This window comes from Salvelinus namaycush, chromosome 16, assembly GCF_016432855.1.
Source record: "Salvelinus namaycush isolate Seneca chromosome 16, SaNama_1.0, whole genome shotgun sequence".
In the NCBI taxonomy this organism is placed as follows: domain Eukaryota; kingdom Metazoa; phylum Chordata; class Actinopteri; order Salmoniformes; family Salmonidae; genus Salvelinus; species Salvelinus namaycush.
The window spans coordinates 21314555-21386643 of record NC_052322.1 but is presented as its reverse complement, the minus strand read 5'-3'; the positions used below and the strand labels follow the sequence as shown (position 1 = coordinate 21386643).

At 41.2% G+C, this 72089-nt stretch overlaps 2 protein-coding genes across 2 annotated transcripts; one reads left to right on the top strand and one right to left on the bottom strand.

The window, feature by feature from the left end:
* The first annotated feature begins 11860 nt into the window (after positions 1–11860).
* Positions 11861–20679, top strand: LOC120061563 (chemokine-like protein TAFA-4). The gene is made up of 4 exons (XM_039011473.1): positions 11861–11960; positions 15061–15216; positions 15394–15518; positions 20347–20679. The coding sequence occupies exons 1-4, from the start codon at positions 11861–11863 to the stop codon at positions 20356–20358; spliced, it is 393 nt and encodes a 130-aa protein (XP_038867401.1). The 3' UTR covers positions 20359–20679.
* A 13604-nt stretch (positions 20680–34283) lies between these two features.
* On the bottom strand, positions 34284–61379 carry LOC120061562 (chemokine-like protein TAFA-1). The gene is made up of 4 exons (XM_039011472.1): positions 61244–61379; positions 37642–37782; positions 34890–35014; positions 34284–34415 (listed from the first exon to the last, which is right to left on the bottom strand). Exons 1-4 carry the CDS (start codon positions 61377–61379, stop codon positions 34284–34286), a joined length of 534 nt encoding a protein of 177 aa, XP_038867400.1.
* Positions 61380–72089: the final 10710 nt, after the last annotated feature.

Below are 72089 nucleotides of genomic sequence, written 5' to 3'. Positions count from 1 at the left end.
GGCTCTGTACTCCAGCACTTTGGATTTGCAATGATACAAAGTGCAGACTGTCAGCTTTAATTTGAGGGTATTTTCATCCATATTATAGCACTTTTTATTACAGTACTTTTTGTACATAGTCCCCACATTTAAGTGGAACCAAAAGTATTGGGATAAATTAACTTATGTGTATTAAGGTAGTAAAAAGTTTAGCATTTGGTCCCATATTCCTAGCACGCAATGATTACATCAAGCTTGTGACTCAACAAACAGTAACTCTTTGTTTTGGTTGTGTTTCAGATTATTTTGTGCCCAATAGAAATGACTGGTAAATAATGTATTGTGTCATTTAGGAGTCAATTATTGTAAATAAGAATAGAATATGTTTCTAAACACTTCTACATTAATGTGGATGCTACCAGGACTACGGATAGTCCTGATGAATTGTGATGAATGAGAAAGTTAGACGCACAAATATCATTCCCCCAAGACATGCTGTATGACAAGGGCTATGTTGAGAGGTAGCTTGCAAATAAGCATTTCATTGCACTGTTTACACTGCGCTGTATTCTGTATATATGATTCATAAAATTGGATTTTATTTTATTTTTGACAGTAAGGATGCTTTCCATTTCAACAGACATAGTTCTAAAAGAGAGTACACCAGGGCTATATCTCTGACAAATTTGTCCAGGAGGGCTGTACTGCTCAGAGATGGCAACCCAGCAACAAGGCACACTTGTTGGGTTAACATGAGATGCAGTTCAGCCTTTAGAAGAAGCAGACCTTCAAGTAGGTTGTTGAAAATGCTCTGTAGTATGCTGGGTATTTGGTGGCATTGATGAATATTGATGCAAAAAAACATGCTGCCAATCAGATGACTTTGTAGGAGTCCCACCATCCAGCATCCATTCCACACCTCTAACCGCATCAGTCCTCTGCTCCTGTATGGACTACTCCACCACCAGCTGGTTCTCTGTCTGTGGCCTTGACACCTGTGCCCTGCTGGGCCTCTGTTTATGATTTCCACACCTATGCTCGGCTGGACCTCTGTTCATGATCTCCACACCTATGCTCGGCTGGACCTCTGTTCATGATCTCCACACCTGTGTCCGGCTGGGCCTCTGTCCGTGCCCTCGACACCTATGCTCGGCTGGGCCTCTGTTCATGACCTCCACACCTGGGCCCGGCTGGGCCTCTGTCTGTGCCCTCGACATCCGTGCCCGACACCTGTGCCCGGCTGGGCCTCTGTTCATGACCTCCACACCTGTGCCCGGCTGGGCCTCTGTCCGCGCCCGACACCTATGCTCGGCTGACACCCAGTCAGCCCTGTCCTCTGCTCCTTACGGGCTAGGCATTCTGATGGAGCCAGCGATCATTTTCATTTTCAGTTAATTATATATAATTGTAATTATTTCTGTTCAATTGTTTGTCCCTCTGGTGTCAAAAGTATCCTCCCCTTAAATCACCAAGGGCACAAAAGCCCTTAGCTGAATTCTCTAATTACATTTTGATCAATTGATGTCAGTCTTTGAATGCTCCATTGTATAAACTATTTAATTTTCCTGCTTGTGTGCCTTGTGCACTGATTTAAAACAATTAGGGTATATTTGTCATTCTCACGTCTTCCTCCAATTCTGTCTTCAATTACTTTCTTGATTTACAATCAAAACAATTTCGTCAACATTACGTTTTCGACGTGAACTTGATATTACATTTATAATATAAATATTTAAAAAATCCCCTTATTTGAGATAAACAAGATTTAACTCCTGTGGTGTTTAGGCTTAACACATTTAGGCTACCCTTCTATAAATTGGAATCCTGAAGAGGGTGAGCGGTTTGACAAAGAGACAGGTTTTCATAATAAAAAGTTATGGATGATGATGATGACAGATGTACAGGCTGAGAGGAACGAGGATTGTCGGAAGAAGCCCGATATTTTTCTACTCTCAGATTGTCACGGTAAGGAAAAGAAAGCATTAAAAACGATTCAAGGCTAAATACAGTAGCCGTGTTGGGATTCGATACGGGTTCGGCATTGGCGAGTATGTTCATTCTTGGTAGAAAATGCCCACCGAATTCGCTACACTCTTCAATTCTTGGTGTCGCAACCTCGACTGATGAGCAACCGAGGTAAAAACAGTTTCAGGTTGGATATTCGATGGATATTCGCCTGTAGTTTTCCTGACCTCCACCAACAGCAGTTAGAGACTGTCAACATAGTGATAAATCACATGTTTCAAATTTCAATAGCTATTTAACCATTACTCCTAAAACTTTCAAAACTGGTTCTAGCTAACCGGATGGCATAGACACACATTGAACACATTTTCTTTTGTCGATTTACATCTCCCACTATTTTAAATTATTTATTTACATTTTTTAATTTCAATAGCTCATTGGTCATATGACCTACTGGACTCACACAAGGTTCAGAATATCCACTGACTACCCTTCTATATTGCACACCCTTTAGTTTGTCCATTTTCATCTCACACGTTTTTACATGAATTTTTCTACATTTAAAATTTCAATAGCTCCTTGGTCATGTGATCTAGTGACTTCAAACAAGGTTCAGAATTTCCCCTCAGTGGGCCTACACACTGCACACCCTTTAGTGTGTCCATTTTCATCTCACATGATTTTACATGAATTTTTTTAAATTTACAATTTCAATAGCTCCTTGGTCATGTGACTTCAATCAAGGTTCAGAATGTCCACTCAGTGGGCCTACACATTGCACACCCTTTAGTTTGTCAATTTTCATCTCACAAGATTTTACATTAATTTTTCAAAATGTAAAATGTCAATAGCTCCTTGGTTTTGTGACCTAGTGACTCCCAACAAGGTTCAGTATGTCCACTGACATAATGAAATTCTGATTAGTTAAAGGCAAATGAATACACAGGCCAAATTTGTATGCTATTTTCCTTATCACTATAATCTAGTAGTAATTTAGTAGTAGAGGTTATTTCCTTTATGCTCCATTCTACACACAGCATAAATTATAGGCACTGAACCATTTACAGGACAATAATAAAAGTAGCATATAGGATCCAACCCTATCACAGAGTGAATACATGTAGAGCGTTTGTAGACTTTAAGAAAAAAATATTAAGTGACAGTTTCATCAGTACGGGCTTAAAGAAAGTCATATCACAAAGATCACAGATGACAGTGCCCACCAAATCTATGACAATAGAGAATGAATTATAAGCATCAAAGTGTGTTTGTCAAAATAATATCTGAAAATGTCAGTTGTTGAACATAATACTTCTATTTGCAATAGCAATTTATGATATATGCAGTTGAGGAATATTCCATGTACCAACACTACACGGAGGACAGACATAAGACATTCCCACATACAGTATTCTTTTTTAAATGTATTTTTTATTTCACCTTTATTTAACCAGGTAAGCCAGTTGAGAACAAGTTCTCATTTAGAACTGCGACCTGGCCAAGATAAAGCAAAGCAGTGTGACACAAAAAAACAACACAGAGTTACACATGGAATAAACAAACGTACAGTCAATAACACAACAGAAAAGTCTATATACAGTGTGTGCAAATGAAGTAAGATTAGGGAGGTAAGGCAATAAATAGGCCGTAGTGGTGAAATAATTACAATTTTGCAAATAAACACTGGAGTGACAGATGTGCAGAAGATTAATGTGCAAGTAGAGATACTGGGGTGCAAAGGAGAAAAAATAAATATATAAATAAAATAAATAACAATATGGGGATGAGGTAGTTAGATGGGCTATTTACAGATGGGCTATGTACAGGTGCAATGATCTGTAAGCTGCTCTGATAGCTGATGCTTAAAGATAATGAGGGAGATATGAGTCTTCAGCTTCAGTGATTTTTGCAATTCGTTCCAGTCATTGGCAGCAGAGAACTGGAAGGAAAGTCGGCCAAAGGAGGAATTGGCTTTGGGGATGACCAGTGAAATATACCTGCTGGAGCACGTACTACGGGTGGGTGTTGCTATGGTGACCAGTGAGCTGAGATAAGGCGGGGCTTTACCTAGCAAGGACTTATAGATGACCTGGAAGCAGTGGGTTTGGCGAGGAATATGAAGCAAGGGCCAGCCAACGAGAGCATACAGGTCGCAATGGTGGGTAGTATATGGGGCTTTGGTGACGAAACGGATGGCACTGTGATAGACAGCATCCAATTTGCTGAGTAGAGTGTTGGAGGCTATTTTGTAAATTACATCGCCGAAGTCAAGGATCGGTAGGATAGTCAGTTTTACGAGGGTATGTTTGGCAGCATTAGTGAAGGATGCTTTGTTGCAAAATAGGAAGCTGATTCTAGATTACATTTTGGATTGGAGATGCTTAATATGAGTCTGGAAGGAGAGTTTACAGTCTAACCAGACACCTAGGTATTTCTATTTGTCCACATATTCTAATTCAGAACCGTCCAGAGTAGTGATGCTAGGCGGGCGGGCAGGTGCGAGCAGCGATCGGTTGAAGAGCATGCATTTAGTTTTACTTGCATTTAAGAGCAGTTGGAGGCCACGGAAGGAGAGTTGTATGGCATTGAAGTTAACACAGTGTCCAAAGAAGGTCCAGAAGTATACAGAATGGTGTTGTCTGCGTAGAGGTGGATCAGAGAATCACCAGCAGCAAGAGCGACATCATTGATGTATACAGAGAAAAGAGTCAGCCCGAGAATTGAACCCTGTGGCACCCCCATAGAGACTGCTGTAACAAGCGGCAACAGTGAGAGACTTATTTCTGGAAAGGTGGATTTTTAAAAGTAGAAGCTCGAACTGTTTGGGCACAGACCTGGATAGCATGACAGAACTCTGCAGGCTGTCTCTGCAGTAGATTGAAACTCCACCCCCTTTGGCAGTTCTGTGTTGGCGGAAAATGTATACACATACATAGAGGCATTTTTCAGCTATGATTTTCCCACTCAGAATCCAGAATGGATATGACAATGGGGCCAGCACAGGACGTAATACACCCTTACAACAATCTACTTTTTGATCATCTTGACTTCTTATCTAGGAAACTGCTACTGTGTGTCAAGAAAAGAGCCCCATTCAGGGATTAGTGTACTCCAGTAAAAAAGGGCATGTTTAGTTTAAATACTATTGCCCTGTGTCCCCGTTCATAGGGGCATGAGAGACTAGTCAGTGGTAGAATGGAGTTGGCACTTTATTGGCCCAAACACCCACAGACCCACAAGGTTGAGGTTACTCATGGACAGTAATTAGTAATTATATATTTTTTTGCATTGATCTTCTAACAGTCTTCTAACAGTCCAAGAATAGGATCCAAAGTGTTAGGAAATATTTGTTCCCATAAATACAAAGGAGGATGTCTCTCCTCATACCTCTGGCACTTTAGTCAGACTGCCAGACTTTGCACTACAGAGCCAATCAGGAGAGAATACATACAGGTCAAAGGTGCCAATTGAATGTCAAGGGGTGTGTCTGTGCCTTTTGGATTACTCTCTCTTTACAGAGAACCCCTGTGGTTCGAGTCAAGAGCTACCCTTCCCCTTTCAGTCTGCTCTGTGCATGTCTGAAAGTGACAGAGCCAGCAGCCAAGATAGTTTTTCATAGTATGTCATAAAAAATGATTACACTTATGAATGTATGTAAAATGCTAATATGTATTAGATCCAGTACAATGGAATAACTAAGACCTGAATTTGAATGCAGCGTGTTCCGATTCCTCCTCCTCTTTCTGTCCAGCAGGGTCAACCAAAAACACTTGGCCTGATGGTTCATGCAGATACTGGGGAAGCAATATAGAAATGTATTGATCCCTTAAATGATTTTACTATTAAATGACCCATATCACAACCCTCATACCTCTTCACAAAAATGTATCTAAATCAATTTTGGAAAAAGGATTTTACTCACAAAAGGCGCAGGAATTTATTTTCCCAGTTAGAAATAGTAGGCTATGCATCAAATAACTATATTCATCAGAAAAACGAACCCTCAAATGCACTATTGCATTTTGTAAGTTGTCTGCAGGTGGCTTGTGAATGCACTCAAATATCAAGTCATTATCAAGTTCTGTAAACTGCGTTCTAATACTCAACGTAGAAGGATTTGTCTTAATGTACAGTATATGAAAGTGATGCTATGAAAAGGATTCTTTCACGTTATCAAGCTCACTCTGACTGACAAATCACTGCCTATTACTGTGATTAAAAAGAGCATATGAAACATTGTTTTCATGAGGCCTACCTGTGCCTTCGTTAAGCACCTCTGTTTGAACACCTCTCCTGTCCTTGGTCCATACCACATACAGCCATTTGCGGATCTTTTCAGTGTCCATGGGAAAGATAGTTATTTAAGGGATCAATACATTTCTCTATTGCTTCCCCAGTATCTGCATGAACCATCAGGCCAAGTGTTTTTGGTTGACCCTGCTGGACAGAAAGAGAAATCGGAATCGGAACACGCTGCATTCAAATTCAACACGCTGCATTCAAATTCAGGTCTTAGTTATTCTGAATCTTGTTTGAAGTCACTAGGTCACATGACCAATGAGCTATTGAAATTTAACATTTAGAAAAATTCATGTAAAATCTTGTGAGATGAAAATGGACAAACTAAAGGTTGTGCAATATAGAAAGGTAGTCAGTGGACATTCTGAACCTTGATTGAAGTCGCTAGGTCACATGACCAAGGAGCTATTGAAATTTTACATTTTGAAAAATTAATGTAAAATCATGTGAGGAAAATGGACAAACTAAAGGGTGTGCAATGTGTAGGCCCACTGAGTGGACATTCTGAACCTTGATTGAAGTCACTAGGTCACATGACCAATGAGCTATTGACATTTTACATTTTGAAAAATTCATGTAAAATCTTGTGAGATGAAAATGGACAAACTAAAGAGTGTGCAATATAGAAGGGTAGTCAGTGGACATTCTGAACCTTGATTGAAGTCACTAGGTCACATGACCAATGAGCTATTGACATTTTTAATTTTGAAAAATGTATGTAAAATCTTGTGAGATGAAAATGGACAAACTAACGGGTGTGCAATATAAAAGGGTAGTCAGTGGACATTCTGAACCTTGTTTGAGTCAAGTAGGTCACATGACCAAGGAGCTATTGAAATTCGAATGTACATTTTTTTTGTACTTTGTTTACGCTCCCTAACTAATTCAACTAGGAATACAAAATGCAATCACATTTCCACATGTTTATTAGCTTTTGAAAGCGAATTAATGTCCAAATCGTGAAAATAAGACCTGTGCAATGGTGTGCGCAATTTCTCCAACATCATGACACTTATTTGGAGTCTGTGGATCAAGTGGTTTGAAAGCTATTGAGGTTTGAAAGCGCGAATATCCGTCGAATATCCAATTTGAAACTGTCTTTACCTCGGTTGATGACCAATATCCTTGTCGCAGGAGGATGCAGAAGTAACTCCCCACTATTCCTCGTTATTGGGTTCCACCCATGGTGCGGATCTTATTGCGCGTAATACAATGGGGACCAACTCCTTACTTTTCCACTACAATAAACCACATTACAGTTCACACTTTCTTTCGCAAGATGGGGTTTAAATTGGAACACCCCCGGATATTTTGTCATTCAAACCCCGCAGTGAGTGAGCTGGTGAATAAAATGTAACCACACACGCTACCACTGTGTTCAATCAGCATAAGCTCCTAAAGCCTTCCTTACGCATCATAATGAATGAGGTTTGGTGTGGTCTGGGAACAGATGGATTCTTGATTAAGTTTTTTAATGATGAGAAAGCCCCCTGGCGTGCTAAGCAGTCAGTAGGCCTATCATGTGAAAACTGGTCTCTTGTGCCCTCAGTTGTGGTGTAATTTAGCTCTCGGGAAGGACATACCAATCACACATTTTGCCCACTGGCGACTGCATGCAGATATGATACCTAACCTGAATGTTTAGTCTATTAGTCTATCAATGATAAGAGGACATCTCTGAAGCCTGGGATGGAATACATTTCAACAGCAGTGAAAGTTCTCTTTCTTTTCTCTTTCCACCTCGGACTGTATCTTGTTCAAAGCAAAAGTCTGGAGTGGAGCAACGTGTCACGCGGTTTTTCGTCTCAGTTTTTACACCAAACGAGAGGCGGACTACGGAAGAGAAACAAACTAAACGGAAACCAATAATTATCTAGGAGGGGACTGTTTTTCAACCGTTATTCCACGCCTATTGCGCATCGATGTGGATAATACTTTCTCTACACTACAGACGTCTCACTAGGAACCATAGTTGTTAGGGGTTAGTACGAAACTAGCTATATAAAAGCAAAGAAAGATAGGAACAGATAGATCAAAGTGTAATTTATCATGCATATGAGAATTACTTATGAACTGTCAGGTGGATGGACCGCAACTTCATATCAGGAAAGTAGCCACTTTCGCATCACAAATATATATGGCTATAATTTGTAAGACTAAGACAAAGGTAAGTGAGTGATGACTATATCTTAATTCGATCCATTATTTCATGAATGTGATAAAATTAACTAGGTCTCAGTAAATGACAGACTGCTTTATCTGCAAACAATTGTCGGTCCAATGATGTGGCAGCTGCAGCATTGTGGATTAAATTCCAAATAACATGGAAATGTTGGTTTTCTAAGTTTATTGATTTTGCTTCTATTTAGATTAGAAACTGTGATTACCAGGCTAAATGTAGGGAAATGGGTGTAATAAATTCAACATCACCACAACCACCACACAAACATACACATACTACTACTTGCCCTTTAGATAGATACTGCTGTGGACATAATGAATCACTGTACAGCCCAACTCGTGTATTGTGTCACATTTTGTAATGCCAGGCTATTTTAGTTCACAAGGAATTATCTATGTGTCTAGTGATAATTGTCTGGGATTAAATTATCTCATAAATGTTGTTTTCTTTATTGTCTCTTAAAAATGATTTTGATCTCACAATAAAAGCAATAACCTCCTTGCCAGCAGTGGTAAATAGCTATATTCCCCCCAGGGGTTGATCAACACAGTCTTTGAGATACTGTAGGCCTAATATCAATGCATATTTTCTTTTTAATATTGCGTTTGACAGGTGACTGGCTGAGGGACCTCACCTTGCTGCTGATTTTTTTAAATCACAATGAAAGCAGATACAATATGGATTATTTGATTTGTTTGAATTGAAGTGGGTGTATGACAAAAGTATTGTTGTCTATTTAGTGCTAGTCTTGTTCATCTGGTCACCGAGAGGTAATGTGATAACCTGCCTGCTCACTGTGGTGTTTGATATGTGATTACCTTGGTGAGCTACATCACACTGTGGTAGGCTACCTACTGCAGACAGACAGACAGACAGACAGACAGACAGACAGACAGACAGACAGACAGACAGACAGACAGACAGACAGACAGACAGACAGACAGACAGTAACAGGTTTAAGACCTTGTTGAAGAACAGATGGTAGTTAAAAATACCTCAGTCAATTCTCCTGATATGCTTCTTCCTTTGTGCATTATTCATCACTGTAATTAAATGTAAAAGAAGAAACCCTTGTCCTAGTTTTTCTGGGACTACTTTGGTTTGGAACAGTTGCTGTTATATTTGGGGGAGGGGGTTTGTGGGATAGAAGTGCTCAGCTCAGAGAGAGGGTTGTTAAAGGGTGATATGGCCCAGGTTATTGAGTCAAAAACAATAGAAGGGAATTATTGTATATACAGTATACTCTTTTCTACATTGCAGAATAATAGTGAAGACATCAAAACTATGAAATAACACATACGGAATCATGTAGCAACCAAAAAGTGTTAAACAAATCAAAATATATTTTATATTTGAGATTCTTCAGAGTAGCCACACTTTGCCTTGATGAAAGCTTTGCACACTCTTGGCATTCTCTCAACCAGCTTCATGAAGTAGTCACCTGGAATGCTTTTCCAACAGTCTTGAAAGAGTTCCCACATAATCTGAGCACTTGTTGGCTGCTTTTCCTTCACTCTGCGGTCCAACTCATCCCAAACCATCTCAATTGGGTTGAGGTTGGGTGATTGTGATGGCCAGGTCATCTGATGCAGCACTCCATCACTCTATTTCTTGGTCAAAAAGCCCTTACTCATTGTCCTGTTGAAAAACAAATGATAGTCCCACTAAGCGCAAACCAGATGGGATGGCGTATCGCTGCAGAATGCTGTGGTAGCCATGCTGGGTAAGTGTGCCTTGAATTGTAAAATAAATCACAGACAGTGTCACCAGCAAAGCACCCCCACACCATCACACCTCCTCCTCCATGTGTCACGGTGGGAACCACACATGTGGAGTTCATCCATTCACCTACTCTGCATCTCTCAAAGACACAGCGGTTGGAACCAAAAATCTCATATTTGGACTCATCAGACCAAAGGACAGATTTCCACCGGTCTAATGTCCATTGCTCGTGTTTCTTGGCCCAAGCAAGTCTCTTTTTATTATTGGTGTCCTTTAGTAGTGGTTTCTTTGCAGCAATTCGACCATGAAGGCCTGATTCATGCAGTCTCCTCTGAACAGTTAATGTTGAGATGTGTCTGTTACTTGAACTAATTTATTTGGGCTGCAGTCTGAGGTGCAGTTAATTACCAATTTCTGAGGCTGGTAACTCTAATGAACTCATCCTCTGCAGCAGAGGTAACTCTGGGTCTTCCTTTCCTGTGGCGGTCCTCATGAGAGCCAGTTCCATCATAGCAGCTTGGTGTTTTTTGTGGCTGCACTTGAAGAAACTTTCAAAGTTCTTGAAATGTTCTGCATTGACTGACCTTCATGTCGTAAAGTAATGATGGACTGTCTTTTCTCTTTGCTTATTTGAGCTGTTCTTGCCATAATATGGACAGGGTCTTTTACCAAATAGGGATATCTTCTGTGTGCCAACCCTACCCTGTCACAACACAACTGATTGGGTCAAACGCATTAGGAAGGAAAGAAATTCCACAAATGAACTTTTAACAAGGCACACCTGCTAATTGAAATGCATTCCAGGTGACTACCTCATGAAGCTGGTTGAGAGAATGCCAAGAGTGTGCAAAGCTGTCATCAAGGCAAAGGGTGGCTACTTTGAAGAATCTCAAATATAAAATATATTTTGATTTGTTTAACACTTTTTTGGTTGCTACATGATTCCATATGTGTTATTTCATAGTTTTGATGTCTTCACTATTATTCTAAATAGTAAAAATAAAGAAAAACCCTGGAATGAGTAGGTGTGTTCAAACTTTTGACTGGTACTGTATATATATACTGTATATATATAAACATACTTATTGAGGTTGAAAACTCATGAGCAGATTCAATGTTGAATCACTTCAAATAAAATCACAGAGAAAAAAGAATTGTCTTCAGAGCAGGTTATTAGGTGTCATAAGAACAAAAACCTGCAGCGCTGAAAGCCTGCCTATACTATGGCAATGTACTGTAAGAATTGCTGGTCTCAACAATCTGGGTCTAATACTTCTCATGGGTAAATACACAGTGGCAGTATTGTGGATGACATTTCTAATAGAGGGTATTAGATGTTCTGTTTTTAACTTTGACTGTTGAATTTGGCTGGCTGCAACGCAAATTGGAGTTTGGGCTGTGAATTCACATTGTTGGTACATGTCCCTGATGAGCTGTACTCCTCATAACCTTTTGTCCCAAGAACTTGATGATTTATAACCACTAGGTGACAGTCATTGGTTGCCTATTGTATGTCTTTTATCAAGCTTTCATCCAACTTTTTGATGAAATGTTGACAAACACAGTTTGTGTTTTGATCTCATACTGAATGTTCTAACCTCAAACAGAGTTTTCAGACCCCATTACTGTGCGATAGCTGTGTCATATCTTCTCACTAACAACATATGTCTCTGTGGTTGCTTGGCTGACCGGATGAAGGTTATTAGCTGTGAGATGGCGTGGTCAGTACACTGGGGCCTCCTCCTGCTCTGCATAGTGATTCTCTACTGCCAACCAGTGTCCACCGGCAACCACAGCTCCAGGGGACAGTCAGGTAAGTCCCAGAACCATTCATACCAGTGAACACTGGTCCCCACTGGACTCATTATGGCCCCTGGTCACCAGAACTCCCAGCTCCTCTGGGAATTAAGCACGGCCAACACTAATGAGGTGAAAATAGGTGTTTGTGGTCTGCATGGTAGAAAGTAAACACAAGTGCTGATGCTACAATTACTGTATCTGTCTTGCCAGACTCGTGGTGTTTCTACAGCTACTGTGGGAGGGGACTACATAATACTATAATATTTAAGTATACATTCATAAATAAGAAACGGGTCATTTACAGAAATGTATGAACAAATCTTGTGTTAAAATAAGGTTATTGCAGTAATTGAAACTCAAGTGGCAACTAATATTGATGCATTATGCAGTGTTCCCTCTGAATGTGGCATAAATAAATAACGTAACATGTATAAATAACTTAACATGTCAAAAGGTCACAATCCTCAACGTCAAAATCTCTTATTACATTCATACAGATTCTGAAAAAATGATTGAATACCTACATTTTATTGTATATTTTCTAATTTGAAATTAGAGAACTTTGCAATGACTGAAAGGGAGTTCTGTGAATGCTGCTTTTCCCCTTTGGTCGTAGTCTCGTTCACTTTCTCCTTTACTTCCTCCATTTTGACTGTGTTCCCTGTGATGTTTCTTATATCCACATGGGGGCTCTGTTGCTCCAGAATCTAAATGGATGTGAACACTGATACTGTGTAAATGTTAAGGGTGTGGTGTTTAAATGTTTGAACGAATTTGGGATCGTTAACGTTAAGAAAACATACATACATACACAAAACTACCACTAACAGGTCCCAATCATCATCATCATAAAGGCAAACATTATTTAAGTGATAATGCCCGAGAAGCTGGTGTTTATAGAATATATTGGCATGGGTGTTTAGGCCCGAGACTAAGTCGATGGCCGGCAAACCGTGCCAATGTATCCTCCAGACACCGGCTTCAAGGGCATTATCACTTTTATACAACAGGTTACCAACATATTCAAATAATAATTGACATATTTTCATTAAAAACATTATTTTGATGAATTTATTCATACTATTTCATCCTTCCACAAGATATAGGCCCGACACAAATCTAGGGTTCTACCCAAGCCGGCTGGTCGTTCGTTCTATCGGATCGGTTGCTAGAGACGCGACCCAGTCATTCAGTCTTTTTGTACTGTATCTGTATTCTGTATTCGTTCTAAATGTTCCATTGCCATACTGGCTGGCAACGTTCTTATCCCTTGCTTGCTAGCTAGCCAACAACGGCTAATTTACAGTCAAGTCAAAAGTGCAGCCAGAATAACAGCAAAGTAGCTTCATTTGGATTCATTTAAGCTGTTTTCCAGTGACATTTTTTTGGATACATCCATAACAATGAGCTAATGAGGCGCGATTTCGCCTGGCATAGAAAATGTGCTCACTCGTCAGGACACTGTTATTCAGAGGAGCTAGCAAACAACACAGCTAACACAATCACTTCAAACTGAAGATGGAAAGATTTCAAACTAGCTGCACTTCGTTTCTTTTGACCTTTTTTCAATTGACATTTCTTTGTATATATCCATAAAAAGTATGCCAGCTGATTCACAATTTCGACTGGCTGAGAAACGCTGAGAAACGACGTCTCAACCCGACTCCCGACTCCCGACACATTCATTACTATGGGACAGCTGGAGATCAAATTTCAATATTGAAACAATTGAAATATTGTTACAAATGTCGGAGAAACAGACAGCAAGGTTTATTCAAATCTTTGCTGTTGAAAACTGTTAGTCTAGAAGAAATAGGAGATAATGTCTTAATGCTTTTCACATTGTAGATCAAGTATATAAATTGCCTGGCTGAGCTGATGAGACAGTGAATTGCGCAATCAGATGGAACAGACTAAATAGGCATTTCAACGTCATAGATTTAGCGGGTGATAGGCTGTAATGCAGTTTTAACCAATCAGCATTCAGGATAGACCCACCCGTTGTATAAAATTAAACAAATACCTAACGCAACAATGCTGTAAATAGGTGGAGATATGCATCTTTAAAATTATTTGCACACCAATATAAAGTGGTCCACACCTCATTGTCGTTAACAGTTGGTAGGATGGCAGAGAGACAGGGAAGCGGCCTCAGCGAAGTCCTATATGGCAATACTTTGAGAAGTTAAAGGGACGGAGTGAGAAAATCACAGCGCTGATTACAGAAATGATTGTAGTTGATATCCAGCCATTGTGAATGGTAGAGGATGTCGGCTTCAATACCCTAATGGCATATCTAGAACCAGACTACAAGATGCCATGTTTAAAAACCGTATCGGCCCTGATGGTGAAATTGTACAATGATTGCTCTCCAAGTACAAAGTGCGAGCTCTCAAACACCATACGTGGCGTTAACAACAGATTGCTGGATGTACTATGAACATGCTGTTATACATCATTGCAACAAGCCATCACATTGATGAGAAGTGGTACATGAAGTTCCATGTATTGAAAACAGAGAACCTAAAACGACCTTAATACCATCTTTGCTGAGTGGTTGGGGACAGCAGTAAGGTGAGCGTTGTCTGTTAGGTAGACTGGACAGCGGTAGATTGAACTGCATTGCCCCCTAGCGGTTATACGCAGGACCATATGTGAATTGTGAATTCGCGTAATTTTATGATAATTTAAAAAAATGTAACTATTAAAGAAATGGCAGTTCAAACGTGAAGAATTGTAAATTTAACATTTGTCACATACCTTTTAGATCTATTCAAGCTTCAGCTTCATTTAATCAACTGCAGAAGAATCTTAAGACCTCATACTTACATGCATGCTTGGTGCATACCGATGTGAATTATGTAATTATGTAGTGTTGAAATCTCTTATGTTGGCTTGTATGTATGGTTAGATTTTTCTTCTCACACTCAAGCAGTATGTGAAAGGCAGGCAAGTTCAGTATGTCATATCTTGCAAAGTGCACTAAAATGATAGCACAGACAGCTTCACATCATTTTGACTAATTTTAAGGAGCTGTTTAATTGTTTTCATCCCTCTCTATGCATGCTGCTACTGCTAGTTAGTAACTACCTTTCCTAATCCCTCTGTCTCAGGTTCGTCACAGGTAAAGACAGGTACCTGTGAAGTAGTGGCTGCCCATCGCTGCTGCAATAAGAACAAGATTGAGGAGCGCTCTCAAACAGTCAAGTGTTCCTGCTTCCCTGGTCAGGTCGCCGGGACAACAAGGGCAATGCCCTCTTGTGTTGAAGGTAGGATGCTTCATATAAGATGGTAGCGTTTCAGTACTTCAACGGGTTTGTATTGCACCAACATATTCTCAATGTTACAGTTGTTATCTCGCCCATCTATTGAAGTGCTCTCCAGACCACACGTTGCATCTCATCTCATTTCAAGTGACTGACTGCCCACTGTGCTGTTTTCCTCAGCATCCATCGTGCGTCAGAAGTGGTGGTGTCAGATGCAGCCCTGTCTGGAGGGAGAGGAGTGTAAAGTACTGCCTGATCTCACTGGCTGGTCCTGCAGCTCTGGAAACAAAGTCAAGACCACCAAGGTGAGTATATGTGAAGGGACAGCAAAGGAAATCAAATTCATATGACTTCATGCATTATTACAGTTGGAAGGTAATGAAACCAGCCTATTAGAAAATGTATCTTAAAAAATATATATTTATTATATTATTATTTAAGCAGGGAGTCACCATTGAGACCAGGGTCTCTTTCACAGAGGAGCTCTGCATATACAGTTTCATAAGACAAATCAAAAATCAAATACAATATAAAAAAAGTAAAACACAGCACAACGCATATATTAAAGAAAAGCGATTACATTCCTCAGTAAGATGGTCCCCATTCAATATTTTAAATTGCCTGAGCAGCACCAGAACATTGTAATGTATTTTGTAGTTGGTTCCAGCAATGAGGTGCTTTAAAGCTGTGCAATCTGGTAAATGATGTCACCATAGTCAAGAACTGGCAGAAAGCTGACTGTACAATCTGCTTCTGCTATTTAGGGAGAGGCAAGATCTATTTCTAAAAAAAGAAGCCCACTTTAAATCTTACATTTTTAACTTGCTCATCCGTAGGTTTTTTAAACATGAAATCTTTGTCAATCCAAATGCCCAGATATTTGTAGGCGTGAAGCCGATTGATGGGAGACCTATCTAATGAATAAATATGTAGTCAACCTACATAAAGCAAACATTTGAAACCAACAAGGGCTTTCTGTAAGACAACAAGGTTGCAGCTCTGACTTAGCCTGGTCAACAGTTGGGGCAATGGCATACATAACTGTGTCGTCTGCATACAGATCAATATTACAAGTTTTAACGCATAGACCAATATTATTTTTATACATTTTGAAGAGAACAGGTCCCAATACCGACACCTGAGGCACAGCTTTCGTAATATCCAGGAAACTAGACTTGACACCATCAGAAATCAAGCATTATGTCCTATCAGACAGATCATTCTCAAACCACTTGCGAATTATTTCAGTCAGCCTTTGAATGAGAATGTAATGGTCAACACTTTCAAAGGCCTTTGAAAGGTCTATAAGTTAGGCAGCACAATGGTTTTTATGATTTAAGCAATTTAATACATCAAAGAACAAGAGTAGCATTTGCAACTGTGCTATGTCCAGGTTTTAAAACCAGGCTGTTGCACATTTAGAGTAGAATGAGAAGTTTAAAAAGTTCTTAGCTGAGGGTTGACTAGGAAACAATTGTCATGTAAAAAGTCAAAGTTAATTATTCTGCATCATTCTCTACAGCAGTGGTCACCAACTGGTCGATCGCGATCTCCAAGGCATTGCTAGTCGATCACCAAACATTTCTGTAAAAAACCCAATGATAAAGCCTTGTGTTCCTATTGTTTTTATTCATTTCATGCTGTTGGCGGTAGGTGCACTTCATTCAGCAGCCCTAGCGCCGGGAAGGAAAATTATTTCCATTTTGAATCATTTCATGTGTCTGAAGGTAGAACACCTATAGGTCTACCACTGGCCAATCAGATAGCTCAGATCACGTTTCTGCACAGTTCCCTTAAGCCATAGACTGTAAAAAGAAAACCTTGAACGTACAGCAAAGTTGATACTGTGAGATTTCAAAACTTGTAAAACCATGACTAGAGAGATACTCAATGAATACAGCTCAGAGCTGCTGTTTTTATGAGTAAGTCCAAGTTTTTATTCAGCCCTATCAACACTTTGTTCAACACTTTTATAAGCCATAAAATGCTACAACCAGCACTGCAGCTGAAAGGATTGAGTATAGCATAGTGTTCCAATAAGCTTGCGTTGTTATTATTATTGCCTTGTTACTTTTTTAATACCGAGGAATATTTCACTTTCTCTGGTCATAAGACTAACAACATGAATTGGTGCATGAAGCAGAAATAATGCAGTGCCTCTTAAGTTTTGCCATCAGCTGGAAGACTGTGTTCCCTTTTCTCAGCGGAGGGAGGGAGAGAGGAGGGATGGTGAGTTGGGTGAAGATCAGCCTCACTGCTGCCCCCCCCCCCCCCAGACTGACCATCAGATGCAGGCCATCAGTCCAGTAAAATAAATAAATATTATGCTCACTTACAGTAGCTGAGCATCACAAGTAATACAACAAATGATCTATTACCAGTGTGATCATATACCAACATTTAAAAATATAATTTCTAAATGGTCTGAGAACAACAGCATTGGCAGGACAATTCAAGCATAGCCAATATGCAGTGATAATGTATTGGGCCTATAGCCTACTGCATAATCCTCCTTGCTACAGAACTGTTTTTAATAGGTTAATGTTGCATAGGCTTACGTTTTTTAAGTCATGTTCTCAAAACATCTGAGCGTTAGATCTTGGCTTGCATTTTGACTCAGAAAGTGATCTATATCCTACCACTTGTTTAGTGCATGTGCAATGTTAAACTCAGCATTCTAGCTCCTCTTCTTTTCGGATGTCAGCCGTCTCATTTTAAGAACTGAGGTAGCTCCCAAAACAAATCGATAAAAGTGGATAAGTCGATAAAATCCAATGCTTTTTCGGGGCAGAGTTTCGACAGCAGATTTACCTCCAGAACCGTCTGTTGGGATAGGGCCAGAAAGGTCAATCCTCTTGCCAGTATCCATTAGACTGTCCATAAGGTGTCTCGTCTCAACTCCCCCGATTGCCGCAGCTTGATGTCATTAGTATCGGCATGCACGATCACCGTTTGAAGCTCAGGGTTTCGGTCTAGAATGACCTTAAGCTCCCGAGTAATATCACGCACCCTAGCACCAGTAAAGCAGAATGTACTTGCTCCGGCAACCACCACATCCGTACTATAGAACTCCCTACAATGGCCACACTAGGAAAGGGGGATACCTAGTCAGTTTTTCAACTGAATGCATTCAACTAAAATGAGTCTTCCACATTTAACCCAACCCCTCTGAATCAGAGAGATGCGGAGGGCTGCCCTTGACATACACATCTACGGCACCCAGGGAATGGTGGGTTAACTGCCTTGCTCAGGGGCAGAACGACAGATTTTTATCTTGTCAGCTTGGGGATTTGATCTAGCAACCTTTTGGTTACTGGCCCAACTCTCCTACCCGCCAGGCTACCCTCAGCCCCAGAGGCAGGTTGTGGATTCCCAGGCTGCACGGAGGCAGTGGCTTGGCTTTCGCTGGGTACTGCGGTGGAGTGGTCGGGGAGCGGTGGAGGGCCTTGTAGGAGGGCCGGGGTCAGGGCCGCGAAACAGTTTGAGAGCTGCAGGTCTTGGCGAGAGGGCAGACGGAGGATACGTTGGAATATTCCTTCTTTCCTTCTTCTAACTCGATTCCACTTTGCCCCCGAAGGTGTAGAGCAAGACACAGTAGTCCTCCCGTTCTTGTCGGTGGGATGTGTTAATACGGAAAATGGTCCAAGGTGATATCCTCAGTAGCTACTCCAGAGTAGCCCAATCTCATAGACCACCCTCGATTATCCTCTCGGTAATTTAGAAGTGTTGCATCAAAACAGCAAGACTCTGTTCTCCTCTAGTAGTTCAGTCATCCAGTCTTTTGAGGCAACGAGTTGCTTACACTTTTCACAAATGTATAAATCAGTAAATTCTTCCTTTTCACGACAGTAAACATATCACAGGTCTAACATTTTATGACTTTACTGTCCATCTCTGAATCCGACTCCAAAACAGAGTCTAACATGCTTATACTCAGGTTAGAAACAGCGGTCCCGACGTGAGACAAGCTTTGCCAGTGACAGCCAGGTAATCTAGCTAGCCGGAGCTAGCCGAGGCTAGCCTGCTAATGTTAGCTCCAGGAGACAGTAAAATCCAGCTGAACACAGTGTGTTAAGAACAGCACTAACACCATGGTCCCAAAATAAAACACATAAAACAAAGGTTTTAAAGGTATAAAATCTATAAGTGTCTTAGAAATATAAAATATAATGACAAGCAAACTACATCTGTTTTAACAACGAACACATCAGGGAAATGACACCAATGATGCATACTTGTTGTAAAGTGGTCCCTGTGTAAAGATTACAATAAATAGCCTAAAGGCAATGTAATGATTGATGGTTTTGATAAAAGTAAGAAGAAATATAAGCACTTGCAGTCACACTTTTGCTTTCTCTCTCCTGTTTTCTCTCCCCTGTTCTCTCTCTCCTGTTCTCTCTCTATCCCCCCATGTTTGCACATCTAGTTAATGCAAAAATTGAATGACCGTGTTTATGCGGAATCATCACATGCGATTACAGTACTTGCAATAAGCCTTGCTTTGATGATAAAATATCCCACAATCAGTCACAATTACTGCTCCCATAGGCAGAATCAACACTGCTGCTCCCAATCAGCCACAGAGGGCTAAGCAAGCCTCATTTGGTAATCCTGTGGAAGATGGGACCAAAAGAAAAACATGAAATGAGACTGTTTTATACATGTAAACCATCTGATACAGATATCTTAATGGGATGTAATTCAATCTGACAGCCTTAAATGCCTGTGGACAAACTACAGACTTGAGGAATGTGCAAATCTGTGATATGTCTTGGCTTTTATCAGCTTCAAATTGATATGCAGTAGGGAAATATCTAATGAGAGTCAACTCAAAGAGAATAGAAAATCAGCTGAACATGTGCTGCATACATTCATTGATTAATAAAAACTGACAACAAACAATCCAACATGAAGCTTTCTGGACAGGTATATTATACCCATCTAACATCTCCTGAGGAATAAACTATTTGCTTCCATTTTCATGTCAACTACATAAAATATGTCTGAGATGTGGATTAGGCTAGCTGCAGCAGAAATAATGATGCCCAGGAAAGAAGACTTGGCTCAGGGTGACCCAGCATTTAATGGACCTTTTGGAAGTTCCTGTATTTCTTCTTCTTTTTCCTTTTTCAGGTGGCGCGGTAGCAAAAAAAAACATCTCAGCCAATCGACTGAGACCCTGAACGTGCCACGGCCTGGCCAGTTGTCAATCACACACATTTTTTGCTTTGAAAAAAGTGAAGATCTGCTTCAGTCCCCAGAAAATAATGAGGAATACAATAGCAAATGAGCAGCCCTATCAAATGAGTAGAGTGACTGATGTGAACTCAAGAGACACTCAAGGAGCCTTTGTCATACAGTACTCATCCTTACTTCCCTGACTGTGTCCTCTGAGAGACAGAGATGGGTTTAGCCATGGCAGCCAGCTCCTACCTGAGACTAACCGGCAGATAAAAAATATAGTTTGGCAAGTCTTTCAATGGAATTCCATATTGTGTTCTGTCAGCGGGACATTGTCTTTCTGTGACAGATAAATGCTGAGCTGGGGATTGCTGTATGCATTCAGGCTTTGGATGAGCCACACACAGAGACACAACTGGACAATGTTTCAATAAATAGACTGTGAACTTGGACCAATGGCTTTATGGAGAGAGACTCTTGTCTTGACTGTCTCATTAACCAATGTGCGCTGCTAGTGACAAGTGGAAGCGCCTTCGATTTGGGAATTCTTATTGATACCATATGTGTAGAGATTCAGCCACACACACACACACACACACACACACACACACACACACACACACACACACACACACACACACACACACACACACACACACACACACACACACACACACACACACACACCCACACACACACACACACACACACACACACACACACACACACACACACACACACACACACACACACACACACACACACACGTGCACAGAGAGCTTTTCATCTCACCCAGTTAGACAAGCCACCACCTGCAAGGATGCGATGGCATGCAAATAGACAGATGCAAAACAACGGCTGTTTGAAATGCAAATCACGAGGAGAGGAGGAGGGAGGAAAGAAGCTTCTTCACTGCCGAGAGTATTTACATCACGCTTTAGTTTGTCTTTCCAACTCCCGTCTCCCATGGAGAGGACCTCTGTAATAGCAATGATGTGAAATGGTGCAGAATCGTCTGTGCCTTCAAGCAAATTGTGTCTACAAGCAAAATAGAACATTCATTCTAATGTCGTTTACCATTCTTACTTTCTGTCCGCTCAACACTTTTGTACATCTGCGTATACTCATAATAATTGTCATTCTTTTGTTCATTCTTAAAGTAATTTGAGAATTCAGGAGCGAAGTTTTGACATTTTACCACTACGTTGTTGAGTTGTTTTGATAATACAGCGCTTCAATGATACAGGAAACCGGTTTCTTCCTAAAGCAACATCACATCATGACAACCCATCAGAACATGACAGACAGCCATTTATGAGTAAAACTCAACACAAAGAGTTGTTTGTTCGCAGGTTGGCATTTATTGTAAGGAATGTTGCCCTGGAGGTAGCTCTGCAAAGTGGTCACTAGCTGACACAGCGACAAAGTCAGAAAATCTGTTTTTAAACATAACCTTAGCCCTAACCTTAACCACACTGCTAACTGTAATGCCTAACCCTAACCTTATATTAAGATAAAAAAGCATATTTTTGTTTTTATGAATTCTTACGATATCGACAATTTGATTTTGCAGCCGGCCCATCTAGTGGAAATCGCTCAGTTCTGCCTCCAGGGCAAGATTCATGACAATAAACGTCAACCTGCTTGTTTGCTCACCACTGCCCAAATCATTACCTTGTAAAATGATTTGGCATTTACATCTTCTGAACTGTCACAAATGGTCATATGTGATGTCATGTTTGTGACAGAATCATTAATGCTACTGTATATGATGTCTAACCTACAGAGATTTAGGGGAGAGGGGTAAGTTGAGAATTTTTTTTACATTCAGCATCACCTCGTCAAGGGAAATATAGTATTATTTCTAAGATATCTACATATATTTCAGGATATTGTGTATCCCTGGAAATAATCAGAATTAATGTAAACATTACAGTTTTGCTTGTCCAAAAAAAGTGTTCTCTTGGCACAACTTACCCCGTTTATGGTTTAAGTTGAGCCGCGGGACAGGGTAAGTTAAGCCACCTACACATTTCTGTACTGAATGAAATATGACCACAACTTTTTTAGAACCATGTCTATCTTTATTTCCCAAACACAATTCAACACAATCACTTCTTTTGTATTTTAATAATTTTAAGTATCTTTTAACACAGGCTTAACTCCTAACAAACACTTTGTACTTTAAAAAAACCACATTTAGCATAGGCCAGGTCTTGTTGTTATCTCATATCCCAGCGATAATGCCTTGCATTATGCCTGGGAAGAAAACAATTCCATTTGTAAACATACCCCAAGGCAAACATGTTGACTATATTAGCCCACACAGCTACGAGGATGCACTTTCATGCTAGGTTTAGGACCTCATATTGAGACCCCAACTGAAGTATTCAACAATCTTAAAATATCTAGTAGTTTGGTTTAGATACAAACATGACGAAACCTGTAACACAATAAATTAATTTGACTTGTTTAAAATCTTCTTTCTGGACCTTCTGAAACTTGCTTACCACTTTTCCATGTGGTTTCTTCCTTCACGGACTCCATTAAATTATGACTTTTTCTAAATATTTGGTCAAATGATTAATTTTGTGTATGGTTTACTAGAAACAAGGGTGGCTCAACTTACCCCTTTGTCTAAACTTACCCCACTCTCCCCTACTCAACATTAACAGTTCACAATTATTTCCGTTCCAGATGTATTCATCACAACCGTCTCCTAATAACCTAGAGATGACACAGCTAATTAATAAAGTGTGAATATGATAAATATGACCATTATTGCACTGTGTGTGTGTGTGTGTGTGCGTGTGTGTATCTGTGTGCGTGTTTTGCCTGGTGAGGCAAGAATTAAAATCACCCTGCAATTTGGTCATGGCTCAAAGATTTGTTCCATTTGTCTTGTCTTGTGCATGACGTCTAGAATTGGAATTACATTTAACATAATTAGAGAGTTTAACAATGATATTTTAATGAATATAATATGAATCAGACTAACATTAATGTTAGTTAATCTGTCTGTGTATAATTAATTCATAGTGCATGTACAATAGTTTTATATCTCATAGCTGTATGCACAGGCAGATTGATGCATACTGTGTACTGTAGCTACTTCTTATCAAGTACATGAAACCATAGTATGCAGTCTTTCTCCCTGTTTTCATCGTGCTGTGTCTGATGTTAATTATATCATATAGTATGTATGAATATTTTTGCAGTAAACATGATTTAATATGTAAATTAAATGATGTAATATTTAATATGTATCTATGATTTATAAAACAACTGTCATATCAGGGCAGCCTAATTTCCTGAACTATTTTGAAAGTATCTTGCATATGGGTAATTGTAATTTACTGTCACACTCTATTAAAGTCAACATGGTAAGCTCACAGCAGAGACAAGAAAATAACCCACAGCAAGACAACAGATAGGGAGGTAGAGCGCAAAAAGACTCAGACACTGCCTATTTCATGTCACCCAGACAGTACAAGGCAATGTGGTTACATTTCACATTCTACCATGTTGTTCTAGCATTATACACAATGTCCTTATTCACTGTGTAACTATTGTAGCTTTGTATGCCCCAGTGTTACCATAATATTCTCACCCCTTCTCACAGATTTCATCCATTTTGTAAAATCTTTTAAAACAGGCATTTTACAAGTCAACAATTATTGAATTCACCTTTGTATTGTGATGGGTCCTTTACAAGGGAGAAGCTGTACATTTAAACATTATTGCTTCCTGAACATCAGCTGGGTAATGTTTATGTAAGGTACACTGAGTGTACAAGGTCACTGAGAGACAGGCCCCCAACACATAACACATTGTCAGTGTCAGTTTCAACACATGTCAAAGAATATCAGGTTCCAGGCTGCGGGTTCACAGCAGGTCACCACTGAAAACACTACCCTGTCAACATTATATTATTAATAAGCGTCAGTCTGGTATGTTTTTGCAAAAAATATATACTTCACAAGGCGTAACCCTGTAGATCTATCATTGTAGCACTTTCACAAAATATAATGATTGTATTCTAAAAAAGATGTTGAAATATCACTTTCCCTGACCTTCATTCTAATCTGTATACTGTATAAGTATGTTATTATCAAACATGCTATATGTATAATTCATGGGAATGAATCAGTGCATTAGATTACTGCTAAGTTAACGTCATGACATGATGACATACCGCAACAATTGTTACACAAACGCTGAATGATAATATGTTGAGTGAATAATGCTATGAGTTTACATCAACTGGTGTACTATTAGTAGGATTCATACATGACTCATATGACGTCAGTAAATGTTTTAAAGATTACAATCTAGGGGCTTTTAAATCCCACAAATCTGGTACTGTTGAATGTGTTATTGTTTTTGTTTGCTTGATCAAGTCTTTAATCATTGATAGAACCCAAATGGCGTGGCGGCCCCGGCCTTCTTAGCATGAATGATTTAGATGAAAGCTGGAGGAGCCGGGAGAGGAACCTGATGTCAACTTTAATTAGAATCCAGTTTGGTCCACGTTATCTTGACTTTGAAATCCCAGCATCCCACAGGGAAACAAGGAGACAGTGGCTGGTTTGCGAGGATGTGATTAGACTTGGTAATATATTGGTGGCTGGCTGCTGCCTGTTGTACTTGGAGAGAATGGCAAACACTGAGCCAGTTTGATTTACTCTACTGTCTATGTACAGTCTGTATGTGGCCATGCATTGTTTTTTGCCAGTTGTCCACATAAACTACTGTACATTAGACATTGACTTAAATGTTATGATGGCTGAAGTGGTGGCATTCACTTTAAAGGTTCATTAACTCCCTCTTGATACAATCATTGACTTCATACCTGACACCACCCATCATGATATTGATACTGACTGACTTTGAAAATGTGTAAATGGGTTGCTGCAGATCTAAAGTACCACATTGAGCATGAATATACTGTCAGTGTCACCCAGTTTGAATATGTTCATATCTAAAGTATTCCATGGGGATCCAGCAGGAAAGGGGTCCCATAGGTACCTCAATGTTCAGCCTGGTCTCAGAGACAAGACGTAACATATAAAATGTAAATCCGGGACACTCGAGTTAGTATGTGATGTTACGTTTGGTATGGTTACACAAGACAGAAAGTTACTTAAGGCAAAATCAAAAGGAGGGTGGTTGTTCGGGAGGATGGGTTAAAGTATAACGAGAAAGTCTAGCAAACCAAATGCTGCGTGTTTGAATGTCATCCCGGACAACTTTAGTATTTTAGCTAATTGGCTACTTTGCATGTTTGCTAACCCTTCCCTTAACCCTAACCGTAATCATTTATCCCCCTAGCCTAGCTAATGTTAGCCACCTAGTTAACATTAGCCACAACAAATTGGAATTCATAACATATCATACGCGCTGCAAATTCATAGCATATTGAACGAATTACAATTCGTAACATATCATACGAAATGGATGATGGATATCCACAAATTCATACATACCATACAAAACATAACATATCATACTAAATGGAGGATACAGATTTACAGTTATTATGTTACGTCTCCCCCTGAGTCCAGGTTGCACTGTTGTCCCATGATGCCTCAATCACGTCCTGACAGAAAGTCAAGGCGGATCAACGTCAGTTGTCACGTATTTGTCACGGTTCTGCACCCAAATGTGAGAAATCAGGCCCCGTGGGAGAGGCCCAGAGCGTGACTTAAGAATGTCTGATTTTATGGTGCTGGTGCTACTTCAGAAACTCCTGCACTTAGCTGACATTAAATTATCAATAGTGCCACAGTGTTTGGTAGTGTAAAGGAGGACCAAACAAATCAACTTTAGTTAGAAACAGAATATGGCTGAATGTCAGGTTCCAGGGAAGAGGGAGAGGAGAGTGACTGAATGAGACAATTGGAAGCTGAGATTGAGTAGCTATTGGTAGGATAATCAGCCGTATTGGGAATGTCGCTAGGCCAGAGCACCAGGATTAACACCGATATTCTGGTCACACAATTTTTAATGACCACTGAGAGTCAGGACCTCAGTTTCAACAACTCATCCACAGATAATTGAAGATGAGGACTTTTCAGAGTACTTCAATTGAGCTGATCTGCGCACCAATTTAGCTGAGCATGCGCAGATCAGCTGGCAGGCTTGTTCACAGTAATTATCATTCTCTCCTTATCCCAGTCTGTAATCCCCACATGTTTTAAGATGACTAACATCCTTCCTGTTCCCAAGAATTCTAAGGCTTTATGCCACAACGATTACCACCCTGTAGCACTCACAGCTATAATCATGAAGTGCTTTGAAAGGCTGGTTATGACACACATCAACTCCATCATCCCAGACAACGTAGACCCACTCCAATTTGCATACCGCCCCAACAGATCCATAGATGACGCAATCTCAACTGCACTCCACACTAGTCCCCTCCTGTACTCCCTGTTTACCCACGACTGCGTGGCCACACATGACTCCACCACCATCCTCAAGTTTGCTGACGACAGGACGGTGGTAGGCCTGATTACAGGCGACGATGAGACAACCTACATGGAGGAGGTCAGTGACCTGGCAGTGTAGTTCCGGGACCACAACCTCTACCTCAACAACAGCAAGACAAAGGAGCTAATTGTGGACGACAGGAAACAGGGGGTGAGCACGCCCCCATCCATATTGACAGGACTTCAGTGGAGCAGGTCGAGAGATTCAAGTTCCTCGGGGTCCAAATCATTAGGACTTAAAATGGTCCACACACACGCGCACAGTCATGAAGAATGCACAACAGCGCCTCTTCCCCCTCAAGAGGTTATAAAGTTTAGCATGGGCCCTCAAATCCTCAAAAAGTCCTACAGCTGCACCACTGACAGCATCTTGACTGGCTGCATCACTGCTTGGTATGGCAACAACACCGCTCTCGATCGCATGGCGCTACAGAGGGTAGTGAGGACAGCCCTGTACATCAATGGGGCCGAGCTCCCTGCCATCCAGAACCTCTATATCAGGCGGTGTGAAAGGAAGGCCCAGAAAATTGTTAAAGAGTCCAGCCACCCAAGCCATAGACTGTTCTTTCTGCTTCTGTATGGCAAGCGGTACCAGTGCATCAAGTCTGACACCAACAGGCGCCTGAAATAGCTTCTATCCCCAAACCATAAGACTGCTAAATAGCTAACAAAATGGCTACACGGACTATCTGAGTTGACCCTCGTATTTATTTTATTTGTGCATTGTCTATGCACACTCACAGGACTTTACACACTCACGCACACTGACACTCTAAAACACAAATGACATGCACAAACATTTATACTGACTCACATACAATCTTAATTTACGCTGCTGCTACTCTGTTTATCATACATCCTGATGCTTAGTCACCTAACCCCTATACATATCTACCTCTCAGTGGCGGTTGGTGCCGTTTAAGATGAGGGAAGATGATTATTTTATTTTTTATCAGCATGGCCTTATTTCTATTACAGCATATTGGATGATTGTCATTCATATTCCATTCACCCAGCTCAATGTAACATTGATAGGGTTAGGCTACTACATGATACTCTAATTTTCCCTGTATCCATCACAGGGTTGCTACAACCTATCCTACAAATGAAAGTTTACAACGTAGGTGCACAGGTCGAGAGAATTTTGAGTAATGAAGGTGACAGACAGTTACACATTCAATATCGCCTTGCACACACTTACCTGCATCTAACTGATCTAGGGTGTAATCATTAGTCCAACATTTGCAAATTATAGTTTCTATTGGGCAAATTCAGGTATGTTTATCCCCATTTCGTTTCGTTTAAGAAACATTTTTCAACCGAATCGGTGGAAGGAATCCATGCATATCACAAGCAAACTCAGTTCACTTTCATAGCAGCCACATACAGTGGGGCAAAAAAGTATTTAGTCAGCCACCAATTGTGCAAGTTCTCCCACTTAAAAAGATGAGAGAGGCCTGTAATTTTCATCATAGGTACACTTCAACTATGACAGACAAAATGAGATTTTTTTTCTCCAGAAAATCACATTGTAGGATTTTTAATGAATTTATTTGCAAATTATGGTGAAAAATAAGTATTTGGTCAATAACAAAAGTTTATCTCAATACTTTGTTATATACCCTTTGTTGGCAATGACAGAGGTCAAACATTTTCTGTAAGTCTTCACAAGGTTTTCACACACTGTTGCTGGTATTTTGGCCCATTCCTCCATGCAGATCTCCTCTAGAACAGTGATGTTTTGGGGCTGTTGCTGGGCAACACGGACTTTCAACTCCCTCCAAAGATTTTCTATGGGGTTGAGATCTGGAGACTGGCTAGGCCACTCCAGGACCTTGAAATGCTTCTTACGAAGCCACTCCTTCGTTGCCCGGGTGGTGTGTTTGGGATCATTGTCATGCTGAAAGACCCAGCCACGTTTCATCTTCAATGCCCTTGCTGATGGAAGGAGGTTTTCACTCAAAATCTCACGATACATGGCCCCATTCATTCTGTCCTTTACACGGATCAGTCGTCCTGGTCCCTTTGCAGAAAAACAGCCCCAAAGCATGATGTTTCCACCCCCATATAACAAAGTATTGAGATAAACTTTTGTTATTGACCAAATACTTATTTTCCACCATAATTTGCAAATAAATTCATTAAAAATCCTACAATGTGATTTTCTGGATTTTTTTTCTCATTTTGTCTGTCATAGTTGAAGTGTACCTATGATGAAAATTACAGGCCTCTCTCATCTTTTTAAGTGGGAGAACTTGCACAATTGGTGGCTGACTAAATACTTTTTTGCCCCACTGTAAACAGCATGATCACTTTGCTTGTTGTATATGTAATTACTTCTCACAAATATTCTCCTCCTCTCACCTTTTCCCTTTGCTTGTGGACATCAGTGAAAAAGGCGAAAAAAACTTTCCAAGCCTAACCTTCATATCATGACCGCTAACTACTACACACAGCCTACATCGTTGTCAAGTCATATTTAACGAGAACTACAGTACTAGAACTAAGCGTTAGTAAATCCGCTACAATTATGCAGTACAGTGTACAGACAGAATGCAGTTTAGCAGTTACACCGGCGGACCCCGGTGGCAATAAATTAATAAAACCAAAAGCTTACCTTGATTTGGAAGAGTTCCAGTGTTGGAAAGCCATAGCCAGCTAGCTAACATAGCATCCCTCTCTGTTTGAGCCAGGTGTTTGAGTAGGTTAAACTAGCTAGCTGAATTTTCTTGCTAAGCGAAAGTGAAAGTTAAAAAAATACAACCAAATATGGCTATCTCTCGCTCTCTCTTTCTTGCTTCGCCTTCATTTTGGAAGAAATGAATTTGTTCAAAACCGTTCAACTATTGTCTTTCTCTCTGTTTGAGTCAACTACTCAACACATTTTATGCACTACAGTGCTAGCTAGCTCTACTATAGCTTATGCTAGATTCATTCTCTGATTCTTCGATTGGGTGAACAATATGTCAGTTCATGCTGCAAGAGCTCTGATAGGTTGGAGGATGTCCTCCTGAAGTTGTCATAATTACTGTGTAAGTCTATGGAAGGGGGTGAGAACCATAAGCCTGCTAGGTTTTGTATTGAAGTCCATGTACCCAGAGGAGGACAGAAGCTAGCTCTCCTCCGGCTACACCATGGTGCTACCCTACAGAGTGCTTCCAGCTAGCACAGTGGATCTGGGCCGATTCCAGCTGAGAGTCGGCGTACTCAGCTGAGAGTCAGACTCGGCCGACGTCATGTGGCCCGAGGCTGGGCCGCCTTCGGCAGTATTACTTATGGCTAGGATGCGGGGATTGAGCTCGGGCCGATTCCGGTGTGAGTTATCTGGCCCAAATGTATTACTTGGGGATCGGGCCGATTCCGGTGAAAGTTATCTGGCCCAAATGTGTTACTTGGGGCTCGGGCCGATTGGGGCAACTCTCTGGCAGATGATTACACGGGTTGCTATATATAATTAACATTTCATTATTTCTTTATTTTTCCATATTTTCCTCATTGTTTCTGTGATCAAAAAAATACAATTAACATTTAAATGAAATTCTTTAAGAGTCCTGTGTAGTATTTTTGTATTTTGCTACTTTGTGCAAGGCAATTGATAAGCATTAAAAACTTTGTGGCTGGATCTTCCCGAGTGGCAAGGAGGTCTAAGACACTGCATCGCAGTGCAAACTGCATTTCTACAGATGCTGGTTCGAGACCCGTTCCGGCGCGACCGGGAGACCAATGACGCGACACCCAGCGTCGTCCGGGTTAGGAGAGGGTTTGGCTGGCCGGGATGTCCTTGTCCCATTGCTCTGTAGCGACTCCTGTGGCGGTCTAGGTGCATGCACGCTGACACGGTCACCAGGTGTATGGTGTTTCCTCTGAGACAAAATGTTTTTTTGTGGATGGGTATAATTTGTATGTATAATAGTAATATTTAAAATTACTAAATCGGGAAATTTTGTATACATTCATTTAAATTTGCATCGGGGCGCTTCTGGGATGATTCTGGTAAGATGCCGGCAAAGTCAGCTGAATTCTGGGCCGATTCTGGGCAGTCATTCATTTTGATTCTGGGCCGAGTCCGACACCCGATTCCGGGCCGATTCAATCAGTTCCGGCCCCCCGGAAGAGGGCTGCTTCTGGGCCGATTCCTCATTGCTAGCTGAGCTGTTGAGGCTACTGGAGACCTTCATTGCAAACAGTGTGTTTTAATCAATTATTTGGTGACGTGAAAATATTTTGTATTGTTGTATCTAAAAAGGATAACTTTTAAAATGTTTCACTATTTACATTTTTGGGAAATTCACTGAGGAGGATGGTCCTCCCCTTCCTACTCTGAGGAGCATCCACTTCTACCTCTATCACTCCAGTATCCCTGCACATTGTAAATGTGGTATTGGAACTGACCCTGTATATTCTTACTTTCTCATTTTCTTATTTTTATTTCTTGTGTGTTTTTGTTCTACCTTATGCTATTTTTTTGTACTACATTGATATTGATCACTGCATTGTTGGGTTTAGAGCTGGCAAGAAAGGCATTTCACTGTACTTGTGCATGTGACATTAAAACTTGATTCCCTCCATGAGGCAAAATGCTGCATACCGTGGTTTCACCTTCAACTACCGTTCACCTCTCTCATTTATCTTTTTCCCAGAATCCCAGTAGCCCAGTCTCACCAGCTGGTGTCCTCTGTGCTTAATCATTTCATCTGCAGCATGATTGTAAAGGGAGCCTTTAAAGGAAGCACATAGTCCATTAAACAGTGGATAAGTAATTATTTTGATCTCTTAGGCTGTGTCCTTACACAGGTATAGTGTGCACACTGCCAGTTTATCAATAGGTCGTTATCAATAAAATGTTACAATACAGTGCACAACATTCGATTTTGAGATGACCAGCTCCACTAAAACCATTGACAGCTATGTGCCGTTTTCAAGGGATTGTTCATTAAATGTTAGAATTATTTGCTTTTGATATCATCACCTCTGGAAGAGTGTAGTCAGAACTACACATTTCCGATTATTCCACATTTAGCTCTATCATCAGAGTTATACAGCAAGTAACATCATGCTTTTCATGATCACTAAACATCAATTGATCATGCATTTTCAGACACATGAGGGTAGCCTTTTCATTTGGCAAATAGCTAGCTAGCTAAGCAAACAACATGTGTCATTTAGCTTGCTGCATCAGAGCTTAGGCTTTTGGAAAGAGCTTGACAATGGCAAGTCCTCATCCTGGTAAAGTTGTCAGTCAGACTACTGTCATCGCCACTATAGATGGCAAGCAAATCAAACAATATTTGGATATAGCCATCTAGTTTTTCCCCTGAAAGTTAGCTAGTTAACTAGCCATATTGAGGTAATCTGTTATTAGCTGACTCAAAGACTGGCAGATGACGATATTGAGTCGTTTCCATCTTACCGTCCAAACGCATCGTAAGCCACTAGCATGGTGGTGGAAAATGGTGTTTCATAAAGAAACTACATATATCTTCCCATTTTTTTCAGACTTCTCACCATTAAATCTAGTTAAGGAGGAAATTGATGCCTTTGCAGCCTGAATGGAGAATGTTTTGGGTACGAACTGTTCCACGAGGGATACGAATGCATTGCCGGCTACATACAATGTGTTTGGACAGTAAGATGAAACCATCAATACCATATCAATATCAACATCTGCTGGCCTTTGGGCTAGTTATTAGCTAGCTAGCCAATTGACGTGGTCAACCAATCAATGTAGCCCATCATGCCAGTCAGCAGCAATCGTTATTAAACACTCCTAAAAACAATGTTGAAAGGTGATCATGTTAGCTAACTTCGCTAGTTAGGCCTATGATGGTTGAAGAAAAGAAGGGACTCCTTGTCCCTCAGCAGACAAATCGAACGCTCTGCAGCTTATTGTGATACTGATAACAACCTATTGTTCAGTTTGGAATCCTCTTTAAGAAACGGTATCCACAAAGCGTCCATATAATCTTATTCATTATGATCTAAAAGGCTAAACTGATCTTAGATCAGCACTCCTACTTTGAGATGCTTTGTGGATACGGGCCCATATAAGACTTTATAGAATACAGTTAGGATACAGTGCCTTTACTTGCATATTGCATTGTGCTGTCTCTAGCCTTCCTGTCATTGGTGTGATGTGATTTCAGTGTGTGTTTGTACGATGTGTTTGATCCACACATATGGAGATTTCAGAAAACATGTGCCAGAGAGCAACACTCAGAAAAATCACTTCAGGGTGTCTGGTGGATTGAAATCAACTTTGCCCACTGGCTGCTTGGTTCCCTGACGCATTGTAATAGCACAGTCTTTGTATAATCTGCTTAATGCTCCGTTGAGCATTCTTTGTTAAGTGGAAGACTTCAGAGAAAATATGTTTTACATTGACTGTCCTTATTAGTCCTAAACAAGCTCATTTCTTATTTACAAGGAGAGCAGGATACCCCAAAAAAACTATTTGTTAGGTTAGAATTATGTCAGGGAAGAGTGCTGGAGTTGTGTGTTGTTTTAGTGGAACAACTGGTCTAGTACCCATTACAAAGATACATGTACAAATTAAACATTGATATTCTGTTCATGTGTTTTCCTCTACTTACTTAACCCAGTTAGCAAGCTAGTTGATTGTGATCGTTGTGCTTTCTGACATCTGTGCGCTATAGAGGAAATTATTATTCAGATTTCATCACTTAGTAGGATAGGCTGATTCGTTGATACTTCAATTTAGAGGTAAATGGCACTGTGCAGCCAGTACAAAATATATATTTAATTGCATAACACAACATACTTTAAATCAATATTTACGCACAGAACAATGGTAGACTTTTAATATGTTGTTGAAGAAGACACACATAAGGCATCTAAAGGAGTAAAAAACAAAGAAGCATACTGTATTTTTGGTGAACAATCAACCTTTTGAAGGATAACTGAACTGTAAGTGTTGTTCTTTCTAAGAGGGATGATGAAGCAACTGAGATGACTGAATGCATTCAAATACAAAAACGGTTTGGATAACAAAAATATGTGTTGTTATATTGGTCAAATGATTCCTTTTAACAGCCAATGTACAGTTGCATCCTCACATGATGTAAACCTATAGGTTATTGAATGTCTGAGAAATATTAGACTTTTGGCTGTGGTCTGAAATCTAGAACACATGGACAAGAACAGAACAGATCAGGGTTTGGAATCATTTACATCTCACCACCATCATACTGTAGACAATGTTCTTGTTAACATGAAGACACTGAAACATGGTATATACAGAATCCTGACTCCCCACTGCAAGTACTTGCTAAAGGTAACCCAGAAATGTCTGCCCATCTCGCAGAGTCTGTCTGAGTTTTCTGACAACAGATGTGCTGTACATCCAAAAGCAGTGTTTCCTCAAAGAACAAAATTCAGAATTCAATAAGGTCCCCCATTGGTATCCTTGAACTTCATCACTCCCAGTACCCTTGAGCAGCAGTTTCTTTGAGAATTCACACATTTCAATCCAGGAAAGCAAACTGAATGTCTTTGTTGGGTCCTTGGATTGATCTGAAACAAACAAAAGGGAGAGCACTAAGATATTGTGATATATTGCAGTGCAGCTATAATGTTAATCTTGTTTATTAGAGGGTTTATGATAAGATGGTATACAGTAACAGCTCCATGGAACATGCAAAGCTGACCTCTGCAGTTGGTCCGTCTAAAGTTAGAGGTATTCTTCGCTTGCAGGTTGTTGGGTGTTCTAAAAAAAAAAAGGAGACATTAGTAAAACAAATCAAAGTGTATTTGTCACATGCGCCGAATACAACAGGTGTAGACCTTACAGTGAAATGCTTACTTACAAGCCCTAACCAGTAAAAAATGGGTATTAGGTAGTATAGCCCATATACTTGAGTCAATACCTTGTGCCTTTGTCTTTAAATGTAAAGTCTGTATTGTTCTATTGGTGCAAATTCCTCATGACTATAACTCTCCCTCCTCCAGTATGTCTCTGTTTCAAATGGTAATGTGAGGCTATCTTACCCGGGTGGTTTTGATCTTGTTCCCAGCATAACACATCCAGCCTGAGTTGTCAGGCAGCGTCTTGCACTCCTCTCCCTCCAGACAGGGCTCCATCTCGCACCACCACTTCCCTATCACTATGGATGCTGCAGGCAACAAATGGATAAGGTGACCTGAGTATGTCTTACCCAGTGGAACGGCTATATGTGATAGCAGTGTATGACTTGGAGATGGATTGGTGACTAGAGGGTCTGTTGCTTTGTTCATCACATGACAGACACACACATCTAAATTGTGGGAATCTGTCTGACAAATAAAAAAGTAACTGTCAACTCTCCCTTGTCTTAGAACTGTAATGTCCCTACCTGAGTATGGTGTAATAATCGATCAAAATCAAAATCTGAATCCTTGTACCAGTACTTACAAAACAAAATATGCACTGAAACAACCCTATGTGAATTATTGAAAGAATTTTATATCATTGCATTTCTTACATGCGTTTTAAATCAAAGAGAAAGACAGATGTCTAGACATGTGTAGGAGGAGGCATAGCTGTGACTCTAATGCAGGCCATATTCTTGCTCTGGGAAAAGAAAATTGCCTTAAATACAGGTTAAATATCCAGCACATCTCAGAAGAAAATACCCTGTCAGTCCTGACAGACAGAAGAGACCTCAAATTCCCTCACTCTGTCTACTCTGCTCAGTAATTATGGCAACATCATCTAATGGTTAGAATCTAAAGAAGCATACAGGCAGGTGAGAAGTAATGCTCGCTGTACAGCACAGGAAGAATATATAGGGAGGGATATAGGCTACTATTGGCTTCTGTTGGATCTTTACTAGAGATGGTAAAATTGTGCCTCATCAGTCAAAAACCCAATACATACAATTCATAAAGCATCACTGCAATTCCGTAGTACAAAATTAGGTAGTTGTGTTGTATGTGGCCAGTAAGTTCAGAAAATATTTGGTTTGAGTGTTTCAAATCAAATCAAATGTTATGGACTGTATAACACTGTATTTACAAATATAGAGTGGGTAGTGACTTGGTCACACAATGGAATCAATAGTATATAATTGAACAACAGCGTTGTGTGTGTGTGTGTTTGTGTGTGTGTGTGTGTGTGTGTGTGTGTGTGTGTGTGTGTGTGTGTGTGTGTGTGTGTGTGTGTGTGTGTGTGTGTGTGTGTGTGTGTGTGTGTGTGTGTGTGTGTGTGTGTGTGTTCTAAATGTGTGCGGGTAATTGTGTGTGTGTGTTTTATGGGTGTTTGTGTGTGTGTGTAAGTTTGTGTGTGAGGGTTGGATGTTTGAGTAGTCAGTGCAAATAACCTCTAAGGTGTATATAGTCTCTAAGGTCCAGGTCTGTGTAGGGAGACAGCTAGAGTTAACTGTTCAGTAGTCTGATGGCCTGGTGGTACTAGCTGTCTCGGAGCCTAGCTGTCCGAGACCTCATGCTCTGATACAGCTTGCCAGATGGTAACTGAGGGAACAGTCCGTGGCTTGGGTGACTGGAGTCCTTGACGATCTTTCGGGCCTTTCTCAGACACCGCCTGGTGTAAATGTTCTGCTCCCAGTGATATATTGGGCTGTCCGCACCACCCTCTGTAGAGCCTTCCGGTTGAGGGCGGTGCAGTTGCCGTACCAGACGGTGACGCAGCCGGTCAAGATGCTCTCGATTGTGCAGCTGTTTTTGCCTACCCTCACCACCTGGGGTCTGCCTGTCAGGAAGTCTTGGATCCAGTTGCAGAGGGAGGTATTCATACATGCTGAACTTTGTGTCGAGCTTGGAGGGGACTATGGTGTTGAACGCTGAGCTGTAGTCGAGGAACAGTATTCTCACATAGGTGTTCCTCTTGTCCATGTGGGACATGGCAGTGTGTAGAGCAATGGTGATTGCGTCATCCTTGGATCTGTTGGGGAAGTATGCTAATTGGAGTGGGTCCAGGGTGTCAGGTAAGGTGGAGCTGGTGTGGTCCTTGATCAGCCTCTCAAAGCATTTCATGATGACAGAAGTGAGCGCTACAGGCCAATAGTCATTAGGCAGGTTACTTTAGTTTGCTTTGGTACAGAGACAATGGTGGACATCTTGAAGCATGTGGGGATCACAGACTGGGACAGGGAGAGGTTGAATATGTCCATGAACACTGCAGCCAGCTGGTCTAACAGTGTTATTTTCTGTCCTAGTCTAAGTGGTTTTCCAGTCATACATATTCATCACCTATGAGGACCTCACTTGGACCTGTTCCTAATGGTAAACAGGGTTACCAAGGTTTGTTGCCAGGAGGCGGGTCGAACCAAGGTTATAGTGCATCTATTAATCAATGACAACAACTCCTTGGGCATCCTATCTTAGACTTGACACTATTTAAAACAAAATGCATAATAAATAAAGAACCATCGCAGCTTCTCTAGGTCTAGGAAATGTATGCCATTGATGAATTGTATATGTTCTTCGATACGTTCTCTCAGGTTTATACTTCTACAGTCATCTAATCAGACAAAAGGGATAGGGCATGGGGCTCTCTATTTCTACTGGCCACCTGCTGTGATATTCCAGATCTATTCCAGATCTATTGGGAAAGGCTGAAGCATCATACACACTCCAAATGATATATTGTACTTTTATGCAACCCTGGAGAAAAATATTTTAAAGAACTGTTGAATATGGGTTCTATTAGCAGCACCTGTGTGAGTCCAATCAGTGATAGTGCCAACACTTCTCTTGCGCCTGCAATACCAATGGGGATTGTGATGGTAGTGGTGGTACTCACCGTCAACACAGGAGGGTCTGTTCCTGGTAGTCCCTGCCACCTTCCCTGGTAGACAGGAACACTTGACTGTCTGGGACCGCTCTTCAATCTTGTTCTTATTACAGCATCTGTGAGCAGCAATCACCTCACATGTTCCTCCCTCTAAGAAAAAAGAACAACAAACAAGCAAAAACTATTCAGAATAACTCCTGAGCTTAGTCCAGGGTTTCTTAAACTATCCCTGTATCCCAAAGTGGGCCCTGGGCATGTGAGAGGTAGGTCGCAAGTTACGAGGATACATCTATAATCACATACTATTTCTTTTCAATTGGGGTCATTGTAGGAGGATTTGGGTCACGGAAGAGCGGTCAATTTCTCATTTGGTTCTGAAGCTGAAAGATCCCCTGGCTTACTTGATAGCGAAGTCAGCACAATTAACAATGATTTATGTAGCTGTATTTGTAGGATTGTTGGTGGTCTGTTAAATATCTTCACCACCTGTGTATGTTTTAGGTTTTGACACAATATCAACATACAGTAGATGGAATATCTTTATGCAAGACATTACAAGTTTATTACATGTGACAACTATTAATATGTCAAGCAGATTTATCATAAACAAGACTAATGGCTGTTGTGCTTTGACTGAGTGAGGCCCCTGGTGTGTGTGTGACGGAATGATGATGATAATGGAGAGCCAGTAGATAAAGACATATCTATAAGCAGGATGAGAATGTCTGCAGGGGCCATCCCTCCCCCTCAGTCTGAATAATGGCCCTTCATGTAATTATCAGGAGGTTGGTTATCTTTGCCTACAGGACACCTGCCCGCCGTCCCTCTTTATCAGCCTTGCTGGCTTACTCTGCCTACAGGACAGACATCTCCCTATCAGGATGCCCCACCTGCTGTCCTCAGTGGTCTACCCCTACACCTAACATCGTCATCACAACAAGTAGGACCCATCCAACAATTAGGCCTGTCTGTTGACCAGAAACAAGGAAGGTTTATTGTGAATCAGGTGGGAGAAATGTAAAGTTTCCCATTTGGAGGAGTTTGTAGAGAGAAAGTATATTCCTTTGTGTTTTCAAAATGAGACAAGTATGAACATTTTCCCACTTGGAGAAGTTTGTTGAGAAATGTATATGTCATTATGTTTTAAAAATGTTTTATGACTAGAGAATGTAATTGCAGAGCAGCAGTGGATATCACCTGCTGATGAAAGTAATACAATGGAACATATAGCCCATGAGTCTGGGTTGAATAACACTCGTGCTATAATCTTACCTTGTGCAATATCCAAAGATTAGTCAAATATAGCCAACGGACTTTTCACCAACTAGATAGAAATTTTGATTTGTCTTCAAAGATATGAGATTTCAAGTAAAACCCATATTCAGAGTCAAAACCCAGATTAACATTTAAAAGAGCTTAAATTCAGGTTGGAGATGAGTCGGTGTCAGTTTCATGCTATAATTCAGACATCATGGTAAAGCCTGATAAGATTATCTAACACCACCTCTCCTGACCCCTGGATGAAAGGAGACCACACACTACTCTCCTACCGACTCACTTGCTCAGTCATTCCACCACCTTATCTCATTAGCAAAATAATTCAGTTCACATTTTCAATAAGACATGCAAAGAATGTTTAAGAGGCTTCCAAATGTTACCATTATAAAAGTAAGGGTATTAGGATTTGTGATATTCTTCACCCACCCACTGTCTTTATGCATCATAGCATTGTGTTTTTCAGAGTGTGCATTGTACATACCGTCTGTCAGATATCTGAAATGTCTAGATCGACTGAGAAGTGACTGCAAATAATAGCAGCAAAGCCGGGAAGTGACGTTAGAGACAGCCTAGAGGTTTAATTGGTGGAAATAATTGTAATACAGTAATTGAACAATGGTCATTTAAGTTTAATTGAGGGTGAGGAAAGAAATTACAAACTTTGTCTTCCCAATTCTCAGAGGGGTTTTTGTGACTCAAGGCGAGTGGTTGAGAAAAAGTCAACAACCTTTGGCAGAAGTTGAGGTGAGACAAAGTGTATCTCTGAGCATGGTCGGTGTACTGTATAACAACAGGGCATGTTTGCACAATGTTAATCCTGATATAGCAGTGGAAGCAATAGGGCATCAGTTAAAACAACAAGAGCCCACAGGGGTTTGTTCTCTTTAATGCATCTTCTTAATTGCATAAGACAAGACCCAGATTCATCCTTTGATCTATTTAAAACCACACTACTCAACAGAATCCACTTTGTTCATTGCTTGTTGAGAGGAGCAGCAGAGAGAACACAAGTTTGAGTCTGGTTATACTCTATAATTGGAAATCATTACCGCTGAAGAATATATTAAAATCAAATAAAAATGCAAATAGACTTGGTTATTTCCAGCTGGGCAGGTGTATTCGGTGGCTTCAAACAAAAGTAATGTAAAACTGATGAGCGTTCTTTAAGCTCAGTCGGCGTGCAGTCAGTTTGTGACTGCCACACACTGCATGCCCCAAGACCACATCTCTGCATCATGAATATATCAGGGGAGATGGAGAAAAGCTGCCTATGGATAATAATAATGGCTGGAGATGAATACTGCCTCATCAGGTGATGGATGCTGGCGCCATGCCAGGATATAATCGTTTTCTGTATTTCCATTCCCCTCCTCCATTATCAATGACTGAGAACAAAGTCAATATGACAAATGGTGTCAGAACTAGTGTGTGCATGCATGTGTTTATGTAGCTATAGGTCTAATAGAAGCTGTGATATTCTATGGAAGGTTGAGTTTGTGTGTTTTCCGAAAAGCAGAAAAATATCAGTTTAATATCTCCCATCTCTCCCTGAGAAGCACATTATGTGAAGCATGTCACGAGCCAGTTCCTGATCTCTTAGCTTATTGATTCTACTGCTGTTGTGTTGACTGACAGTCGTTCCAGGGGGTTGGTGGTAAAGGCAGGCAGGAACAGGAGGAGCTTTTCTAGTATGGAACTGTTTTAGTTGCCATGTTTCTGCTAGTGCCCTCCTCCTGGCTGCAGGACTTTGAACATTGGATTTGTCAGCAACACAGGTGCCAACACACAACCTGCCACCCAATAGATCTGGGCCGCTTTTTTATTTTCTTTCGAGGCATTGACCCTTCTCACTGCATTTCGAGGAAAGATAAGGTACAGTCCTGACATTTGACAATGTACTTTCTGTGGCACTCAGGGGAGATGGATGTAACATTTCAAACCAGTGTAAAAGGGGTTTGGGAGCCCCGGTTCATGGGGGCTGCAGAGACAAACCTTTGTGTGAACACTAAATAATTTAAGAACCCATGATTTGGACAGGTCACACAACACCTGGTGTCTATGATAAATCACTTTCTGAGGACTAACAGAGGAGTACATCAGTCCACAAAACAATCAAACACATGCTGAAACCCAGTGAAACCCAGCGGAAATGAAGAATTATGATTTATTACCCCTAATGTAGAAGTTCATACTGTAGTGCCAATGCATGCATGACAATGACTCACAACATTGAGATTCCACAATTGCGTGGCTTTGAGATTCTCTGTGTCTAATGGAGGTGAACAGGGGCAATATGGGTCCAATAATTGACTATTCACCAGTAATGAAGCTGCTATTTCTCAAAGGCAAATGGTCGCTACATCTCATGAGAAATGTTACTAATACTATATGCCATAAGCATGCCATGACTTGCTGTCTACTATAATTAACACAGAGAGTATGTGTGTGTGTGTCACTGGCGTAATGCAGTTTCAGTGGACCCCTACAAGGTCGGAGATGCCCCCCCCCCCCCCCCCCCCATAAAAAATTAATAATCTAATGTGTCAGCCAGACAGCCCCTCACAAAGTATAGAATACCGATAGCTGTCCATAGTGCTTAAATTGCGATATGTTTCTGTGGCTGATTTCTTATCAAATCGATGATAGGCTTTCTGTGGTGCTAGGGCATATCCAGCTTTGCTTTAACTAAGGGGCTCCTGAGTGGTGCAGCGGTCTAAGGCACTGCATCTCAATGCAAGATGCAGTCCCTGGTTCAAATGCAGGCTGTGTCACATCCGGCCATGATTGGGAATCCCATAGGGCGGCGCACAATTGGGCCAGCGTCGTCCAGGTTTGTCCGGGGTAGGCTGTCATTGTAAATAAGAATTTGTTCTTAACTGACTTGCCTAGTTAAATTTAAAAAATCTATTTACATTTTATTTTATTTTATTGTTAGTCCTATTTGGTCATCATTTTGTCATGTTAAGCCTAACATTTCACAAAGCTATACACGGTGTTGCAATGCTGTCATTTTTAGATTGCTGGCTGGTGGCAATAATGTAATTACTTGTTCAGTAATTAAAGTTGGAAATTTAAACATGGCAGATTGTAAAATATATTTTTGATGCAACAGCATACTAATGAGTTACCAATATATTTTTGTTGAATATACAACTGTCCTATATAGGCTACCTGAACCTGCATGACATGAGCTGTCCTCACTCTCTCTCCCAGCTTGGATAGAAAGTTGTTGTGCATAAAACCAGTCTATTAATTCCAAATAACACAGTATGCCCACCCTATAAACACTAGCTTATTAGAGATTGTTTCATTATGCATTGTAGTCTACTATCTACAGTGCTTTCAGAAAGTATTCATACCCCTTGACTTATCCCACATTTTGTTGTGTTACAGCCTGAATTCAAAATGGATTAAACAATTTTTAGAAATTAAGTACAGAATTATCTCATTTACACAAATATTCACACCCCTGAGTCGATACTTTGAAGAAGCACATTTGGCATCAATTACAGCTGTGAGTCTTTGTAAGTCCATAAGAGCTTTCCACACCAGGATTGTGCAACATTTGCCCATGATTATTTTCATAATTCTTCAAGCTCTGTCAAATTGGTTGTTGATCATTGCTAGGCAAACATTTTCAGGTTTTCTCATAGATTTTCAAGCCACTGTCTTCTTGGTAAGCAACTCCAGTGTATATTTGGCATTTTAGGTTATTGTCCTGCTGAAAGGTGAATTCATCTCCCAGTGTCTGGTGGAATGCAGACTGAACCAAGTTTTCCTCCAAAAATGTGCCTGTGCTTTGCTCCATTTCTTTTTTATCCTGAAAATCTCCACAGTCCTTAACGATTACAAGCATACCCATAACATGATGCAGCCACCACTATGCTTGAAAGTATGTAATGTGTTGTATTTGCCCCAAACATAACACTTTGTATTCAGGACAAAAAGTGAATTACTTTGCCACATTTTGTGCATTATTACTTTAGTGTCTTGCAAACAGGATGCATGTTTTGGAATATCTTATTCTGTACAGGCTTCCTTCTTTTCTCTCTGTCAATTAGGTTAGTATTGTGGAGTAACTACAATGCTGTTGATCCATCCTCAGTTTTCTCCTATCACAGCCATTAAACTCTGTAACTGTTTTAAAGTCCCCATTGGCCTCGTGGGTGAAATCCCTGAGCGGTTTGCTTCCTCTTCGGCAACATAGTTTGGAAGGATGCCTGTATCTTTGTAGTGACTGGGTGTATTGATACACCGTCTAAAGTGTAATTAATAACTTCAGTCACCTTTTTTTACCCATCTACCAATAGGTGCCCTTCTTTGCCAAACATTAGAAAATCTCCCTAGTCTTAGTGGTTGAATCTGTGTTTGAAATTCACTGCTCAACTGAGGGACCTTACAGATATGTGTATGTGTATAGTACAGAGATGAGGCATTCAAAAATCAGGTTAAACACTTTTATTTGCATACACTATGTATTTGCTGAGTGATCCCATGCAACTATTGTTGTAAAGCAAATATTTACTTCTGAACTTATTTAGGCTTGCCATAACAAATGGGTTGAATACTTATTGACTCAAGACATTTCAGCTTACATTTTTTTTATTAATTTGTAAAATAAAACATAATTCCACTTTAACATTAATAGGTTATTGTGTGTAGGCCAGTGACACAAAAAAAACTCAATTTAATCCTTTTTAAATTCAGGTAACACAACACAGTGTGGAAAAAGTCAAGGCTTGGGAATACTTTCTGAAGAAACTTATTTATCTGCTATTTATTAACTGTTTAAAATGAAAATTACACATCAAATACACGTTGGCTTGAGGATAAATTCAGCAACTATTTATTGTTGAACTCAGTGGGTTTTGTCAGGCTAATGGCCTACACAAATGGGCTGCAATATTCAAGGTAAATTAAATTAAATCAAATTAAATCTAACTTGAGGGACTCCCCAAGGCTTCTGAAGTCCTTTTGTGTGTTTTTTTTTACCATGGTATGTGGGTCCAGGTTGCGTGCCCGACTGTTTTCTATACTGAGTATAGCCAACACAGATAGTCTTTCCTGAGACATTGTGCATTGTGTCCATTGCACTGCACACAATTTAAACTTAGTCTTGAATGATGAATGCCAAGATATACCAGAGATAAGGGACTGCTTATATTGCAACCACACAACTCAAATGCCTGTTCACCAGCAAAGCTTTTTTTGTTCAAACCCTCAAGAACTGTTGTCAGCTAAAGATGATCATCTGTTTGCATCTGGCAATTTATTGGCTGTCCAGTATCCAGACGACCTGTACCCAGAGCTTTCTATACAGTTCATCTCTTTCCGTATTTTTTTTTTCTTCCGTTTTGAGGCCTGCAACTAAGGAGAATGAGAGGCTCAATTAAAGATGTTGCAGACCTGCTGTATTTGAAGCACCACTCCCTACTGCCCAGTTTCCCTGATGTTGCTATGGCAATCAAGCTGTTTTTACCATCACTGTAACTGTAGTTTCTACCAAAATATCGTTCTCTAAACTAAAACTCCTAAAGAACTACATTAAAACTTCTTATGGCTGAGATCCCGCTAACGGGATCGATATGACAACAGCCAGTGAAAGTGCAGGGCGCCAAATTCAAACAACAGAAATCTCATAATTAAAATTCCTCAAACATACAAGTATTTTACACCATTTTAAAGATACACCTCTTGTTAATCCCAACACAGTGTCTGATTTCAAATAGGCTTTACGGCGAAAGCACCACAAACGATTATGTTAGGTGAGTGCCTATTCACAGAAAAACACAGCCATTTTTACAGCCAAAGAGAGGAGTCACAAAAAGCAGAAATAGAGATAAATGAATCACTAACCTTTGATGATCTTCATCAGACGACACTCATAGGACTTCATGTTACACATTACATGTATGTTTTGTTCGATAAAGTTCATATTTATATCAAAAAATCTCAGTTTACATTGGCGCGTTATGTTCAGTAGTTCCAAAAACATCCGGGGATTTTGCAGAGAGCCACATCAATTTACAGAAATACTCATCATAAATGTTGATGAAAATACAAGTGTTATACATGGAACTTTAGATAAACTTCTCCTTAATGCAACCGCTGTGTCAGATTTCAAAAAAGCTTTACCGAAAAAGCAAACCATGCTATAATCTGAGTACGGCGCTCAGAGACCAAAACAAGCCAAACAGATATCCGCCATGTTGTGTAGTCAACAGAAGTCAGAAATAGCATTATAAATATTCACTTACCTTTGATGACCTTCATCAGAATGCACTCCCAGGAATCCCAGTTCCACAATAAATGTTTGATTTGTTCGATAAAGTTAATCATTTATGTCCAAATACCTCCTTTTGTTAGCACGTTTGGTAAACAAGTCCAAACTCACGACGCGCGTGCAAGTCCAGCGGAAAGTACGGACGAAAAGTCCAAAAAGTTATATTACAGGTCGTAGAAACATGTCAAACGAAGTATAGAATCAATCTTAAAGATGTTTTTAACATAAATCTTCAATAATGTTCCAACCGGTGAATTCCTTTGTCTGTACAAATGCAATGGAACAGAGCTCGCTCTCACGTGAACGAGCGTGTCCAGCTCGTGGCTCTCTGCCAGACCTCTGACTCATTCCCCTCTCATTCGCCCCCACTTCACAGTAGAAGCATCAAACAAGGTTCTAAAGACTGTTTACATCTAGTGGAAGCCTTAGGAAGTGCAATATGACTAATATCCCACTGTATCTCCAATAGGGAATGAGTTGAAAAACTACAAACCTCAGATTTCCCACTTCCTGGTTGGATTTTATCTCAGGTTTTTGCCTGCCATATGAGTTCTGTTATCCTCACAGACATCATTCAAACACTAATAATACTAATAATACTAATAATATGCATATCTTAGCTTCTGGGACTGAGTAGCAGGCAGTTTACTCTGGGCACCTCTGGGCACCTTATTCATCCAAGCTACTCAATACTGCCCCCAGCCATAAGAAGTTAAAAGCAGTAGGCTCTCGGTCTGATATAAACTTTTGAACACCTGAGTCATCTCCACTCATTGCACTGGCACCGTCGTAGTCTTGACAACGGCATTTGTTCCTCGATATCCCCTTATACTTTCAATCGGTAAAAAAAAAACACACATGCATGAGACACACATGCATGAGCATACACGCACCAACACACAGACGCATGCACGCATGGATACGCTCAGGTGACATGGCTCTCTCCTACGCTCTCTCACGCATCTACGCACACACACACACATTCAGGCATAGACATTGGTGTGTGATCTGCTAATCTAGGACAACTCCTTCAGAACAATGCCATGTTTGGCTGCCTTCAGAGATGTTTCTAAAAGTTACATCATGTAATTATTGCCTTTATTACATAATTTGAGGAGGAAATAAGAATTATTGGTATTGATGATGTCATAACAAAGTAAAGTAACTGCTCTCAGTAAATATTACACTTAAATTGTAGCAAATACTACATTTGCAACCTAGGTCCCTCTTTTGTGTGCTCAAATGTTATACATATAACAACTAACTTAAATGAAACAGCAGGACAGATCTCCAAGAGTCCTGGCAAACCACAGGCCATGCTTGGAAGGAAGCAGCATGCCTGTCACCATTAAATAGAAGATTTGCTCAAGGTGACCCGTAATAGGCAGCTCTTATGGTTCATTCTCTGTAGAGGTCCATGCCAGCAGGCTACCACAGCCCTGTTACTGAGGTAATGAGACAACCAGATTAGAGAATGTCAAATTAATGCAGATGGAAGACAGCGAGAGCCACAAAACACAAGCCTGCATGGTGTCAAATTTAAGGACTATGTTTCTCCCTCCAGTAAAGTCCCTGCAGTGCTGCTGTTATTCTGGTCTCAAATGCTTGGGGAAAACAAAGAGACATGGAGACAATATTGCATGATAAATTCTATGATAAATATGCCGCTCATGAGAAATTTGTTTGTGCAAAAAAAGAACAACGTAAGATAACATGATATGTTTGCCAATTATAACTTTGTCTTTTGAAATTCAATAGACAAAATTAAATCTAGATGAATCGTGTGAGTCATGGCACAAGAAAAACCCTGAGTAACTGAATGTTATGAACAGCTCAATGTTAGATCAATGTTTCCTTAGAGCAAATAACATGGCTTTGAAAAGCATTGAGAAGTCTCAGTAAGTGCGTGTTCGTGCGTGCGTACGCATGTTTACCTACCCTCCCAGAGCAGAAAGAATGATCCTCCCCTCTCCCCCTCTGGATTGGATTTAGCAAAGTCCTTTTTCACAGCATGCACAATTTACACATGGCTGAAGAAAAATATAAATTGCTACTCTGAAAAAGTAGGGCCCATGACAAATATAAGCAAGGAAATGTATGAAATAAATGGCTGGCAGCACTGTCACTTTAACACAGGAGGGTGAAAGATATGTCCTATGCAACAGGCCACCTAGAATGGGCAATACTTTATTGAAATGCAAACTGAGAGGAGGGAGCTGCTGCTGCTGTTTTAAGATGCATGAAAACAGCATGGAAGAGAGGAACCAGAGAGTGAGGGACCAGAGAGAGAAAGAGAATGTTTTTTTCCCTCCCATTTGCATCTGAGCCTCAAAGCCTGTCTCCACAGCTGTCATACAGGGAGGCAGAGGCTGTTGTAAAACTGGTATTGATCAAGGGTATGAAATCATATTCCCAGTCTCCCTTATGTGAAAAACTGCCCATGGTGATTATGTTTTGCTGTGGATATACTGTATATGTGTGCTGTCGGTCGTGACAACAAACTACAGTAGCAATCATTCAATGAAAGAACATGCCACTTTAGACTTGCATTATCTGGTGAATGGTGACATTGGTAAAATAGGACAAGAAACATGGAACATGAGCCCCTAGTTTCCTTACTCCATTGTTAAATGTCAAAGCTTTGTCTGCCTGTCTATCTATCTGGCCCTAGCTCTCTCTGCCTGCTACGTTTCCAGGTATTTAATATCTATAGATAGCCTTCCCTGATGACAGACTTTGAGTCTGCATGGAGAAAGAAAGAATGAAAAAAAGAAAGAATGAAAGTTAAGAAAGAAAGGAGGTAAGTGATTGGCGAGCGCTATTCAAAGAGTTTTCAGTGGACAGCTGCTTAGCTTGGATCTGTAGCGACGTCGTTTCCTCTTAGGGCTGGATGGACGGACACTGCGGTCTGGTGCTGGGTACTAATGTGTCTGGCTGCCCTGTTACTGCACTCTGCTGCAACATGTGCTCTGTGTGATAATGCACTGTATAATAGAATGCTTAAATAACCTGTCATACAATAAGACATGTACTCTCCTGGGTTGGGTAGTAATGATTACGTAAGTTTCGGAGGGTGACAGTGATGGTAAAAGGAGTTGAAGGAAATGGTGAATGATTAATTCAATATGCTGGTGTTGTGCAGAGATGTCTTAGGTAACAAGCATTTTCAGTTATCATAATCGTGCTTTAGGAATTACAGCCTACTGTTTCATGTTTTATCTAACTTCTAGCCTACTCTCCGGTCCTGCTGCCACCAGTGGACTGTTTAGTTCACATTAATGAAGGGACAGTATACCAATCATCATTTCTATACAATGAAGTACCATTAGGTACTTTCTTATCACAAGTGTCCCAATGTGAGAGAATAGGATGCTGCTCCAATTGATGCTCTCTAGCCTAACTCCATCCCTCATCCTATGATAGGGTTCTCGTTATTGCAACAGAGCAGTCATTTCTATCTATCACCCCTCTACCCCGGCATCGGCATGCTTAACATCAGCTCTGAACCTGCTGTAATTGGATGGGTGGTTGAAATATGCAAAGTGATTTGTGGCACACCAAGGAGGTATAAGAGGCATAAGAAGCTTAAATCTGCAATAGAGCCTGATACTCACAGTATTAATTACCTTCCTTATTTATCATACCAAGCCTCATCCTTGGACCTAATTAGGAATTCAAGATGCTATTTTTCTAGTTAATGAGGTTTAAGTCATGATAATGAATTGCATATCCCTGTCGAGCATTTGAAATAACTAAGAATGGAGGGTAAAGACTTAGTCAGGGATTATCCTGCAGATATACTGTAGGTGTACTGGACATAGAGTTTCCTTTATTGACAAGGGTCAGCGTTGAACCAGAGTGTGGACATGATGAACTGTGTTGAGGTCATGAACCGGGGTGTGGACATGAAGCTAGGGTTAGGGTTAGCGTTATGGCTAGGGTTATAGTTGAGGATAGGGTTAGGTTTGAACCAAGATGTGGACATGAAGCTAGGGTTAGGGTTAGGGTTATGGCTAGGGTTATAGTTGAGGATAGTGTTAGGTTTGAACCAAGATGTGGACATGAAGCTAGGGTTAGAGTTAGAGCTAAATGGTCACAAACACATATTTTTGCAAGAGATTAGGACAAGAAAAAAACTGCTGAAATGAAATGATTGAAATGATTGAGTTATTTTCTGGTGGTTACAGTTCAGCCCAGACACAGCATCAGATCCAGGGGGGGAGTCTGTCTTGATGATACCTAAGGGTCCTGATCTTGTCTCACTGAGATGTACAGCAGACTCACAACACTGATAGTTTAATACTGATTAGAGTTGACGCCGGCATCATGATAAATTAATGTTACTCAGAAAAAAATGTCAGACATCAAAATCCCATCAACTGGTAGGGTGGTGTGAAAGGTATTACCATTAATACTGCTTTGTAGTTTATCATATATTCTAAGAAAATGGTGTATGTGTCAATTATTCATACAGAATATCATGCATCCTTTCGTGCCCAATTACATCATTCACTGTGTGGTGAATTTGGATGTGGTCATGTGGATGTGGTGGCTAATGGTGGTCCGCGGACGTACCGCAGGTGGATAATAACAGTTGGGAGTATGAATGGTATTAAGCAATTTTACAATTTTATCTTTTCACAATTCAAATTGTTTCAAATAATAATAGGCCATTCATTTGTTACCTTCACTGCTCTACTCTGGCCTTCTACCTGCTGCTGACTGCTCAAGCCATGAATGGTATTTTGTTTTTTTATTAGGATCCCCATTAGCACCATCTACTCTTCCTGGGTTCCACATAAAACATGAAACATGATATAATACAGAACATTAATACACAAGAACAGCTCAAGGACAGAACTACTCACATTTAAAATGTCACATAGTCTACATTTCAGTACATACACACTAAATATCTAGGTCAAATAGGAGAGAGGCGTTGTATTGTGAGCTATTGCCTTATCTGTTTTTTGAAACCAGGTTTGCTGTTCACTTGAGCAATATGAGATGGAAGGGAGTTCCATGCAATCATGGCTCTATACAGTATAATATTGTACGTTTTCTTGAATTTGTTCTAGATGTGGGGACTGTGAAAAGATCCCTGGTAGCATGTCTGGTGTGGTAAGTGTGTGTGTGTGTGTGTGTGTGTGTGTGTGTGTGTCAGAGCTGTGTGGAAGTTGACTATGCAAACACTATGGCATGATCATCCATCTATTGAACTATTTGTTGCATGTCTTTTTTTATTTTTCACTAAAATTGTATTTATCTCGCTTAAAGCGCTTTGAGATTGTATTGAGAAGCGCTGTAAAAGTTGAATAAATGATTCGTTTTATCATTAAAATTAACTAAATGTGACCACCAATATATTTTATTTTCAGAAAATGCAGTGGCATTGCGAATGGTGGTCCTCAAGATCTTTTGACAGTGATTTGGTGGTCCCCGGATCTGAAAAGGTTGGGAACCACTGACATAGGCATGATATGTTCAGTGAAAGGATTATCGCTTTACTCTATTTCAAAATCAGATCTTATCTAGGGTTAGGATAAATAGTATTCTTCTAGCCTCCTTCCTCCTCATGCTGTTGTTGTGGAGAATGGTGAAACGTGAATAGAGGATGATCACATTGAATGTGGAGGCTGTTTGACACTGTGTTGATGGATTGCTGTTTTCATGTGACTCCAACATGCAAAACAAAACAATTCCCCTCCACTCTACACTTTATGTTTGTGTGTGTGCATGTGTGCGTTCTTGGAGATCCCCCTGCGCCAGCGGCCACTGAGCCTAGTGGGAGTGATGTAGCATGGTTATTAATGCACGGAGATCCTCATACAGAGAGTCTGAAGCTGCTAACAGCTGGCAGAGGCAGAGCAGAAAGAGTGCTGGGTAATTAATTAAGCTGTAGGCCACCGAAATTCATTTTTCACACACACATTGACCTCAAACCATAGCCCTTTGCGCAATGCTGCTGCATGTACATTTTCAATTAACATGTTGTATAAACAACTATCTACAAGCACTAAGCCCACATGGGTCTTGTGTATTGAATTATTCATGGTTTCCAAGAGAGAAAATTGTGAGGAAATCGAATTGTAAAATCCAATATCGCTCCTATACTGAACATAACAAGGGTATTGCATGTCCAAAGTGTCCTGTATCCATATATGATTACTTTTCACCTAGTTGAACCAAAGACACAAAATAACTGAGAATATGTGGCCCAAATCCAAAATCCAAAATTGGCACATCACTCGTTTTTTTTATCCTCCCCTGAAGGAGACCCCAAAGTCTGATGTGGCATGTGGCAAATGCTATGAGAATAGTTTATAGACTGGGCATTAGTCTAGAAAGGTTCCCTACATAGCATAATGGAGCTGTATAGAGTGTTGGTCCTCTGGGGTCACACTGTGGCATGGCGAATATTGTGCCAAAGTGGCCTTGGCAGGCTCCAGATGTAGCAGGGCCTGGAGCTCAGGCTGCATGCCACTTCCCATAAACACTGCAGGGAGGCTGGGATGAGACTGGTGAGAGCATGGCTTCCTGGCTCTGAGGAAGACCTGGGTTCAAATACTATTTGAAATAATTTCAAATATTGTATCTGTGCTTGATTAAGCTTGCCTGTTGCAATGGAACCAATACAAAAGTCTCAAAAGTGCAAACCCCTCCCACCTGGCACTCCAGGCAGACTAAAGCAAATGCTCAAAGTATATGAAAGATTTCAAATAGTATTTTAACCCAAGCCTTCTCAGCGGAGGTCTGAGGGTAGGATGAGGAAAATGTAAGTCAAATAACGCGCCAGGAGGATGCATTATATAAGGCTATTAAACTGTCACTCTTAAGAACTCGGCAGAGAAGGATGCAACCTTTGTTTGCGACAGCTGAAAATCCATTTTCCATGTTTGTTTCTGGCAAGGACGTAGCACTGTAGCCTGGTTGCCATCTCTGTTCAGCTATTACATTCCACTCCTTTCCTCTCCTGTCTTTGGCAAATGAGTAGTACTGTACTAGTACACTGGCTGTCCTTTGTTAGACAGCATGGGGGAAATGTCTGTGCTCCTTCTCTTTCTCTATCACTCTGTTTTACAGAGCGATAGACAATGAAAAACATGTAGCTTGCAAGCAACATTAAAATAGTGTAACCTACCTATAACCACTGCCTCTAACCTAAGTATTATACATTGACATGTGTGGATTCAGTTCTGATTTCTTTATCGGGAAAAAAATGTATGTAACGTTTTGGTGTCCGTCAGTTAAAGTATTTATTTGCACTGAGAATTAAAATGATACTGGGAGTCTTCGTACACAAACATGATGTTGATGTTGTATCTTCAGGGCTTTTAGGAAAGAACCATTCAGCAAAGTAGAGTTCAACACTGTCTGAGTTCAAGCCCTGCCAGCCGTAGTGTAGGTGAGAGCGAGTTGATGAGAGTGAGACCACCTCAGGCTTCTGTCTCCTTCCACCTCCTCTCTGTTGTCTCTCTCGACATCTCCATATGGAACTAAGCTTTAGGCCAACTACTCAACAGGATTCTTCCTATCTAAAGCACCAATCTTTCCTCCTCTTTGAAGAATGTACATAATTACAATACAATCACTCCAGATTAATTTAAGATGGCATGTGTTTCCCTCTACTGGATATAGATCACTGTTAAGTGCACACACACCACATGGGAAAATGGACTGTCTGACAGACAGCATTTTGCATTTAAAATAAATATAACTTTGTACCTGGGGGCACACCCTTTTCATACACGTATATACTGTATAACCATATAATTTATATACAACCATGTCACTATAGATTAATTGCATGTGTTTGTTTTGAGCATATGGTTCAGTTTGTAAAGTAAGTTCAAAACATGGGACAAAGCTTATGCATGAGTTAACTATGAGTTAGTAGAGATAAAGTGTGATTGAAAAATGAAATAAAACGTAGCAAATGTGGCAAGAGTGTTTACTTCTGAGTACTGTAGTGCATTTCCTGTGGTCCCTGTTGGGTGTGGATGGTTGCATGCCAACTAATGCCCGTTATGCATGCATGACAACCCCTCTGCAGTGGCGTGTATTCATGGTTTCCAAGGGAAGTCAAATTGACCAAGAAAAAAAGAAAAAACTGAAAACAATTGTGTCTTTCGTCTCTCTGTGTTTCAGTTTGTAAGAGGCTGAATGTATCTCACCGGAGAAAGCATCCGAGCGAGTGAAACAGCGCCCCTCTGTCTCTTTATGAGTAGCCCATCTATCTGATAAGAGTGAGATATTGTTGCTGTCTGTAGCATTGAATGCAAGGAAAGCCAGTGAGCATTTGGCCTCCCTTGATTAAAAAACAATACAATAATAGCCAATTAGTGTTGCTCTAAACTGAGCAAGCTCAACTGTGAATGGTTCTGGCGCACCAAAAAAAAGTGTCATGGGAAACAAGTTTGGATTTGGCTAAACACCGATCACATCACCTCAAAAGCCAAATATAAATAACAGAAAAAACATGAATTGTTGCATCTCATTGTGTTGTTGTCCTCTGGTGGCTAGCTAGCTAAAATTGTCCCTTTCCTAAATTAGCCATAGATGGAGATAGGGATTTGGACTTGTGGTTTTACTTAATTTTCCATACTGGCCAATGATTATAACAGCGATTCTGATCCAACCATTAATTCATACATTGTGCCTCTGGTCTGAGAGGATGGAAGTTCAATATATGCAGTAGCTGGATGTAGTAGGCTAATGTTAACTAGCTAGCATATCGTTGCCCATGAAAGGATGTTAAGCTAGTGAGCAAGCATTTTACTGAGCCAGCCTAGGACAACAGAAAACTAAAAGTGTGTACTGTATTACAGTCATAGACCGTTTCTTCAACAAGAAAGAGAGGAGGATTGCATTGGCGTTTCTCTACAAGTAGGGTGAGTCAACTTGTTTTTTCTACTTACACACACACACACACACACACACACACACACACACACACACACACACACACACACACACACACACACACACACACACACACACACGGTAATCAGTACCATGGACAGCCACATGATATTTAGCTTACATTGATTGGAATATATTGTTTTTGGAATCTTTTAGTTGTCACTGTATTAGAGGGATTTGATGATGTTGAAATGTTGATGTTAAAATAGTGCTGGAATAGTGGAGGCAGAAAATGCCTGAAACATTAACTTGATTGACCATGCTGTAGGTCATGTAACTGTTTGTTACATGCAATATGCTTTGTTGACTTCACCGGACAGATGTTGCTTTCCGGTTTTGTGATGAAACAAATGTGTGGTTGGATTTATTCTGCCACTGTGTTTTCTTATTGTCTTGGACGTAGGCCTATATACACTATATATACAAAAGTATGTGAACACCCCTTCAAATTAGTGGATACAGCTATTTCAGCTACAACCGTTGCTGACAGGTGTATAACATTGAGCACACAGCCATGCAATCTTCATAGAAAAACATTGTCAGTAGAATGGCCTTTCTGAAGAGCTCAGTGACTTTCAACGTGGCACCGTCATAGGTTGCCACCTTTCCAACAAGTCAGTTCGTCAAATTTCTGCCCTGCTAGAGCTGCCCCGGTCAACTGTAAGTGCTGTTATTGTGAAGTGGAAACGTCTAGGAGCAACAACGGCTCAGCCGCGAAGTGCCGAAGCGTGTAGCGTGTAAAAATCATCTGTCCTCGGTTGCAATACTCACTACCGAGTTCCAAACTGCCAATGGAAGAAACGTCAGCATAAGAACTGTTCGTCGAGAGCTTCATGAAATGGGTTTCCATGGCTGAGCAGCCGCACACAAGACTAAGATCCCCATGCGCAATGCCAAGCGTTGGCTAGAGTGGTGTAAAGCTCGCAGCCATTGGACTCTGGAGGAGTGGAAATGAGTTCTCTGGAGTGATGAATCACACTTCACCATCTGGCAGTCAGACGGACGAATCGAGTTTGGCGGATGCCAAGAGAACGTCACCTGCCCCAATGCATAGTGACAACTGTAAAGTTTGGTGGAGGAGGAATAATCTGTCTGGGGCTGTTTTTCATGATTCGGGCTAGGCCACTTAGTTCAGTGGTGGAAAAAGATAAAGGTAAAGATACCGTAATAGAAAATGACTTAAGTAAAAGTGATAGTCACCCAGTAAAATATTACTTGAGTAAAAGTCTAAAAGTATTTGGTTTAAAATATACTCAAGTATCAAAAGTAAACATTATTTCAAATTCCTTATATAAAGCAAACCAGATGGCACCATTTTCTTGTTTTTTACTTATTTACAGATAGCTTGGGGCATGCTCCAACACTCAGACATAATTTACAAATGAAGATTGTGTTTAGTGAGTCCGCCAGATCAGAGGCAGTAGGAATGTTCTCTTGATAAATGTGTGAATTAGACAATGTTCCTGTCCTGCTAAGCATAAAAAATGTAACGAGGACTTTTGGGTGTATGAGAAAATGTATGGAGTAATAAGTATATAATTTTCTTTAGGAATGGAGTGAAGTAAAAGTAAAAAACATTGCAATTATCACAACACAGGTTGTAATTTGGCTTTTCTACCCAGCCTGGCTTCCCCAATGATTTTATCCATGCACCACTATTGACAATCTGTTCCTCTTTTGTGCGCTGTTGTTCACGCTCCTTGCACCGGATAAATACGGCACCTTGTGATTCATATGACCCTTAGCTCGGCAAGCCACACTGTCCGTCTGCACCAAAGGTAAAACAGCCTACAGCACGTCTGAGATTGGAGCTCCGGCTGATGCTACATCCTATAAGTACAGCTGCAGGGTGGAGAGGAGTACACTACCTCCTCCTGATTCACTGGACATACATAATCATCTGTTCAGGAATCCTACTTCCAACAAGAGTTAGAGTGTGCTGGGCCTGGGCCTGGGAAGACTTCGGGCTCTATTCAATATGTAAAGCTGAAGTGTTACAGATTCCGCATTAGAAATGTACAGGTCATTTCCTATTCAGCCGACATGTGCAGCGTTTACCGTGAATTCAGCCTCCACTGAAGCAGGAACATTACCTTTAAAATCCAATCACACTGTAAAGCTGAACGTCCACGATGTGGATTGAATAGAGCCCTTAATGCTATCGGGAGGACTGTCAAGTACTACCCAATGAACTGTTGTTGGGTAACCTGTATCCTTGCAAAGCAGAAGTAATCACCAGTGTGATCATCTCAAGTACTGGGAGACTTGGGATGCTTTGTGCTGTTTTTGCAACACATTTCAAAATTGGCTCAAGGCAATTATACATATAGACCTACCTGTGTTCACGGCTTTCAAAGTGAATGTATATTGTTTGGGATTAGGTGTTGTTTATGTTTATATTGGACATCATGTGAGTTGCATTTATCCGTGATCAGCATGTAAAGAGTCACAACCTTCCATTGCACTATGCCTACCATTTATTATGATTAGAGGCCTGTTTACCCCTACAGCCCAACACTTTCCTTTGGCAAGGAAACAACTGATCTACAGCCACTTGTGATCTCAATTACCTGTGGTAACACCAGTCACTTTGAACTTATGGCATGTCACTGGCTTCAATGATTGGCCCAACGGTCTACAGCCAATGGCCTTCCTGCCACCAATTCATGACCTGTCAACCCCAATACTGCTACCAATCCAACAGCCACACAACACATAACACAGAACAAATGCCCTGATGTCACAGTCAATCCAGACATCCCATTCTGTTCTCATAACACCGGCATCCCGTTTATTCTGGAATGAGGATAAGGAAAACTATGGTATTCAGGATTGACAAGGCTTTAACACTTTCCCCTGATCCAGAAAAATAAGGATTGTATGCTTTGTACAATATCAACTAACCAGGATTCACGTTTGGTTGAATTTGTAATCTCTCTTAAATGCTTGTCTGAAATGTGTGTTTGTAGAGGGTATTGTGCCAACATCCCAAGTAATTCATTCTTCAGTGGGAGAATGTAATTATGGTCTGTACCATCACAAAGCTCATAGAACAGCAATAAGCACTGACGTCTCAGAGGAGATTTCATAAGGTCATTATTTGGTAGCTAGGCCTCTCAAGCTCAGCAAACATAGTCTCTTTATTATTGTTTAGACATTTTTGGGGGACAGACATGCAACTGAAACACTCAGCATTACAGTCCTATCCCAGTCTCATCTCATCTGTGTATCTGTTTATCTATGTACAAGGCCATCTCTTAAATGGCTTTTTGTGTCGTTTTAAATGGCTCTCGGTGTAGTTTTTACTCTCAAGGACTAGAGCTACTAATATGACATCCATGTTGTGTTATTCCTCCGTCATTGCTTTATGATTCAAGCAGCTAGACTAATTAGCTGCTTTCAGTGCCGGCACAATCAATCTTTTCAGGAAAGCTTATGAGCAGGGACATCTAAACAACAAAGACTCACGAGAGAGCAGTAACTCTAATCAGGCTCACAGCTTTCTCCAAATAAATCTCACTAAAGTAGATATTTGACATGGAAAAGAACAGAACCCAATGAGCATGTAGCCTACAGCATGTTGTGCTTTATTACATTGACCCAATACATTTTTTAAATGAACACTGAGCATTTACTTGAAGTATTCAAAAAAAAATGCTGTAGGAGGATGTATAAAACAATTGAAATGGTGCACAGTTTCTTCGGAACCAGTCTTGATTGCTGCTTCAGTAGGCATCAGGACATGAACATGGAATTTTATATTGTAGTACGAATAATTGTCCTGACATTGACAGCATGTTGAATACCAGCAGCAGCTAACACGCTTTAGCACTACTATGACATTACAAATTTAACAGCCACTGAGGAGCTGCACGCTCAATTACATTTATGTCATTTAGCAGACGCTCTTATGCAGAGCAATTAGGGTTAAGTGCCTTGCTCAAGGCACACCAAAATATGTTTCACTTAGTCAGCTTGGGGATTCAAACCAGCAACCTTTCAGTTACTGCCCCAATGCTCTTTAGCACTAGGCTACCTGCCACCCCAGTTAAAAGCACAGGCACAGTTCTCTGTGGAAAGCCTTGACAAGATTCACTATAGAGTGTGGGAATGCTTCTCTCTTTATAACATATGAACCATATGACCGGTAGTCCACTTCCCATTTAGCCCAATTTCATAGAGATTGTAATTGTAATCACCCAAACCAGAAGGAGGAAAATAGTTTGTTGGTAAATAAACTCACACCTCAGCATTGAAGTTACTGGGGGTAATAGTTCTGTCAGATCCTGCAAGCCATCGCTCGAAATGACTAAACACACAATCTAGCCAGGTGGGTTTGGACTTTTGCAGCAAAACATCTGTGCACAAAAGGCAAACGCAACACAGTGCAATGTGCATGCTAGCTAGCTAATGGGTGTTTAGTCCTAGCTTATTAGAAATGAATGCCTTCGTCAAATTAAGGCCCCACAGACACCACAAGCACCATAACCTTTTCTAAAGCGGTAAGAAAAATATTACAATCTTTCTCCATGACTATTTACAAAGAAGATACAAACACACACCATTCTACATATACTGAACAAAAATATAAAAGAAACATGAAGTGTTGGTGAAGTGTTGGTCCCATGTTTCATGAGCTGAAATAAACGATCCCAGAAATGTTCTATATGCACAAAAAACATATTTATCTCAAATTTGGTTCACAAATTTCAATTTGTCCAAAAATGATGCAGAAAAATGAATCCATGCTTTTGTTACTGCTAGGTTAGACTACTGCAATGCTCTACTTTCCGGCTACCCAAATAAAGCACTAAATAAACTTCAGTTAGTGCTAAATACGGCTGCTAGAATCCTGACTAGAACCAAAAAATTTGATCATATTACTCCAGTGCTAGCCTCCCGACACTGGCTTCCTATTAAGGCAAGGGCTGATTTCAAGGTTTTACTGCTAACCTACAAAGCATTACATGGGCTTGCTCCTACCTATCTTTCCGATTTGGTCCTGCCGTACATACCTACACGTACGCTACGGTCACAAGACGCAGGCCTCCTAATTGTCCCTAGAATTTCTAAGCAAACAGCTGGAGGCAGGGCTTTCTCCTATAGATCTCAATTTTTATGGAATGGTCTGCCTACCCATGTGAGAGACGCAGACTCGGTCTCAACTTTTAAGTCTTTACTGAAGACTCATCTCTTCAGTGTGTCATATTATTGAGTGTAGTCTGGCCCAGGAGTGTGAAGGTGAACGGAAAGGCTCTGGAGCAACGAACCGCCCTTGCTGTCTCTGCCTGGCCGGTTCCCCTCTCTCCACTGGGATTCTCTGCCTCTAACCCTATTACAGGGGCTGAGTCACTGGCTTACTGGTGCTCTTTCATGCCGTCCCTAGGAGGGGTGCGTCACTTGAGTGGGTTGAGTCACTGACGTGATCTTCCTGTCTGGGTTGGCGCCCCCCCTTGGGTTGTGCCGTGGCGGAGATCTTTGTGGGCTATACTCGGCCTTGTCTCAGGATGGTAAGTTGGTGGTTGAAGGTATCCCTCTAGTGGTGTGGGGGTTGTGCTTTGGCAAAGTGGGTGGGGTTATATCCTTCCTGTTTGGCCCTGTCCGGGGGTATCATCGGATGGGGCCACAGTGTCTCCTGACCCCTCCTGTCTCAGCCTCCAGTATTTATGCTGCAGTAGTTTATGTGTCGGGGGGCTAGGGTCAGTTTGTTATATCTGGAGTACTTCTCCTGTCTTATCCGGTGTCCTGTGTGAATTTAAGTATGCTCTCTCTTATTCTCTCTTTCTCTCTTTCTTTCTCTCTCTCGGAGGACCTGAGCCCTAGGACCATGCCTCAGGACTACCTGGCATGATGACTCCTTGCTGTCCCCAGTCCACCTGGCCGTGCTGCTGCTCCAGTTTCAACTGTTCTGCCTGCGGCTATGGAACCCTGACCTGTTCACCGGACGTGCTACCTGTCCCAGACCTGCTGTTTTCAACTCTCTAGAGACCGCAGGAGCGGTAGAGATACTCTTAATGATCGGCTATGAAAAGCCAACTGACATTTACTCCTGAGGTGCTGACTTGCTGCACCCTCGACAACTACTGTGATTATTATTATTTGACCATGCTGGTCATTTATGAACATTTGAACATCTTGGCCATGTTCTGTTATAATCTCCACCCGGCACAGCCAGAAGAGGACTGGCCACCCCTCATAGCCTGGTTCCTCTCTAGGTTTCTTCCTAGGTTTTGGCCTTTCTAGGGAGTTTTTCCTAGCCACCGTGCTTCTACACCTGCATTGCTTGCTGTTTGGGGTTTTAGGCTGGGTTTCTATACAGCACTTTGAGATATCAGCTGATGTAAGAAGGGCTATATAAATAAATTTGATTTGATTTGAATTGAATTGAATGATTTCTGTAAATCAGTAAAATCTTTGAAATGGTTACATGTTGCGTTTCTATTTTTGTTCAGTGTAGAATATAGTTATATTGCCCAAGCCCTCCTCCCTATCCCCTTTTCTCCCAGTTAAAGCTGAGATCTGTGATAGGTGAAACAGCGCCACTGGCAGCCCCATGCGCATTTATTATTGATTTTGTTTTGAGGAAATAAGCATCCAGCAGTGTGGTCAAAAACATTGCAGTACATACTCTGCTGTTCTATCGCGCGTGCTATGATGTCCTATGATGCTCTATGATGTCCTATGATGTCCTATGATGCCCTATGATGCCCTATGATGTCCTATGATGCCCTATGATGTCCTATGATGTCCTATGATGCCCTATGATGCCCTATGATGTCATATGATGCTCTATGATGTCCTATGATGCCCTATGATGCCCTATGATGTTATATGATGCCCTATGATGCCCTATGATGCCCTATGATGACCTATGATGTCCTATGATGTCCTATGATGTCCTATGATGTCCGAGGTAAAAATTAATTGTTTGTTGTTTGAAGTAACATCTTTGTTGTTGTAATATCTTAGCAAACACACGTGGAGTACCGCAAATATCCATGCAAAGGCTATATAAAGACAATAAACCTCATGAAATTTGACTCACAAGGTCAGACTTACATTCACACAGCTGAAAGGTGGAACAAAGCAGAAGTGGAAGAGGGTGTTGTCGTTGAGAAGCCAACTCACCAATCATGTGAATGGAGGTCCTTCCAGGCCGTGTCACATGGTGCTGCTGTAGCTGTATGGTCTCATAAAAGGTGGCCTGGCACAGCTGGATGGACCTCCCACTGACCCAGAGGACCAGGCACAGCAGCCAGGACATGACAGGACACATCTGCTATAGAAGGGGGAGAGCACAGTCAATGTCATAGGTCATCATGTCACACACACAGGAACACACACACGCAAGCACAAATGCATTTATGACCGCATGAAAGCACACACACACACACAGAAAAAGATGTCCTGGTACACTGACCCAGCTGAACTTCCACATAATCGCTATAACAAGCAGTGTATCATTAAGCGTGATTATCAACTGCTCATTTGTAATCTTTTTATTCCTGCCCTATCTCGTCCCTGAGCCACAGCGCAGCAGCAATTGTGGAATGGCCCCTGGGGACGTTTTCCATGCAGCTGAGTTTTCCTCTGACAGGCTGACTCCCTCTCTTCAATTCCTGACTCTCTCTCTCTCTCTCTCTCTCTCTTCTTGCCTGCCTTTAAACCAAAAATTGAAATAAAAAAAGACAACGTTTCTCTCCTGGCTCGCAGGCAGTTAGCTGCCAACTCTTTTCTATGGATGGCTTTTGGATATCACAAGGCTGTGACAGTGACAGAACTGTAATGGGAATCCAAAGCTGTTTATATAAGGGGGCTGTAAGACACATGCAGATCACAGGTTAAGGTTAGAGTTGGTTTGAGAATGATTCAATATTTGAAACAATTGCCTCTGTCAAGAGATCTTGACATCAACAAACATTGTAGAGGTGATAGCATTAAATTGGGATTCTATTGAACAGAGTACAGAATTATCCAATTTTAGTCACGCTTGTGAAAGAGAAATAGCTTTTGGACCGGTGCCTTTGTCAGGTAATAAGATTTTTTATTAGATTCCATTTCAGTGCCGTTTTTTTCTCAGTTATAAACAAAATAATTACCTCTATCAAAAGATCCTCACATCAACAAACTAGAAGGGTTGTCTACAAGCAGTGTTTCTGTTCAACAAATTACAAAATAATACATTTTCAAGGAGCATGTCAAAGGCAAATTAGCTTTTAAGATTTTGTTTTAGATTAGGTTTCAAATGATTTTGCACAGCCTTTTCTCTGAATGCAGCCTCCCGTGTGTGCGTGAAATTTTAGCAGAGTTTTTCTTCTACCTAAAAGGATTGGGTTTTAAGAATGGTACTTCCGTGAGGAAATTTCTTCCAGCAGCTCATCTTAGATATTACAGTCTCCGTGATCGAGAGAACCTTACCTTTGTAAAAAGGTGGCGTAGTCAGCAAACCATATTACATTTCTATGAGTTATTTTTGATGCTCTATTAAATTTGTTTATGTACTCATGTGTGTTCATGTAAGTACTGTAAATAACATAAAAGGTTGAGAAAATGTCAGTACATTTGATCATTCATGCATTATGTATTTGAACAGGCTCTATGTAACCTGCACTTATTTGCCATTGACATTGGTATAAATGATCCTTGTAAAAAGAGAGGAAAATTAAATCCACAACATAAAATAAACAGTAAATACTTAGTACGCAAAGCAATGGTACTACAAATAAAGTGTGTGATAGAAACAGAGCATCGTACCTCTAAGGAATTTGCTTAATGCAGTAAATATGTGCAAACACACTTTAATCTTTATGAACATGTTAAACAAGTGATGCTGATTTTATAAAACTGTCTCCATTTATTCATTTGAATTCACTTAGGTGAATTTGTATTTCTACTTCCCGCCATACAGTAAACATCTCTCTCTCTCTCTTCTTTAAACAGTAAGTCTCTTACCTAAGTATTCTAACACGTTGTTTTAAATCCATCCATCTTGAGGCTGATGTGGAATCCCCATCCAACTCCGTCCTTGATTTAGGTTGAGACTCCCAAACTCCTTTGACTCGTCACTCTACTCTTCCTTCCTTTTCTTCACTTTGTCTGAGGACAACCAACAGTGTTGAGCACAGTGACTGAAAGCTGACAGCTGAGCCAGTCAGAAACAACAGATTTAGAGCCTTGCCATTTCCACCTTTGAAATATCACTGGCTTCCCTTGAGGAGACCCTGGCACTGACACAGAATAGATTTGGCTTTTCGCGTTTACAGGCACATAAGGAGCAATCCTTAATTTACTGCTGTAGAATCCCCCCTCTCGCGTTCTCGCTTTTTCTCTCTCTCTCTCTCTCTCGCTTTCTCCATCTGCATCCTCCTCCCATTGAGAGGCAGCCTCTGAGCACACGCTCTTGCTCTGTCCCCTTCAGCGAGCACTAAGTAATGAGTGTTCTTCTACAGCCCGGCTGAGTGTAAAGACTGTATCACATTTCTTAAAGCAAGACTGCCCCACTATCAAACTGGAACTGCATGCTACTGTAGGGTACTGTATGAACAAACCATGATAATCAGCCTCTCATAGTTGCAAATCAGCACAGGTGGTCTCACATAGGAAAACCCACTTGAGAACCTACAGACACTAAGATTTCCCCAGTAATCTTAATGGATTTTTGTCAGCATTTAATTTCTCCCCTCACTATAGATATACATAACACCATGTGGTTCATGGTAATATGACATGCAATTGCATGCAGTCTAACTTCTTTTACTGTACATTTGATGTACTTGAGCCTGTTGATTACATGGAAACTGTAGATAATACATATTCAGCACCAAATAGACACCTATTAGAAATAAGAAGTTTGAAGAGAGTTGAAACCAACCTTCTGCTGAAGGGTAATTTACTAGAAGGTTTTGTTCATAGACTGGACTGCTGAGGGGGATATTCAAATACCGAAGTCGAGTTCATCAGTCATGTGATGGAGGTTTAATGGCTACCTTAGGAAATAAGGGAGAGGTAAGTGTCATTACAGGGAGTAAGTCAGCCCTGATCAGTATGTGTGGGAGACGGTAAGGCTGAGAGAAGCTGTCCTCCCTCCTCCATACCCATGGCATGACTTGAAGCCAGCTCCACTCCTCCACTCTATTGTGCTAAGGCTTTATCGCTGGTATACAGAACACGCCTGCGGCCCTGAACTCACACTGCTCTTACAGCGGTGAGAAAACTTCCATATTTATTGGAGTTGCTTGATTGGAAAGGTGAGGTTAATTCCCATGGAGGGGAATGAGTGAATAAAAACTTGGAGCAAGAAGAGAAAGTGTGACACACTCCTCTCAGGTGTTATGGCACAACTGCTTTGAATGATTGTCTCTGCTGCGAGGCTATGGAATAATCAACACTCTGACGGGGATGGGGGAGACATGATGTGGAGGAGAGGATAACAGTAAAAACAGACTGAGAGACAACTTAAATCTCTTCGAACAGAATCAGAGTTAGACATTCATTCCCACCGTCAGCCATCTGCAGCATGAAGCATCAGCCTTTAACATTGATTAGATGTTTCTTTGACAGCGTTAGGAGCGAACGATATGCTACAAAGCTCCGTTGGAAGCAGTGCAACAATGCAAGGATCTCATTGAAAACCAATAAGTCCTGGCATCAACAAAGCACACGTCAAGCTTATGCAGCGCTGAATGCTCAGTGGCCAGGGTAGAACATTCTTTGGTCTCTGTTAGTTTTCTTTATTATGACCATATTTATGATATAGCTAGGTAGCGGGTCCAATCACAGGATTAAGTTTCACCTATAGTTTCAGCCTGCTTGTTATTGCGTTGCAGGTACCCATCATTTAGTCGTCTTGCTATACCCTATTATGTTGACCATGTTGATTCTTATGAATTAAATGTTGATTTTTGAAAAAAATAAAAATTGAATTAAGATTTTAGAAAAGTTCTGATTCAATGTGATAAATATGCTAGAGTACCTTTCTTATTCGTTGTGAAACCTGCTGTGGTACCATCTGTTTCTCTGACCTACAGACCACTACTTTCTGTCTTAACAGGCTTTGTGTACCGCCGCCGGATGAGTGTTTGTGACAGCTATCATCCTTAGAAAACAGAAACCAATTACAGTAGGTATGTTGTTGATGAAAAGGAACACTCTCCTTCAGACAGGAAGGTTGTTATTGTTGAGGATGTGAGTCTCTCGGCCCTGTAAATGACCCCTCATATGTCTGTGCTGTCGCAGCTGTTGCAGCACTCAGCAGTCCACTGACACAGTCTCTCTCATTATAGGAAGTCCAGGGATGGGAACACATGTTGTTGCTATCCTCAAGACCAAACAGGAGAATAAATGTTTTAACAAATACAGGGCAATTTCGGTCTGATATGCAGCGCTGAATGCATCATAAATACTGTACTATTTATAATATACTGTAGGATGTATCTGAAAACCTCTCTGTGAGATGGTGGTGGTAATGTACATATGTCTGAAGTGAACAGTGCACGTGATGCAATTGTGAGCTGCAGTATCCCAAACTAGTTCATATTTTTCTCCCCTCAGCAACAGTAATGTTTACCGCTGTCGTGATTGACCAAATTCAGAAAGGTTTTGATGTCCCAAAAACCACACATGACATTTGGAAATTATATTGCTGACAGTGACATTTACTCCTGAAGGCTCATTGTTTTAAGACAGGGACTTCATGGAGCATGTAAAAATTTGTAATTATCTAGTAAAGAGCATTAGCTGTCACACACCAAAACATTTCTATAGGAGGTGCTGACTAATGGAGAGTTAACTGTATAAAAAGAAAGAAAGTTGAAAACTATATATGCTCTCAAGAATTTAATGGGTAAACATAACAAATGTTTCGGAACGCAGTGCCTTCTTCAGGGAAAATGTGCGACTTAAATATTTTTTTAAATTCCTAGTTACTCTATTTTATATATTGTTGGTCATTCAGAACAGCACAACATATCAAACCTACTCCAAAGATTTCATACTTCATATTAAATGTATTTCTACTACACGTGTAGCACAGTGAGGGGCATAGGAGTAGTTGAACAGCTCCTGTTTCAGCACCATGGCCAGTTCTGCCTTCTACAGCACCATCAAGAGGCCCTAGTTCAGCAACATAGACAGCTCTACTCACTACAACACCATCAAGAGGACATTGTTCAGCACCATGGACAGCTCTGTTCATAGGCATCACAATGAAGAAACCACATTTGAGCAGCCTGGAGAGCTACAGCCCTAATCACTACAGAACCATGCTGGCCAAGGACAGCCAGCCCCTTGTCACTTGACACACGACGCCTGTATAGCGTTACTTATCAACACACCTGCAAGGCAGTCTCTAATCAACACGGTGGCATGAAAGAGTGGCCTGAGGTTCTACACCAGTGGCACAGTTGGAGGGACATAGCCACAGCATGCCAGCAGACCCCCATTGTGTTTTTAGGTCTCTCTCTCTCTGCAGGTTGCTCAGAAGGATATCTTCTTTTAACCCTTCCATTGAAGCCAAAACACTGCCTAAGCAAGGGAAGCCAAGCAGTTAGCATCTTCAGCCTTCAGCCTGTGAACTTTTTTGGTTTGATAGTCTTGTTTGTGTGATTTACTCATTGCGACCTGTGTGTATGTGTTTTGTCTTTGTAACAGGAATGGGCATTCATTTCTCTCTTTTTCCTGAGAGTGAGATGGAGACTGAGACAGATACAGAGACTGATGTGGAGACGACAGAGACAGACGGACACAGAGACTGACACAGAGACTGACATGTTTGCAGCTGTGAATGTGCCAGCCACCCCACCAGGCTCTGTTGTTCATAATCAAATGATCATTTCTTCAACTGACATTAATAAAGAGTATAATTTAAAACCCATTTTAGTGACGTGCTGAGGAAACACTCAAGAATATTTAAAGAGGAAGAAATGCCTTCCCCTTATGGTCCAAATGCCTTTTCTTACGAGGCATATCAATCACCAGTGTCAATAAACCACACCGGAGAGACAGCATGAGATGATGAGGGATTCCTTTCAACTTCCAACGATTAGCATTTTCATTGAGTGCTTCTGTTTTAAGCACAGCAATTGAGGCTTGTTTCTTTAAAGGTCAATGGTAAACAGTTAGGGGCTGATCCATCTGCATGAGCCACCTTGCGGCTTCAGCCAAGTAAGAAATAAGATTATCTTCAAAGGGAGACCTAGTCTGAACGGCTGAAAGCCGAGGCCTTGAATCTTATATAGTGGTGCATTAATATGTTGGGTAGGATTCCATCAAACCACTACTAGAATAACTGATGTCTCGATTTGAGGAAGCTTGGTATTTTTCAATTTATTGACTTCTCAAGTTGAATGGAAATTGAGTGTCTCCACATTTTACACCTGATGATCCATTTAATACATTTAAGAGATTATTTTTAAGGATGTTTTCCATTTCATATTTGTTATGGATGAGAATGAGAAACAGTTGGAATCTTTCCCCCAGCAAACACTATTCATTAACTTACTAGGCACAAACTTCACTGTTCTCGATGTGAGATCAGTTGGAAACAAATCAGCGACAGCAGGTTAAGATGTTTACATAATGTACTCTAGTTTTTGGTTTCTAGTAGGCCCCCAGTCTAAAAAAGACTGAGCAATATGCAAAGCCTCTCTGTATAAGCCGTCTTTTTGAGATCATTGTGGGACAATTACCCCCATTTTTTCACTTTTATGGTTTTACTGCTAAGTAGTAACATCAATGCATGCACATGCAATTTCGAAAAGTGGTGAATACAGTAGCGCAATCTGAGGCATAAAATAAAAGACATACAGATGCATTTTAACATAACTACTCATTATTTTATCCCGGGCTGCTGATAACAGTCTCCTGAGAGAGCAGATGCTTTTTCTTCTGTCTCGGGGCCTCACCGTTCCATCTCAGTAAGTGCCTCTACTTCTCCCCAGATCTGCTATAACAACTCTCTATTCAATTATACAGTATATTACTTTCTTGCTGCTTTTATCATTGCCATTGTCACTGAGCACTTGTCAAATCAAGGTGCAAAGAACGAAGAACAGATGTCAACTCGGATGTGTCTTTAGTCTATTAAATGTGTTTGTACTCTTAAATACATGTTTCATTAGGCAAGGACATTGAATTTACTCATCTCTCAAAACTGTCAACCTGTCCACTTGATTTAAATCAATCATTTGTTAAGAGAATTCATCGCTGCTGCCATTGAATGATTCATTACATCGAATCGTGTAATATTGACATACAGTATTGAACCAACTCAAGCTGTGGATTACTAATGGATACATTGTGTATTGTACTATGTCTAATATTTTTCTCCTGTGGAAACTTTGGAGAAAACATATCATTTACACTTTTAAGATATGCCAAATGTGTGAGGCTCAGCCAATGCAAATGCCTTGCGTGGCTCATTCAATTAATTATGGCTCCATCATGTCAAACGTTCCCAAAACTGTGGTTGAACACATTATTGCACTTGTCAGCTCTTTCCTGATGAATGTGTTTGTCTCTAGAGACTGCCAGACACAAATGAAACCATAATGTGCCATAATGTGTTCAAAGATTCTGTTTAGCATCTGGAGGGCGACATCAACATCATGTCATATTTATCTACCATCAACATGCATGTCACTACATCAGCCATGAGACGAGGCTGAATAATATTCATGGACCTTGTATATAGCCTCGTTCTTGTTATTTTATTGTGTTACTATTTTCCCTTTAGATGTTTAGCCATTTAAAAAAAACTGCATTGTTGGTTAAGGGCTCATAAGTAAACATTTCACGGTAAGGTCTGTATTCGGCGCGTGTGACAAATAAAATGAGAATAAAATGTGATTTCTACATTAGATGCTGCAGGGTGGTCTTTGCACCATGCATACAACACATATTGAAAATAATCAAGACGTCTTGACAGTACAGTGCCTTGCAAAAGTATTCACCCCCATTGGCATTTTTCCTATTTTATTGCATTACAACCTGTAATTTAAATGGATTTTTATTTGGATTTCATGTAATGGACATACACAAAATAGTCCAAATTGGTGAAGTGAAATGAAAAAAATAACCGGAAAGAATATGGCACCACAACAAACCTGCCAAGAGAGGGCCGCCCACCAAAACTCAAGGACCAGGCAAGGAGGGCATTAATCAGAGAGGCAACAAAGAGACCAAAGATAACCCTGAAGGAGCTGCAAAGCTCCACAGCGGAGATTGGAGTATCTGTCCATAGGACCACTTTAAGCCGTACACTCCACAGAGCTGGGCTTTACAGAAGAGTGGCCAGAAAAAAGCCATTGTTTAAAGAAAAGAATAAGCAAACACATTTGGTGTTCACCAAAAGGCATGTGGGAGACTCCCCAAACATATGGAAGAAGGTACTCTGGTCAGATGAGACTAAAATGTAGCTTTATGGCCATCAAGGAAAATGCTATGTCTGGCGCAAACCCAACATCACTCATTACCCCGAGAACACCATCCCCACAGTGAAGCAAGGTGGTGGCAGCATCATGCTGTGGGGATGTTTTTCATCGGCAGGGACTGGGAAACTGGTCAGAATTGAAGGAATGATGGATGGCGCTAAATACAGGGAAATTCTTTAGGGAAACCTGTTTCAGTCTTCCAGAGATTTGAGACTGGGACGGAGGTTCACCTTCCAGCAGGACAATGACCCTAAGCATACTGATAAAGCAACAATCGAATGGTTTAAATGTCTTGGAATGGCCTAGTCAAAGCCCAGACCTCAATCCAATTGAGAATCTGTGGATTGACTTAAAGATTGCTGTACACCAGCGGAACCCATCCAACTTGAAGGAGCTGGAGCAGTTTTGCCTTGAAGAATGGGCAGAAATCCCAGTGGCTAGATGTGCCAGACTTATAGAGACATACCCCAAGAGACTTGCAGCTGTAATTGCTGCAAAATGGGGCTCTACAAAGTATTCACTTTGGGGGTGGGGGTGGGGGGGGTGAATAGTTATGCACGCTCAAGTTTTCTGTTGTTTTGTCTTATTTCTTGTTTGTTTCACCCCCCCCCCAAAAAAAAATTGCATCTTCAAAGAGGTAGGCATGTTGTGTAAATCAAATGATACAAACCTCCCTCCAACAAACTGTCACGAATCCCGCCGAAGATGGTGCCTCTTCCTGTTCGGGCGGCGCTCGGCGGTCGTCGTCACCGGCCTACTAGCTGCCATCGATTCTTTTCTTTTTGTTTCTGTTAGTTTGGGCTGATTGGGTGCACCTGTTTTGAGTTTAGTTTTGTGGGTAGGCTATTTAAGGGCAGTAAGCCCGCTGGCTTTTGTGCGGGCTTGTTTCTCTGTTATTTGGTGTTGGATTGTTATGTGGATTTATTATTTTTCCTGGACAGTTTAGTCCTGTGTTTTTGGACTCGTCTTTTCATGCGCCCGTGTGTTTAGGGCATGATCGTTTTCCCTGTCAACTGGAAAATAAATCCACTTTCTTGAAACCCTGCTCTCTGCGCTTGACTCCTCCACCCAGTACTCCTAGCAGCTCTGACAGAAGCCCGCACCCGTATGGAGTCAGCAGAAGCAGCGACCACCCCTCTCCCAACTATGGAGGAGCGCGTCCATCACCATACAGCTGTCCTTCATCGTATCGGGTCAGCGATGGACCAGATGATGGAGAGGATGGAACGATGGGAGAGGAGTGGTCTCCCGACGCCCCCTTCAGCTCCCCTGCAGACGACACAACCCACTCCTACAGTGTCATCGGCTGGGACCAGCACATTGCGTCTCACCCCCCGAGGGAGTACGATGGAGCAGCGGCTGGTTGCCAGGGATTTCTGCTCCAGCTTGAGCTCTACCTGGTTACCGTGCGTCCGACTCCCTCGGGTGAGGAGAGTGTAAGCCTCCTTGTCTCCTGTTTGTCGGGTAGGGCCCTGGACTGGGCCAACGCAGTCTGGAACAGCCCAGACTCGGCTCGGGACCACTACTCGGAGTTCACCCGCCGGTTTCGAGCGGTGTTCGACCACCCACCGGAGGGCCGAGCGGCGGGTGAGCGTCTGTTCCACCTCAGACAGGAGACGAGGAGCGCCCAGGATTTCGCTTTAGAGTTCCGGACCTTGGCTGCTGGTGCGGGGTGGTATGACAGGGCCTTAATAGACCATTACCGTTGCAGCCTCCGGGAGGACGTCCGTCGGGAGCTAGCTTGTCGGGACACCACACTCTCCCTCGATGAACTGATAGACATGTCGATCCGACTAGATAACCTGCTAGCTGCCCGCGGGCGTTCAGAGGGGGTCCTGTCCATTCCACCTCCCAGCCCTCCCGCTCCAACTCCGATGGAGTCCTCGGCCACCCCAGGTGAGTAGGCACAAGACTCACCCAGAGCTCCCTGTTGGTCACATGTTTTTGGTAATTTTTTTCCTGCGTTTTTCCCCTCTCTTCAGCATAAGGCGCTAGTCGACTCAGGCGCAGCTGGGAGTTTTATGGATCGCGGACTCGCCCGTAAGTTGGGTATTCCGCTGGTGCAGATAGACCCACCTTTTCCCGTGCACTCCCTAGATAGCCGACCGTTAGGGTCAGGGCTGGTCAGGGAGGCCACGATTCCGCTGGACATGGTAACCCAGGGGGATCATAGGGAGCAGATCAGTGTTTACCTTATTGATTCACCTGGGTTTCCAGTAGTGTTGGGGGTTCCCTGGCTAGCCATTCACAATCCCCTCATTTCCTGGAGACAGGGAGCTCTTCAGGGGTGGTCAGATGAGTGTTCAGGTAGGTGTGTGGGAGTTTCCATCGGTGCCACGTCGGTGGAGAGTCCAGACCAGGTTTCCACTGTGCGCATTCCCCCAGAATATGCCGATTTGGCTATCGCTTTTAGTAAGAAAGAAGCGACCAAATTACCACCTCATCGACGGTGGGATTGCGTGATAAACCTCCAGGAGAACGCTGCACTTCCCAGGAGTCACGTGTACCCATTGTCACAGGAGGAGACGTTGGCTATGGAGACATAT

Coding starts and splice junctions, on each gene's coding strand:
- LOC120061563 (XM_039011473.1), top strand. CDS start 11,861: ATGGCGTGGTCAGTACACTGGGGCCTCCTCCTGCTCTGCATAGTGATT. Junction 11,961..15,060: donor CAGCTCCAGGGGACAGTCAG/GTAAGTCCCAGA, acceptor CCTCTGTCTCAG/GTTCGTCACAGGTAAAGACA. Junction 15,217..15,393: donor AATGCCCTCTTGTGTTGAAG/GTAGGATGCTTC, acceptor TGTTTTCCTCAG/CATCCATCGTGCGTCAGAAG.
- LOC120061562 (XM_039011472.1), bottom strand. CDS start 61,379: ATGTCCTGGCTGCTGTGCCTGGTCCTCTGGGTCAGTGGGAGGTCCATC. Junction 37,783..61,243: donor GACCTCCATTCACATGATTG/GTGAGTTGGCTT, acceptor CTTTTTTCTTAG/AGGGAGGAACATGTGAGGTG. Junction 35,015..37,641: donor CAGACCCTCCTGTGTTGACG/GTGAGTACCACC, acceptor TGTTGCCTGCAG/CATCCATAGTGATAGGGAAG.